Source organism: Bidens hawaiensis, unplaced genomic scaffold, assembly GCF_021521415.1.
Source record: "Bidens hawaiensis isolate Kalapana, Puna unplaced genomic scaffold, B.hawaiensis_p1.1 tig00021190_1, whole genome shotgun sequence".
Lineage (NCBI taxonomy): Eukaryota > Viridiplantae > Streptophyta > Magnoliopsida > Asterales > Asteraceae > Bidens > Bidens hawaiensis.
The window spans coordinates 202,317-274,405 of record NW_027493279.1 but is presented as its reverse complement, the minus strand read 5'-3'; the positions used below and the strand labels follow the sequence as shown (position 1 = coordinate 274,405).

The 72,089-nt window shown below is 36.1% G+C and overlaps 1 pseudogene across 1 annotated transcript; it reads left to right on the top strand.

Annotated features, from left to right (window-relative positions):
- Positions 1-17,942: 17,942 nt before the first annotated feature.
- On the top strand, positions 17,943-20,979 carry LOC143562980 (indole-3-pyruvate monooxygenase YUCCA2-like; annotated as a pseudogene). Its single transcript, XR_013140584.1, has 4 exons — positions 17,943-18,914; positions 19,735-19,983; positions 20,153-20,275; positions 20,549-20,979. The product of XR_013140584.1 is annotated as an indole-3-pyruvate monooxygenase YUCCA2-like (transcript).
- The last annotated feature ends 51,110 nt before the right edge of the window (positions 20,980-72,089 follow it).

Here is a 72,089-nt window from a genome sequence, read left to right as displayed (position 1 = left end):
CAGCGAAAGAAAAAAACAATTTTTGTTATTTTATATTTTAAAATTTTCTTTCTACAACTATGTAAAATAAATTCCCATCCCCACACATAGAACGAAATCGTCCTCGATGAGAACAAGAAAAAGAAATAAAATAAAATTAAAACTCAAAATAGCAAAAAGTAAAATAAAGAACGAGTTACTTCCCTGGTTTATATGCAAAGTCTTCATCAGCTGTGTATCAATCGAGCGACCATATAGCATTTCATTCGCGGCCGCAACCTCGGGAGAATCAGTTCCAAAACACCCTTAGAGCTACCATGCGCATAAAAACAAAAACATAAGAAATGAATATATTTTTTATAACTCAAACTCGCTCGCATGTAGCGGCGTACAACACGGAAAACAAAAAACATAAGAAATAAACATATTTTTGTGTTTTTGTATTTTTTTAATTTTTTTGAATTTTATCAGTTTTTTAAATTTTTTATTTTTAGATTTTTTTAAATAACAAAAATAAAACAGAAAAAAAAGAAAATCATAATACATACTCTACAACTAGGGCTGTCTCCCGAGTGATGCATCCAACACGTCTATGCCCCGGTGAATAAGTCTAGGTAGAACACCTCGACTGTCTGATCAGCTATCGGCTCCCCTATGTAATGCTTCAACCTGTGACCGTTCACCTTAAACTTCCCGATATGATATTGTATCTCAATACTGCCATACAGAAATACCTCAGTGACCGTGAACGGTCCCGACCATCGGGATTTCAACTTTTAAGAAATAACCTCAACCAGGAGTTATACAATAAGACCTTATCCCCACACTTGAACTGCTTATTGCCCTTCAATTTTTTATCATGCAGTTCTTTCGTCCGCTCCTTATACTTAAACGACTGAGCATATGCGAGATCTCAGAGCTCCTCTAACTCATGCAACTAATGGAAACAAGTGCCCTCTGCGGCGGATATATAAAGATTAACCCTCTGAAGGGCCCTTGAAGAACGGTGCTTTAACTCAACAGGAATATGACAGGCCTTCCCATAAATCATCCGAAATGGTGTGGAACCAGTCGGAGTCTTGTAGGCTGTACGGAAGGCCTACAAAGCGTCATCTAATTTGTCGGACCAATCCTGACGATTTGAACCAACTGTTTTCTCAAGAATGTGTTTGATTTCCGATTACTCACTTCCACCTGTCCACTAGTCTCTGGGTGGTAGGCGGTCGCAAGCCAATGGGTGACCCCATAGCGCTGCAACGCCTTATCCATCTGCGAATTGCAGAAGTGAGTACCTCGATCACTGATCAAGGCTTTCGGAACACCAAAATGAGCAAAGAGACTCTTAAGAAAAAGGACTACCACTCGGGCATCATTCGTGGGTAGAGCCTTGGCCTCAACCCACATTGACACGTAATCGACGGCCACGAGTATATATTTTTCCCCACGCGAAGTTGGAAACGATCCCATGAAATCAATGACCCACACATAGAAAACCTCACAAACTTGAAGAGCATTTTGGGGCATTTCGTTTCGCGATGAAATGATGCCGACACGCTGGCAACGATCACAATTCCTAACGAACGCAAGCACATCCTTAAAGATAGAAGGCCAGTAAAAACCAGAATTAAAGACTTTCTTTGCTGCCGAACTCACTCCGTGGTAACCTCCTGTCGGCCCCACATGACAATGGCTTAAAATCTGCCATCCCTCATTGACATCTACATACTCCTAGTCAGCTGATCAGCACCGATGCGGAAAAGATACGGGTCGTCCCATAGGTAAAACTTAATCTCAGCAAAGAATTTCTTCTTTTGCTGGTAAGGCATCTTCGGGAGGTACACGTCAGCGAGATAGTTCACGAAGTCAGCGAACCATGGAAAACCTTCTTCCTGTGCCATAACAAACATGAAACTCTCTGTCGGAAAACAATCGTCAATCTTGACCCCCGAATCTCCTAACTCTACTCCCTCTAGACGCGAAATATGATCGGCCACCACATTCATGACCCCCTTTTTATCACGGATCTTAATATCAAACTCTTGAAGCAACAGGATCCATCGGATAAGACGAGACTTAGCATCCTGCTTGCTGATAGATATCGAATAGCATCATGGTCCGTGTACAATCGTCTTGGACAGAACTAGATAGGACCTAAATTTATCGAATGCAGACACCACAGCTAAAAGCTCTTTCTCGGTAGTGGTATAGCTCTCCTGTGCACCATTTAAGGTCCGACTAGCGTAGTAAATCGGATGGAAATGTTTATCCTTCCGCTGTCCTAGAACCGCTCCGACTGCAAAGTCGCTCGCGTCACGCATCAACTCAAATAGTAACGACCAGTCGGGAGCATCCATGATCGGGGCGTTAACGAGTTTTTATTTTAAAAGATCAAACGCCTTGATATACTGCTCGGAAAAAATGAATGGAGCATCCTTCTCCAGAAGTTTGGTCAAGGGTCTCGTGATCTTAGAAAAATCATTGACGAACAGGCGGTAGAACCCGACATGACCTAGAAAACTACGAATAGATCTCACAGAAGTGGGTGGGGAGAAGATTAGAAATGATCTCGACCTTCGTTCGGTCAACCTCTATCCCTGCACTCGAAATCCGATGCCCCAGAACAATGCCCTCGCGAACCATGAAATGACACTTCTCCCAGTTAAGGAATAGGCTGGTGTCAACGCAACGGGACATCATCCTCTCAAGGTTAGACAAACAATGATCTAAGGAACTCCTAAATACAAAAAAATCATCCATGTACACCTCCATGGAATCCTCGATCATATCATGGAAAATGGCCATCATACACCTCTGGAATGTGGTCGGAGAGTTACACAATCCGAACGGCAGTGGTTTTCTCCTAGTCATCGGGAGCTATCGGAACTTGGAAGTACTAGGAGAAACCATCTAAGAAGCAGTAGTACTGCTAACCTGTTAAACGCTCCAACATCTGATCAATGAAGGGTAAAGAAAAATGGTCTTTCCTGGAGGCATCATTCAGTCTGCGATAGTCGATGCAGACTCTCTATCCAGTTATAGTCCTAGTGGAATAAGCTCGTTCCTCTCATTGGTGACGACAGTCATGCTACCCTTTTTATGAACCACTTGGACTGGACTTACCCAAGCACTATCAGAAATGGGGAAAATGATCCCCACATCAAGGAGTTTAATGATCTCCTTCTTCACAACCTCTTGCATTTTCAGATTAAGCCGCCGGTGCGGCTGAACGACAGTTTTGAAATTATCCTCAATGAGTATTTTATGAGTGCAAAACGAAGGGTTGATTCCCTTAAGTCGATAATCTTTCAAGCAATCACCTCTTTGTTCTCTCATAGCACCCTCAACAACTTCTCCTTCTCGACCACCGTCAAAGCAGATGAAATAATAACCGGCAGTTTCTTCTCTACATCTAAAAACGCATAATCAGGATGAGTAGGCAAATCCTTAAGCTCTAAGGAAGAAGGAGGACTCTTGACAGAAGGTCGGTCCATAGGATTGTCTCGTACGATCTCAGCAGACACGCCATATTCAGGAATATGCGACTCGGTGTCGTCATCTAAGGACTGATTGGTCATGGCAACCATCTCAATCTCTGGAATCTCCCTATCGAGGATCTGGGTGTCGGAGGCATATCCTCCATAGATCTCACTGAAAAACTCCCCAACATGTTCCATGATGGTATCGATGAAGTATAAGGAGTTATCAGCAGACTTGGGATGTTTCAGTGACTGTCGAACATCAAAGGTGACGTTCTCATCCCCAACTCTCAAAACCATTTAACATCGCAAACGTCGATTAACGCATGTGCAGTGGCAAGGAATGGTCGGCCCAAGATAGGTGGGACACTATCATCATCGTTCATGTCCAAGATGACAAAGTCCACCGGGAAGATGAACTTGTTGACATGAACAAGCATGTTCTCGACCAACCCTCGGGGATATTTCACAGAACGATCAGCAAGATGGATATTCATGCGGGTAGGACGTGGTTCTCCTAGACCCAACTTGCGAAACACGGAATACGGACTGAGATTAATACTGGCACCAAAATCTGCCAGGTCATGAACCACCGTATCATCACTCAAGATGCAGGGAATCGTGAAACTCCCTGGATTGGACATCTTTTCAGGTAACTTTCTCTACAAGACTGCAGAGCAACTAGCACTTAAAAGGATGGAAGAGACTTCAGCTAACTTCTCTTTATTCGAAAGAATATACTTAAGGAACTTTGCATATTTGGGCATTTGCGTGAGTGCCTCAAGGAATGGAATGCTAAGATGAAGCTGCTTCAAAAGAACAAGAAATTTCGAGTTCTCCTCCTCGTTTATATCCCTGCGGAGTCTCACGGGGTATGGAAGTCTAGGTTTGTAGACTCTCGTTGTGCTGGGTAACTGCTGGTTTTCGGCCTGTGCTGTACTTCCTGGGTTGCGCCTCTGATGCACCTTGGCCGGTGGAGACTCCAAATGAATCTCCCCGTCCACCTGCTCCTTTAAATCTACTGCAGGCTACTTAGTGACTCCTCTCATCGCCTCCTGAATCACGAGCTCGCTACGTGCCCCTGCACCGCTCCTCTTTGTCACAGCCTTCGCGAACGCCTTTGGATTTTTTCGGTATTACCTGGAAGTGTTCCTGGAGACCTCTCATTCAGACGACTTGCTATCTCTCCCATCTACTGCTCAAGATTTTGAATTGACGTTCCCTGATTTCTCATGAATGACTCGTGCTCCTGAAATTTCTCTTGCGTCTCTTTGTGATGGGAGTTCTCTCGAGTCATAAGCTGCGACAGCATCTGTGTCTGCTGTGCCATCATCTCCTCTAACTTGGGATTCTTCTCCCCACTACTCGCTCCCTCACCGGAATCCTGGAATAGACTCTAACGCTGCTGGAAGCCGGACTGATTTCCGTTCCTCTAGTTAGAATTTTGATTGCCTCTCCACCCCGATTATAAGAATTGAAAGAGTTTTGATTTCGGTTCGAATTACTAACAAAGTCAACTGCCTCATCCTAGAAACCTACGGGCACTGAACGGTATCATGCCCCCCTCTACAGATCTCACACAACTTACTCTTCACCTGCAAGTCCTTCACAATCTTTGCCAAAGCCTCCACTAGTGCCACGAGTGCAGTGCTCATGTCGACCGAATGCATGCCGCGTGATAGGAAATCGACGGTCTTGGTACTCTTAGCTGGTTGGCGCTGGTTTCCACTCATAGCTGACCAGTTAAACAGAGCAATGCACTCATCAGTATCCTTCGTCGTCAATAAGTTGCCTCCCGCAGCTGGGTCGAGCATACTCTGAGTCGCGTATGTCACTCCATTATAAAACATTTCAACAACTGCCCAGTCTTGTAGGCCGTGGTTTGGACATAAAGAAACTATATTTTTGAATCTCTCTCACGCCTCGTAGAAGCTCTCGGTGTCCTCCATCTGGAAAGAATGAATCTGGTTACGCAAACGTGCGGCCTTAGCCGAAGGATCGTACTTCTCAAGAAACAGGGTTTGCATGGCGGCCCAAGTAGCAATGGATCCCTGTGGGAGGGACTCAAGCCACAGACTCGCATGATCTACGAGTGAGAACAAAAAAATGCGGGGTTTGATGGCGTCTTCGTACACGCCGGCAAGATGAAAAGTGTCGCAAATACGTGCAATGCGAGTGATATGAGAATGCGGGTTTTCATGGCGAAACCCATGAAATTGAGCAGAATGAGAGATGGTGTTCAGAAAGTTTGATGGAATCTGCCAATTTGTCAGAACTGCGATGGCTGGTGGAGCAACGCTGGATCTCGCGCCCGTATCGACCGGATGAGCCCGGTCTGCAACTGTCCTCCTCGGTGGTGGAATTTCGTCGCCCATAATCCTATCCCTAATGACGGATTCAGAAAAATTAGGAGAAGAGGATGTATTACCAACATGCGTAGAAGAACTGGAAGACGGTCTGGTACGACGTCTCTCTTGTAACTCTCTCTCTTGTTCGGAAAATCCCTCAGATTTAGGCGGTCCTAGAGATCGAGTACGTCGCATACAAATATTAAAATAAACAAAAGAAACTAAAATTAGCTAAACTATTTAAACAAAGCAAAATAAAAACAAGTAGCAAACAAGGTAAGTCTTAACTCAAGTCGTTCTCAATACCCTGAAACCGTGTCCCCGGCAACGGCGCCAAAACTTGATGTGTGTTTAAAGGATGTTTCTTTCTATGGAACTCACAACCAAACTTTAAATTTATAAAACAGATTTTCTTAATAAAACTACACACAACCGGCAAGTGTACCGATTATAAGTACAATAGAACTAAGAAAGTCCGAGTATCGAACACGACGACATGTGAAAACGTCTAGATCACTAACCCTAGAAAACACTTTCCTAAGATTAATATCTTTTAAAATGATTTTTAATTATTAAACTACTTAACCTAACTTACTTTAACTAAATTAAAAAACTTAACTTAACAAGACTTGACGAAACTTTAAGAATGAGACTTAACAATGGAGAAAACGTCTACCTAGGTAAGAATCCTATTGAAGGTTTAACAAGCTAATGGATTGAATAATCTTACGACACCGATATCTAAGGATGACACAACTAAGGTTCACTCAAGAAAGCTAGATCACCTCTCGGTCTCACTAACCAACCCTAACTACACTTAGTTGATTTTAAGAACAAACCAGGAAACGAGTTTCTAAAGTGTTCTAATTTTGACTCTCCTCTCGGTCTCACAGACACATGACCCTAATGGAAACGAATACTACACAAACAAGGATAGAGGAACCATCTAGTTTAACTTAAACTACATCAACTAATCGCTCACAAACCCAAACCTGACAAGAACCGAACCCGCTCTCGCGCGATCCTAATCCTAACAAGTACAAGCTATGAGAAGACCTTACTTCCTATCACCTCTCGTTCCCTAATAAGGTGCCTACCAGCTGAATTTAACTAATTAACACACCCACTAAAACCCTACGGTTGGATTTTTGGCACTTAGTCGAACTAATTAATGATCAAGAAGGCAAGCGATTGGAAGCCACTGTTGCTAATCAAGAGATAAGGATCACTGAAAGACTGATTCGATAGAGCCTACAATTACAAGATGATGGTCATAACCCTATGCATTTCACCACTAATCATCTGTTGAAGATATCTCAACAAACTATGGGTTATCAAGGAAATGTCCATGAGGGACAGTAAGGGATGTTCCCAAACCTCTATAGGTTTCTAATTCACCATATCATTCAGGGATATGCCCCTAGGAAAGGCTCTTGGACGTTGATGAGCCGTGATTTGGCCAATGCTACTGTAGTCGTTGTATATGATCCACCGTTTAATTTTTCAAAGATGATTTTTGAAGGTATGATTAGCAACTTTAGGAAGCCAAACAAGGACATGTTTCTTGTATATCCGAGATTTCTACAGATCATTTTAATCAGGTATTACAAGATTTTCCAACAACAGGAAAAACACATTTGTTGCAAGATTCAAATACATATAAACGAATTGCAAACTTGGCTTCTACAAGTCATTTTAATCCGCAAGCATAGTATAACATGTTTCCATGTTTGGTTGATCATAATGATGAGATTATGCTAGTACCAGAACTGACATCTGAGGAGGAGGAGGATGAGTCTGATGACAGTGATGGAGATGATGGTAATAATGGATATGCAGGTGATCATGTTGGAGGGATTGAAGAAAATATTTGTTTGATGTTGAGATGGTTGATGCATAGGCACAGGGGGGAGTTATATAACTTACCTTTACCCACACCACCAGCCACACCACTACCCACACCACCAGCCACACTACCAGTCACACCACCTTCCCCACCACCACAAATTGACACATATATTCCATCCCCACCAACTCACCTACAACCCAAAGCCCACCTCAAACCACTAACCAACCACTTACCGAAACCCCTACCCTTATCCATGAACAAAACCAAGAAATCCATGAACCTTACATACCACAACATATCCCAACCAATCTACTTAAGTTTCCAATCACACCATTCCAATCCCTAACCAATTCCCAAACTCAAGAACAACCTACCCAACCAACATTTGAAATCATACATACTTACAAACCCTTACCTACAACCCAAAACATAAACCCTTTACCCTCATCAAGTGAAAACATTTTTGAAATCCTAAGCCCACCCACTAAACCTACCCAAAGCCAAACCAATATACCTGATCCATTTTCTGACCCACCAACCCGTTCCCCTTCCCCTGATGCTTATTTGTTTCACAGTTATATGCATGAGGCTGTGAAGAACTACGATCTGAAGAAAGAGAATGAAAGTTTGAGGAATGAAAATGAAAATCTAAAGGCTCAGTTCGCACAAGCCTTGACAAAAATTCAAACCCTGGAGGCCGAGGTTGGGAAGAACTCAGCTGCACCAAAACAGGGGGAGAATATCTCTGATGAAACTAATGCTGATACAGTTGGTTTTGAAGAGGATGTTAAGTTAAGAATTTTACTTGAAATGACTTAAGGATGATGAAGGAATATTGGAATCTTCTTAACCTCCCCAGAAATGGCTAAGTATGGAATCCGAGCACACTTGGACTCCCGGGCAAGGTTAACTTATCCTATCAAGGTATTTTGTCCTTCGGGAAAGGTTATCTTCTAGAAGTCTTCTTTAGTGTCAATCCGAGCAGGTTTCACTATGACTAGCAAGATGGTTCTTCATAACCAAACAAGGTTTACCTCTAAGTAAGATTTTGGTTCACCAAGCTTTTGAAGCCAAGTATTTGGAAGATCTAGCAAGGTATTCATTAATAAAACAGTGGTCCGAGCATGATTGTTGGAAGTTGATAAAGAATTATCCTAAGGACTTCATCGGACAAGGTTCAACACCGAGTAAGCTACAGTGTTACCAGCACACTTGGCGTGGCTAATAAGTTATTCACTAGCAAAGAGTTGAAAGGATCTCTGAAGAACAAGTTTGCTCGTTAGATTATATCGAGCAAAGTTTGATATGGTCAAGAAGATTGAAGTCTTCTAGGTGAGTATTTTTCTTAGGAAAATACTCTAAGTATAGTCTACTCAGAGAACTGTTCTCCAGCACACTTCAAGGTTACCAGGTCTACTCGTAAAAGACAAAAGGCACAAGCCTACTCGGAGAAGACATCTGATACAAAGTCTGCCCGGAAGACTTGTTTTTACACTTAATATATTTTTGAATATGTAATTTGAATATGTATCAATCATTAGGGTTTCTAGAAGATAGGACAGATGTCATATGGTAGCAGGCCTATAAATAGAATAATTTAGGGCACACCTACAATGGACAATTGACTATTTTTAGACCTAAAATAATATTTTCTGATATTGAGTGTGACGGCTGTCCTAGGATGCTAAAGATGGACAAAAGACTCTATTTACTTTGTATGGTGAGATTGACGAAGAAAGTGATAGTGGTGAAAGAGGTTTTGATGAAGAAGGATATGAAGGAAATAATTCTGATGTAGGTGAGCAAGACTATGATGCTGATAATATAATTACAAAGAATAATTTGGTGAATGAGGAGAGGGAAATTGAAGTAGAGAAAGAGGCAGATGTTGAGGAGAATATTCAAACAACAAAAAATGTGTTATTAACTGATGCCATAGCAATAGATGCTATTGGTGCTCAAACATTGACTGATGTCGTTATGACTGTTGATGCTGAGGAAAATGAAAATGTTGAAACATCCAAAAAGTTAGCTGATGAAGAAGAGTTAAGAATATTGATGGATGAGATTGAAAATTTTCCAAGCGAATCTGAAGATGAAATAAGGAGGAGAGAGAAAGGCAAAGTCGTGGTTGAAACTGATGAAGAAACTCCTGTTGATACACAGGGTAAGGCTGATAGTGATGATGATATGGATGATGAAGATGTACTTGCTGAATAAGCTGCCAAGAGGCAATCTGATATTATACAAGAAACAGTTGAAAGGGAAAGAATTTCTCAGTCTATGACTGCAAAGGAGTTTGTGAACAACAAACATTGATTGAACAAGCCAATATTGCCAAAACTCTAGATCAAGAAGGAGATGTTGAGCAGGAAGTAATTGAAGTTCTGATTAAGATGAAACAAGCTGAGGAAATTGACAACACCTTAGCACTGGTAATAAGCAAGTTCAATCAACCTGAAGCTGAAATACCAACCACCACTGAAAAAGTCACTGATGAAACAAATAAAAAAGTGGTAGTAGATGATGCAGGTGAACCAATAATTGTTCAACTTGCTAAGAAATGGAATGAATATGCTGAGAAAATTGCTGAGGAAGACGAAAGGAAAAAGGATAAAGAAGATAATAAATTTTGAAAGAAATATACGAAGAAGAGATGCAGATATGATGGTCGTGATTATGGTGACGATGAAGTTGATAAGAAAAGGGATAAAAGGTCCGATGAACCTAATTATACTGTTGAGAGCCCTAACGAACATGAAAGCCCTGTAATGGTTGTTCCTATTCAAGTGGTTATGCCAGAAACTGAATCGTACTTAAATGAGCCAAGAATTGAAGCATTGGATGATTCAACTGAACAAGATGATGATACTGAATTTTATGACAGTGCAGATGATGACAGTGACAATGATGAAGATGACAACAATGATAAGGACGATGCTAGTGATAATGCAGCGATTCCTGAAACTGTTAACTCCCCACGAATTGAAATAATTAATGAGCAAAGGGAGAACATACAGCAAAGTCTTGAGAATGCAATGAGAAATCATCCATTGGTTGTAAGCTTGATCAAAGATGGTTATAAGTTTGTAAACTTAGTTCTTATGACAGATGAGGAACTACAGAGATTGGTTGACAAAGAGGCTTATGAGATAAAGAAAAGGATTGAGAAGAAAAATCGTGATTCCTTGAAATATAGGGACAATCTGAGATTTCATGGATTGTCTGAAAAGGACTTGAGTAATATGAGTTTCATTAAGTTGGAAGAACATTATAATATGAATCAGGAAAGAGTAGAGATAGAGCAGAAAGAGAGATTGAAGAGAGAAGCACATAAACAAGAACAGATAGATGAATTGATAACAAGGTATGGAAGAAAGTGAAAGTACCTGATTGATAGAGGTATTGCAACGGAGAGAGTATATGGAATATCAAAAGCACAAGTTTAATCACATTTCAATAGGCTGTGTAAAAAATATGTTACTGAAAATGTACCAAAAAGGCCAAGACTTGTGACTGTAGCTGAAAAGGAGAAATCTAAGAAAAAGAAAAGATGGGAGGATGAAAGGCTCACATTGCTTCATAGACTAATGGAAGCAAGAGGGAGTTTGAGTGTTATTGAAGGGATGAATAGAAATGAGAGGTTAGCCATATTGGATGCTAGCTAGAAAAGGATAAACATGAAAGGGATCAATCTTCAAAGGCTGCAAAAATTCCTATTGTTGTACATGTTAAGCCTGAGCCAGTCGAATATAGAGATCCATGGGAAGATGAGAACAGAATCAGAACCCTTAAAGGTTTAATGATGTCTAAAGGAATGGATGAGAGGAAGTTTGACCTCCTTGGTAAAGCTCAACTAAAAGAACTATTTTATGAACATAAGGGGATTGGGAGAGACTGGAGGCTGAACAAAGGAATCCTAAAAATTTCGAAGCTGGACTCAGTGGAGTTCGATTTGTTCCAGCTGGTCAGCTTTTAAATAAAATTGTGCTTATGATGATTGAGAAACTGGCCCAAGTAGTCAGTGATAGTATTGATGATTTGAAGGCTATGCCGATTGAGATGATAATCTCAATGTATGAGAAGAAATTTGGGGCATTGGGGGCCACTAAACACAGAAAAACAATACCCTCCAGGCCCTTAGCCTCAAGACCACCAGTTCCTGCAACCAGAGTCATATAACAACGACCAAAGAGGCCACCATCTGATGTGAACCTACCAAAAATACTCTTTTATGACTCTGTGGCTGAATCATTGATGGTTGTAATGAGAAGTGCAGAATTGTTGGATATCATCTTCAAGGATGATTTTGCACAATTTAAAAAGGGAACAACTGGAGAAGATGGCAAGTCTAGAACTTTATGACTATCACAACAGAAATAGACTTGCGGGAAGTCAAAAGAATGAACTATCCAAATATCTAAAAGACAAAGCAAGCACTGGATTCCCTTTTCTAAATAAGAAGAGGAAGTGGAAGATGACTGAGCATGAAAAAGCAAAAAGAGCAAAGAGAATGAGGAATATCACTGGTGCTGAATTTGGATATATCACATAAGTGAGGGAGAGAGACCCGTTGGCAAACATGATGGTTTGATTAGCATGAGAAGAAGGATGACAAGGCCCAACATGGAAGTCCAGAAGAATGGTAGGATTGCTAGAATTGACTACAAAGAAGAAGATGATTCCTACATTCTTAGAAATTCAGATGGACTTGCCTTGGGTATTATCAGAACTGATGAGGACTTAACTTTCCTGCATAATGATGGTTTAAGGGATATTATGGAGTGGACTATACCTGAAAACCATCCTTATCATCAACTGCTATTCATGTTCAAGGAAACAGCAGGAAGTGTCATGTTGGGAAAAAGACAACCAACCTCAAGCTCTAGAAGATAAGAATATATTTCTAGCTTAGGTTTTTCTTTGTAATGTCCACTGGACAGAATTTCCACTTGTAATATTTTGGTTTTTTATGTAATTTTAACCTTTGAATTTGATGTGTATTTTGGACTAAGTGTATGTAACCATAGAAGTGTTTTGGTACAACTGAGAGTGTTCCAATCTAGGGGTTGATTGTTGGGATGAGAAAATGGCTTAAGGAATATTGGAATCTTCTCAACCTCCCTAAAAATGGCTAAGTATGGAAATCGGGCACACTTAGGCCTCCGAGCAAGCTTTTACTTAAGCCTAGCATGGTATTTTTCCTTCCGGGCAAGGTTATCTTCATGAAGTCGTCTTTAGTGTCATTCCGAGCAAGGTTCCATATGTATAGCAAGGTTGTTCTTCTAATCCAAGCAAGGTTTGCTTCCCAACAAACTATTGGCTAAACCAAGCTTTCGAAGCCAAGTATTTTGGAAGATCTAGCAAGGTTATTCATTAATAAACAGTGGTCCGAGTATGCTTGAAGAAAATTGATAAAGAATTATCTTAAGGACTTTGTCGGGCAAGGTTCAACTCCGAGCAAGCTACAGTGTTACCAGAACACTTGGTTTTGCTAAATAAGTTTTTCATTAACAAAGAGTTGAAAGGATCTCTGAAGAACAAGTTTGCTCGTAGGATCATATCGGGCAAAGTTTGCTATGGTCAAGAAGATTGAAGTCTGCTAGGTGAATATTTTCTAAGGAAAATACTTTAAGTAAAGTCTACCCGGAAACTATTCCCCAGCACACTTTCGTTGTCTGGTCTACTCGAAGAAGACTAAAGCTCCAAAGCTTACCCGAAGACCTGTTTACACTTAGAATCATTTGTATTTTGATTTATTGAATATGTATCATTAATTAGGGTTTCTAGAACGAATGAAAGTTGTCAGGTAGGCTTATAAATAGAATAATTAGGGCACGCCTAAAAAGTAGACGTGAGACTAGAGACGGACAGCCGATATTATTCCTGACTTTGATATTAACGGTTGTTCTTTAATACGTCCTGACAAAAAACATTCCCTTTCTGTAACCCTGATTGATTCCCGTTTGTATTTATATTACTATAAATGGAAATCTTTTGAGTAACAGTATGTGTTTGTTTACTTTTGTATTTCCAAGCAATCTATATTGTGTTAGTGATTCTTCCGTTAACATGATATCTTTCTTACCTTAAAATAGCAAGTTGTTAAACTATCTTGCCAACACCTCATGGTGTGGGTTGCGACAGTTGTGTAGTGATCGTTATTGAGGACCAACAAGAGACGACGACCAATCGAGTTTAACGTTGGTGGCAATGTGATGGTCAAGGTCCCGCATTGGAAAGGAATTATTCTCTTCAGTAAGAGAGGAAAGTTAAGCCCTAGGTATATTGGACCGTTTAAGATTGTTGATCATGTGGGTGAAGTGGCTTACAAGCTAGAATTGCCTGAAGAGTTAGAAGGGATCCCTCTACTTTTCATGTTTCCCACTTGAGAAAATGCCTAGCTGATGACACGTCGCATGTGCCATTAGTAGACATTGAGGTTGATGAACAGTTAAACTATATCGAATAGCCTGTAGAGATAGTTGACCACAAGGAAAAGCATCTCCGTCATAAAATTATCCCTTTGGTGAAAGTAATATGGAAGCATCGTAAAGGACCGGATGCCACTTGGGAAGCTGAAGAAGATATGCGCAAGTTTTACCCGAATTTGTTTATGTAATAGTTAGGTTTCGGAGACGAAACCTCTTTAAGGAGGGAAGACTTGTAACATCCTACTTTCGGTTATAATAATTAATTAAATTTCGTTTATTCAATAATGTGTCGTATATCGGTTTAGATAATAAACTCTAAGAGGGTGGGCTTGGACTTTAGAAGATGAAATTAGAAAGGGAGTGGGCCTTAGGTCCATGGGCTTAAGAGTGTATAAATACCCCTTAAACTCTAATCCTTTCCATCTTTATCCATCCCTACACCATAGCCTACACCATCAAAAACACTCACAAACACCATCCTATATCCCGACCCAAGATCCGAAGGTGAAAACCCGAACCCGTTGGTACTAGAACATTGTGACGAAGCAAACAACATCAAGACTAGACCTTGTTCGTAAATCGACTCGTTTATGGTACGTTTATAACGGAAACTTGTTCGTTTAGGTTCGGATTTCATTTAGTAATCTTAGATTTGTATGAGTATGTTAAAAACTAATCAAACGCAACAAATCTTACTGAAATCCGTAAAAATTTGATGGGTTAATCGATTGATTAATGAACCGGGTTTAGAAATGAACAAATCGCACCCTTTAAAACCCGATGTTCGAAAGAATGGATGATTAGGTTTTATAGGCGCCGTGATTCCGAGTTGATTGATATCAGATTCGTGTTATGTCGTTGAGATTTGAGGTTCAATTGCATAATCAATTTGTGTTGACTGTTCTTGTTCATATCAATTTTGACTTTGACTTCCTAGTCAAAGTTTTGGATAAGATCTGATGGTCATTCGTTACTTACCAATTCGTTATGATTAAGATAACGAACTAGGTCATTCGTTACTCACCAATTCATTATTATATGATAACGAACCAGATAACGAGTTAAGTTGTGATAAGATAACAAACCAGATAACGAATCAAGTTGTGATAAGATAACGAGTTAGGTTATGATAAGATAATGAATTAGATAACGAATCATGCTTAATTCGTTATAGCGAATGAGTTAGAGAATTGAATAATAATTTAAAATCCTAAAGAAAATTGTGTTAAGACATTTAATGGAAATAATTTTTTTCCAAACTGACCTTGCAGCTTGACCCCAGCCAGGGGGTTTGCCCCATGGACCCTGCTGGAGGCTGCCACCCCTAGAACCCCACTGCCAGGGGCGCTGGCCCCGGACCCCCGTTCGTTGTGGATTTTCATTAAACTAGAAATGTGATATGGATAGTGATATTTGATTGATACGCGTAATCGTTATACAGTTAGTCGTGCCTAGCTAAAGAAAGGAATAACTATTGACTGTGAACGTAACAGGGCTCAGGTGAGTTTCTAGCCCCATTCCCTTGTTAAGTTTTCGGGGCTGTGTTCATACTCCATGTGAATATTAATACCCTTACCTTAAATGGTAAGTGTATGTCTTAATGATGAATGTGATAGTTATGTTTATATTATGAATGTATGCTTGATAGTAAGTGAACGATCTTCAGATATTGCACGTATCGTTAAGGAAGGTATAGAGTAGCAAGTATGATATGAGTATGTGAATGAAAGTATGTATGAATATTGCATGTATGCTATTATGAAAGGTATGCATGAATGTGATAATGATAATGATAAGGTTAAAGGGTTGCATACCCTAATAATATATGAGAAGGTTAAAAGGTTGCATACCCTAATAATATATGTGAATGTTATAGGGCGTAATGCTCTTTAAAACGCAATGTATGAATATAAAAGAAAGAAAGTATGAAGGTATGTAAGTATGTTACTAAAGAAAGTATGAAAGTATGAAGTAGGTACAGAAGTATGTAGTTATGGATGTGTTGTATATTGTATAATTAACTAGAACTCACTCAGCGTAGAATGCGCATGTGAGTAGAATGAGACGGCTGGCTTGAGCGGGGGCACATGACAGAAGAATAAGAGGCTGGAATATGAAGACACATAGTGTTTTAATTGATTTTTAATTTTGAAAGACAAGAATGACTGTTTAAAGACATGTTTATGATTTATGATGTAATGTGTAATGAAAGTTTTTATATTCCGCGAAAGTTTTAGTTAACTTTGATATTTAGAACTGTGTTAATGAGTAAATCCAACGTCCAATGTAGGACACCTGGATCGGGGCCTTACACACACACACACACACACACACATATATATATATGGGTAAAGTTAATCTACAAAGGAGAACAAAAATGAGAAGAATGAGAATGATTTATAGTCACACAAAAAAACCTCAAAAATAAAATTAAAAAAATAAATAAAAAAATTAAAACTCAAAATTTAATTAAAAAACGAAAAAAGTAAAAACACAAAAATGTTTTCACCATCTTTCTCGTTCTTATAAAAAAACACAATGGTAAGTGAAAAATGATGTTGTCTTCTTTTGTTTATCATTGTGTTTTATGTTTATTTTTATCATTGATTCTATATTTTTTCCTTGACATTGTGTATTTTTTTCTTTATATTGTGCTATATTACTCAACATTGTGTTATATTTTGTTTGGCATTATGCTATATTTTGCGATCTAATGTGTCGTTTTTTAGTTATAATTATGTTTTTTGTCCATTTTAGTCATTGGGTTTTTTCGTCAATTTTTTTGCGTATTTTTTTGAACGGAAATGATGGCGGAAACATTCTAGTTTTTTAATTTTTCATTTTTTATTTATAATTTGAGTTATGATTTTTATTATTTTTATTGAATTTATTTTTAAGGGATTTTTTGCGTGTTCACAAATTCTTCTCACATTTCTTATTTGTGTCTTCCTTTATATTTTAACTTTACCTATATATATATATATATATATATATATATATATGGATTAGGTCACGTGAGAACTATTTTGAAATTAAGAACTTTAAGAACCATTTTAGATCACAAAAAACACTATTTTTAACAAAAAAAATAAAAAAAAAATTATAAAACAAAAAAAAACTTGAAAATAAAAAAAGTAAAAAAACCAAAAATTTTTATTTTTCATCCCGGTTTTATAAAAAAAATTACAGGTTTAACAAAATTATACACATATATATAATACTTATTTTTTAAAGTTTATACATGTTTTTATACACATATTTACAATTTAAGATATATGATAATGTAGATGAAATTATACACATGTGTATAATACGAAGTTTTTTTTAGTTTTTTTTATGATACCGGAATGAAATATAAGAATTTTTGTTTTTTTATTTTTTAAAAATTTTGTTATTTTTTATTTTATGATTTTTTAAAATATATTTTTAGAGGTTTTTTTTAATAATTCAAAATGGTTCTCAAAGTTCTCAACTTTTAAATGGTTCTCTTAATATTATTACCATATATATATAGGGGTGAGTTAAAATAAAAAGAGATAGTTTTATAGGAAGAGTAAGAATAAATCTAGACCATTGGATCTATGATCTAGTGGTTGAGATTAATAGTTTCTAAAATAACAAATAGTTTCCTATGATCAAGTATTTAGGCTACATATTACCTTAAATAGGCTCTCATAGTTTCCTAACTCTCATTTTTAAGTTCTTCCTACTGTTCCTACAAAACTATACATTTTTATTTTAACCCTTTTCATATATATATATATATATATATATATATATATATATATATATATATATATATATATATATATATATATATATATATGGAGAGAAGGACTCATAACTTCCATCAAATCCAAAAATCCCCTCCATTGAAAAAGTATTTTGTGGTTTAATTCATCAAATCCTCAAATATATGAAACAAACAAGTTTTCATGATTCCATTTCCATACCTCATATATATCCATACCCCCTCTTAAAATCTCTCTGGATAAATTCTTCTTGAAACTCCCACGATTAAAACATGTTGCTTTCTTCACTTCTGTCTTTATCATAATCTTAACTATCAAAATTTTCGGATTAAATTAAAGTTTCAGAAATCAAAGTCTTACTCTGATGCAGTTTTCAAAAGTCAAAAACTCATATGTGGTTTATGGAAGAAGTAGAGTTCAAAAAACTTCATGATTCATATCTTCAGTCCAAGATGACCACTTCAACAGATACATACAGCCATTCTTGCCGTGTTTGGGTGCCGGGCCCAATCATTGTCGGAGCCGGTCCTTCAGGTCTTGCGGCTGCAGCTTGTCTCAAGAACCATGGCGTCCCGGCCATGATTCTTGAACGGGCAAACTGCATAGCTTCTTTATGGAAATTCCGGACCTACGACCGTCTTCGTCTACATCTTCCCAAACAATTCTGCTAGCTTCCCCTTTTGCCCTTTCCTGTAGATTTTCCAAGTTACCCTACCAAAGAGCAGTTCATATCCTATCTCGAAGCCTACGCGAAAATCTTCGATTTGAAGCCGGTGTTCAATGCGACAGTGGTGAGTGCAGAATTTGATGGGCTCTGGAGGGTGAAAACGAAGATAACTGAGTATGTTTCTCAATGGCTTATCGTCGCCACCGGTGAGAAAGCCGCGGAAGTTGTGCCTCCATTTGAGGGGATCAATGAGTTCAATGGACCCATCGTGCACACTAGTGCGTACAAAAGTGGTGAATGTTTTGAACATAAAAGTGTGTTGGTTGTGGGCTGTGGAAATTCTGGCATGGAGGTGTGCTTGGATCTTTGTAATTATAACGCTTTTCCATCACTAGTGATTAGAGATTCAGTATGTGCCTTTCTCTCTCTCAAGTTGCAAGATACATACATATATATATATATATGTGTGTGTGTCTGTAATCTACCAGTTTTATCTTGAAAAATAATAAATTTATGCAAGATTCTTTCAGTTTAAAGTTCGATTTCCAAACAATTTAAGTGTTTTGATTTTTGAAAAACTGCATCCAAGAAGTTTAAATAAATCAATACCAAATTACTAAAACTTAGGGTTTTCTCTACCCATATGGTTTTTCGTTGTTCTTACTGAAGGCTAATTACGGAGTTACGTCAGGTGGGCTGGCCGGCCGGAGAGGTTTGATTAGAATAAAGGGTTTTATGGTTAATTAGATCTCTTCTCGATCAAGTTGGTTTAACGCTATATATAATATGTATATATGTTAACCGAGTTTAGTTTGCTGTTTCTTTTGGCCATGTCTTGAATAAACAAAATTGCCAAATTACCAGTAGAGTAGAGGGATGGTACTGTTTCATTGAGCTTTTACTTTGTTGGATGTCTTTAGAGTGACTGATGTACTTCTACAATTATCATCTGTACTTGAAAAAGAAATCACAAAATTTATGAGAATATACTTTTCTTTTGTTAGAAGTATAGAATCAGTTTTATATGATCAATTTTTAATAAAACATGACTTGCGGTTTTCTAGGGTTAAAGCTTTCTTGAAATTCGTATGCATGCGCATTGCTGTTATTGTTTGAAACTCTCTCTTTTAAAGCAATCTGCAAGCTCACTGCTGTAAAAGATTCTATCCACTTCACTTGCTTTTGAAAACCCTATTTTTGATTTTATTTTATGGGGCCAACTTTTGCAGTTGCATGTGCTGCCACAAGAGATGTTTGGGATACCAACTTTTGGACTGTCAATCTGGTTACTTAAGTGGTTACCGGTACGAATAGTTGATCAGTTCTTGCTTTTTGCTTCGCGAATTATGATCGGTGACACGAGTCATCTTGGCCTCAATAGACCAAAACTTGGGCCACTCGAGCGAAAGAACATTTATGGCAAAACACCCGTAATGGATATAGGCACACTTGCGAAGATCAGAAGTGGAGATATCAAGGTATGCGCTTAGCTATATATCTACTTCTTCTCGATCTAGACTCATATCTCAATGCGTGTATATATACGTATATAAATTTAAACTGTATGCAACTGTACTATCATTTATTGTAGATCATCATGTTACAATTAAATGAATAAAACTAATTTGGAATGTGTATGGTTTATAGGTTTACCCCAAAATCAAGAAACTAGCATGTAACAGTGTGGAGTTTGTAGATGGAAGAATACAGAAATTTGATGCCATAGTTCTGGCCACAGGGTATAGAAGTAATGTTCCCACCTGGTTGAAGGTACGATCTGCTTGTAATTCTAACAAAGTCAATCATTATATATTTCAATTTAAATTTATTAATTATCATGCAAAATGTTTTTAATGTTCAAACTGATCAAGTAATGGCATAGAAATATGCACAAATGATAGTTTCGGTTAATTTCGATAATAGAAGTTTGACATTGAAACTAATTAAGCTATTAGCAGTAAGTAATTGTGAAGAAATTAAGATGTACGTTTATCCAACGAATTTTGGCTCTATCAGAATAATCTGGCGATTTTTGTTTTGTAGGAAACCAACTTATTTTCGGAGAAAGATGGGTTTCCCAGGAAAAAGTTCCCAGAAGGATGTAAAGGCGAGCATGGATTATATGTTGTAGGGTTTTCAAAACGAGGTTTGTTGGGGACATCTATAGAAGCTATGCGGGTCGCAGAAGACATTGCACCTCATTGGAACTCTAATGAAAGATGCCAGCTTCCGAAAGAGAAAAAAAATGGTATAGATTATTAAAGAATTGATAGTTACTTCATTTTCATGGGTGATTATAGATTTATTAGGAGATAAGTTTTATGTTTGACAAATGTGTATATAAAATATAGTTTGTACATAGTTCTTGTTGTGTATAGCTAATTATTAGGTTATATTTTGAGGTAAATATGATTGTTATTTTCTGTGTTTCTTATATGTTTGAAAATAGGGAGTTTTGAAAATATAATATATAATTCTGCATTATGTTTGATTTAGCACAATTTTTAGATTTGTAAAGATAATTTCTTCTAATGGAACAACCTTCAAATAGTATCCTCATTTTTGGTTGATTTTTCTGAATCTTTATACCCTTAATCATCATATAATGCATCTAGTAATCTTTTTCTTCCAAGGTTCTTGAAGTTCAATTCGAAATAACTAAATATTTGCATCAAAGGTTTTATAGCTTAGTGGTTTCGTGTGTTTTGAAAAGTGGACATTGATATTGATTTAAGAGTAGTATAAGAATTGTGTGACTTACCCTTTCTCAAAATATACAATATGTACAATGTACTTTTAAAGCTTGATTCGAAGATCTTGCAAAAGTAATTGATAAAAGTAATGTGCGATTTGGATGGGGGGCGACGTCTCGTGAATAAGTACAAATGCTGAAAAATAGCTAGAGCATTCTCAACCTGTTCTTCATACCTATCTCTATAATTACACTAAAAAACACTATATTTTTCTCTACTGTTCAATTAAATAATACTTTTATACATTTATTTCAATTTTTTCTCTCATTTACTCGCAACCAATACAACAAATATTAAAAAATAAATAGAGGCAAACAATGTTTTTCCAAATTTACAAAAAGTCATATATTTCTCGTGAACAAGTACAAATACTGAAAAATAGCTAGATATTACTTCAATATTATAAAGCAAGATTCAAGTGATTGATGTTTGTATCCATTCATGTATAATCAAACATTTCACCAAAAGGTTTCATATTCAAATTTACGGGGTGTTTGGGTAAACTTTTAAAACGTATTTATTTACTTATTTGATATTTAAAAAGCAAAAGAACTTTTAAAAACTTCATATTGAAGCTTTTTGATGTGTTTTTGCAAACACCTTCTGCTTTTTCAAAATCAAATAAACAAAATTTAAAAGCTTCGCAAACACCCCCTTTATAGAGTGAGCACTTACAATTTTAGAAAAGCAGGTGCATTAACTCAGGGACGTACAAATTAGTTTCTCTTATACAATATAAATTGCTAATAGATAAGAGTGAGTATATACTATATAACATATACCAAATATGTTGACTCGATGAAAGTAATCTGTTTTGCAATTCATAATGTTCGAATTTCCATTGCAAAAACCCTAACAAACCCTCTTTAACTGATGAAACTTAGAAGACCCTTCTCAAAGGGGAAACAATTGGACGGACCAAGGACCACACACATAACCACAAGGCATGGAGAAGTGGTACGTGGTGTGTGGGGTGGAGTGGGTGAGTGGGGTTTGGGTCTGTGTATAAAGTCCACCACAAGTCCAGAATTCTTAACTACGTTGTATTATACTATCATGTTAATGATTGGATTGGGTCCTACTCCAATTTAAGACAGAGAGAAAATTATGATTAGCCTTCCTGTGTAATATTTGTGCAAAGTTAACCATTTCATTTTAAAATGTGCATGTTGTACCACTGTGTTTTATTGGCGGGATCAGTGAGCCATTCAATCCAATTGACCCGTGTAATGACTAGTATGCCCTTTCCAGTTGCCCAATTCGAACAAAGGTGTTTCAAATAATTTACAATTGTACCCTTGATGCTTAATTCCCTACAAAAATTAAATTACCCGTTTATTTTTTATAGTTTTCACCCAAACCAACACCAAAACATCGAAACGAACCTTAAAAAATCTTACACACACACACACACACACACACACACACACACATATATATATATATATATATATATATATATATATATATATCACCCGAACCGACACGACCACAACGAAACAAAACTACAAAAATCATTTTTTTTATAGTTTTCACCTTAATAGACATGAACATGTCGAAATGAAATTAATAAAATAATTTTTTATAGTTTCACCCGAACCGACACGAACACATCGAAATGAAACATAAAAAAATTCATTTATTTCATAGTTTTCACCTGAACCGACACGAACACATAGAAACGAACCGATAAAAATAATTTTTATATAGTTTTCACCCAAACCGACACGAACACATTGAAACGAAACTAATAAAATCATTAAACGAAACTAACAAAATCATTAGTTTATATCCAAACCTAACACGAACACATCGAAACGAACCTATATAATTCATTTATATATATACACACACACACATATATCACCTGATCCGAACACGAACACATTGAAATGAACCTATATAATTTTTTTTTATATATATAACACGAACATAAAATATATATCACTTAACCATAATATAACAATCAACAAAACACCCGAATTACTAATGTCGTCGAGATAATACATAAAAATAATCGTAAACAAACCAGTTGAGCCACCTCCACCTCGTTGTAAGCCCCCGTTACTGGTGCCTCACTTTTAACGTCGGGTTTACTCATGAGCACAGTTCTACAAATCAGAGTTAATTAAAACTTTTCGCGGAAATGTTAACTTCAATAAATCACATTTAAAACATCATTTCTTATATCCTCATATGTCAGTCGTTCAATCCTTGTCATGTATCGTTCTCATGCTTGCTCCTTAAGCGTATTTATCTGCGTGCATACTAAAAGTCAGTTATGCTGAATGAGTTCTAGTTAATCAAACAACTTACCATACAACCATTACATGCATTTATATATACATATGTGTCCGAAGACAAATAGTCGTTCATTTAACCTGCTCACCTCACCGCTAACCTCTTTATTGCCCCTACATCTTAGCCACTTAATTACGAAAGTACACTGAGGCTTGCCCTCCCACGTACTTACGTATTGCCACTTATATAACGAAGGAACGTAGAGGCTTGCTGTCACACCCTCAAATTTCGACTAACAGATTTTAACCGCGAGGCGTGTGACATACCAGGATCTAGCTCATTTGTTATACCAAACATCCAATTCAAATATTCAAAATATTATTTAGGTCTCATTCAAACATGAGAAAACAAAAAACCAAACCTTTTAATTTAAAGTTTTGTGGAAGCGTAAAGTAAATGGTTTAAAATAAAAAACCATGTGCTCAAACATGCACAACCCATCAAATGTAAGGAATGTAAAATAAAAGTTCATGCGACAACTGTGACTCCAGACATATGCAATGCAACCCGCTCCTTAGCACATCTAGCAACCTGGACAGGTATAAATACTCAAGAGTCAACACGAGGTTGGTGAGTTCATAAGTTGTAGTAAAAAAAGTATATACATTATAGATAGTATACGTAGCATAAGTAGTGTATGTAATAGTAGATTTAACACTTTTCAAATATACCAGGGTAGCTAACCCGTTTACAAGCTACTAGACGTTTGAACCGAAGCTGACTGTATGTATGCCTTTTTACCAGGTCTATCACCAACACTGGCGTATAAAAGTTAGGTAAATATAACATCTGTTTTACGACATCACAGTCGTGCTAGCGCGATTAGCCCAGGTGGGGTTTTTCAAACCCAGTAGTACTACTCCATATAACTCCGCAATCCCATCCTATCGGTTCAGGATAACGTAAGGACTTTAAGTGATATAACGGCATCCAATATAAACTTGTGATATATAAGAAACTACATAAATCTAAAACAAGTCGCTGCGTTTTCCTCCGGAAAACCAGTATGTAAGTATATCCATGTTTTCTCCCGGAAAACAAGTATAGGAAAATGGTGTGTTTTCAATCCAGAAATCAAGTTTACGAAAACAGTTGTGTTTTCAATCCAGAAAACTAATATACAAAAATAGTTTTGTGTTTTCAATCCATAAAACAAGTAGGGAAAATGCATGAACTCACCTGGTGTCTCGTGTAATATACTTTTCTCAAAACCAAAAGGATGCACTTGACTCGCTAATCGTTACCTAGTACAAGTATTTAAGTTATGAGAATGTGTTCTACAACACATGACTCTAAAACCCAAGTATGGACCCACACACAAACACAAACTTGACAGGGTGACTCTTTGGTGATAATAAGTAATGTCAACTGTACCAAAAAGTCTTAACATGTATCCACACATCATATCATGGCAAATAAACAAAATATTCATCATACAACTCAACTTATGATCATTCAGTTCACGAGACAGATTATGGCATATACAAACTGATTTTATTCACTAAGTAAAACTAAAGAATAAATTATACAAAATTTACCACAGTAGCATATAAGAATTAGGTTTCTCAAACAAATTTTATTATATTTTCTCATGCATACAAAACTCACAATAACTCAATCATTGCAGATAGGTACAAAAAGTTCAGCAAATTGCGTAACAAAAAGTTGTTTCATGGTTCTCTCAACTAATTTATCCAAATTGTGCAAGGCCAATTGGGTTGTATTTTAGACTCATAATTCTAAGTTCCAGAAGTGGAACCAACTCATTTGGTTTTCTTAATCTCAAGTAATGAAGTCGGGAAGACAGACCAGAATTTGAATCCCCGCATCAGCTTTGACACATGTTTTTGTAAAATCATAAAAACTATTCAAAAATTAAATTACAAAATTTACTTTTCTGGAAACTAGACTCAAAATAATATATCCTAGAATCAAGAATCTATCAATAATCATCGTTTAACATCATGTTACAAACCAATAAATAAACGAGAACGAATCTTTCAGCAAACTGTTTATGTCATCTCTAAGGTTCTAATTCATCAATTAACATTATAATCGTCAACGTTACCGAGATTGAACATCTAGGGTTTCACAATAACTCAACAAAACATAAAATTGATACATAAAACTTACCAATTAACATTATGAATGATGGGAATCAATCAAAGACACCACCAATTGCATGAATTAAGGTTGAACTGAAAAGTGTGTGTGTGTTGGGATGAGAGGTCGTGGAAGTGGAAGAGAGGGCAAGAGTCGACTATTTTTTTGGTGGGTTAGGGTTTGGTTTATTTTATTAATATTATAATTAATCATATTTACAAGAATGGTCATTCTAGAGTCAATTTTGGCTTTAAACGAACTTTATAGCACCCAAACCGGATTATAATGAATCATTACGAATAAAATACTAAACCAAGTTAATAAACCTAAGCCTTGTGTTTCTTTCATAAATATTAATTTGTAAAAGGTGAAAATATACAAATTACGCACAATCGATCGCAATTTCATGAAACAAGGTATGAATTAAACACGTAATCATTTAGCATGTATTTTCATATATATAATATTATAAACATATGCTCTAGATATTATCGTCTTATTTAACAACTAATAGCATGTTAAGCGAGCTTAATGTACGTGTAAGGCATAAAATCATCTAGCACATAACAATTATATCTGAATTATTTAAACATATCTAACTCGACATTAATCACCCACGCATACTGACTGACTTATGTGTGTGACACTTTATTGACTCATGTAAATGTCATGCATGACGTGTAAGATAACAGAGTTTGGGTTAACGGTGATGACGTAAAACTGCTGGGGGACCAAGGGGAAGAGCCACTGGCTGGGGTCGAGCTGTCGTAACACATTTTTCATTAGAATTATAATTTATTATTTTATTTGCTAACTCATAAAGTTTAAGGGCTTCTTTGTAATCAATCCATTTTAATCTAAGTCCAGGGACCTTTCTGTTATTCTTTCAAATTTTAATTCGTTATACAGTTCCTTAACGAATGGGGCACATTCGTTACTTCTTGACGAATGCACTTTATAATGAATTGACCTTTTTAACGAATTAAACATTTATAACGAACTGGTCTTTACAACGAATTGAACCTTTATAACGAGCTGGCCCTTATAACGAACTGGGGTTCATTCGTCAGTTCTCCGTTAACGAAATACTTTAACGAATGGCTTAACGAACTGCTTCTAATTCGTTATCTCTTCTTAACGAATGAGCATAACGAATTGCTTGTTAATTCGTTATGTCTCCGCTGACGAATGAGCATAACGAATTGCTTGTTAGGTTATGTCTTCGCTAACGAATTGCGTTCCGGAAAACCGGGCGTTGGTCGGAAAAGCGTATCTTACCCCAGTTTACACCATTTTCCCCGTTTTTCGTCCTGTTCGATTCAGATTTGAGTAAAGGTGAACCCTAAGCTCATATTTTCATCGGTTTATACCCGATTCCATCTAGATCTCGTGACTTTAATGGTTTAGGGTGTTGGCTCTTCGTTTCGTGGCTAGATCTAGCGGGTTTGGATCCATACAATATCATACTATCATTACCTCGGGTCGGGATCGGTGCTTCTTCTTGGTTTCGGCAAGAGAAAGAGAGAATAAGGGAGAGAGCTTAAGTGTGTGTTTTGGGTGGTGTATGGAATGGGTGGAATGAATGGATTAGGGAGTAATTGTGGTTTATATATTATGGGTCATGGGCTTAAGCCCATGGTCTTTCTCCCTTCCTTATTAACCCAAGTCTACTACCCATATTAATTAACCCAACACAAGCCCGACGCATAATAACTCATATTTTATTTTATTAACCGAAACGAGAAAACGGGATCTTAGAAGTCTTCCCTCCGGGTTCGTCCCCGAAACCTAACTTGTTACTCCAACAGGATTACTTCCTAATATGGCCTCTTCGTAACGCGTCCTCACTTTCTCGCTTAATGCTTTACCTTTTAACACTCATCGAGTTGATCATTGGTTTTAGCTTTCTTAGGTAGCTTTCCCATTAAGTTCCCAATGTTAGATTTTATCATACTATACATGGCACACTACTCTGATCATTATCGTTCACTTTTGGCCCGATAGGTCAAATACAAGTAATTCATACGAAACCACAAGTCAGACATAAAACATAAAAAGATATTATTTTAGATTACCAATTAAACATTGGTTCATACTGTAACATAAGACACACCTTAACAAGAAAAAATATAAAACAACTAAGACAAGCCACTTATACTCCTGCAATCTGCTCGGTGGCTGATAGACCATCCATTCTACGCGTCTTCCTTCCTTCCCTCCACTGCTATGGCTTCTCCACAATCTCATGCTATATGACCCGACTTACCACAATTGTAACATTTTTGGTCCACGGTGCATTCACGAGAGATGTGTCCCTTCTTCCCGCATCGGTAGCACTGGTTTGGGCTAGCCTTGCATTCTCCCAAGTGCATCTTCCCGCACACCTTGCATGCATCCTTATTTCCAACTTTAGACCTCCTCTCATCAGTTGTTGTCACCATATCGCTAGACCGCTTAGCAGGGGTAGCCCCTTTCTTCTCCTTCTTTTCATCTACTACCAAATCGTCCACCGCCAGGTCGTCATAAACCATTTCTGCGAGCCCAACAGCATAATCAAAGGTTGCCAGTTTACAAGCCCTGACTAACGTGTGAACATTTTGTGGAAGTCCTCTGACATAGCACTTGATCTGCTTTGCTTCGTTGTTCACCATATCCAGCACTATCCTGGACAGGCGGTTGAATTCAGTGGTGTACTCGCGGTGTGTCATCTTACCCCCCTTCAGGTTCAGAAAGTTCGTCTCAATCCTTTCAACTTCAGCATCAGCAAAGAAATGTTTCATGACCATCTCTTTCAAATCTTCCCACCTCAACGCCTTAATCTCATTTCGACTCTTCCTCTGCTCCATAGTCTCCCACCAGTACATGGCTTCATCTCCAAACGATTGAGTGCCATAGCCCACTGCTTGGTCGGGATGACATTCGCTAATTCGGATAACCTTGTCCAGGTTATCCACTGGAGAATAGTTATTGCGTCTCCTAGACCAGATAGTTTTGGCGGTTCACAACCTTTGAAGGACTTGTAATTGCACCCACCTCGGCCTCTCTTCCTGTCATCAACCTTCACAGATTGGACTTCGCTCGAGTCACCCTTCTCCCCCTCATCATCTTTCTTACCATTCTCCCCTGATCTCTCAGCAGTCGTGAATGACTTCCAGTAGACTTCTCAGGATTCAAGTTCTTCACGGCAGCTGCTACAGCTTGAGCAAGGGCAGCTTGAACAGCAGGGTCAAGTTGATATCCTTCGTTGTTGCTCGGATTTCGATCAGCTCCACTTTCTTCTCCCCCGGTGTTAGTAGCTGATTCAACAGAAGGTTCTCGGACCATTCGTGGGCTACCACGACGTCCCATGCGACCTTCTAGCCCAGCAACTATCCTAGCTCCATCCATTCGTATTCTATAAGAAAACACAAACATCATCACTTAAGGAATTATTTAGTACAGAGATAATAAGGCTAATAGGTAATAACAGTGTCCATCTGTGATTAGCTAATCACGTTACTTTTCGTGTCCTATACACTTCCCCTTATGAGTCTATTTGTGCTAAGTTCTACTTTTAGACAGTTAATCAATCAAACAATCAATTAATCTTATTCCTAACATTCACATATCCTTTCTTTAAAAATTAAGCTAACATCAATATACATTATTATTTAACCTTACACTTTACCTTTGATTAACTTGCTTGAGTGACACATGGCTATCTTGAACTGGCATCTTCTTTCTTTTCTTACTTATGTCCCATTCTCTGTTCAAGTCTAAGCGTATAGGATGCTTAATTCTCTCGAACTCATGCTCTGATACCAACTTGTAAGGCCCCGTTACCGGTGCCTCACTTTTCACGTCGAGTTTACTCATGAACATAGTTCTACAAATCAGATTTAATTAAAATTTTTAGCGAAAATGTTGATTTCAATTTTTCGTTACAAAACATACAAACTTGTCTTTAAAAAGTATCATAATACATCACATTTAAAACATAATTTCTTCCATCCTCAGATGCCAGTCGTTCAGTCTTTGCCATGTGACGTTCTCACGCTAGCTCCTTAAGCGTATTTACCTGCTTGCATACTAAAAGTTAGCTACGCTGAGTGAGTGCTAGTTAATCAGGCAAATTACCAACCATTACATGCATTTATACATATATATGTGTCCGAAGACACATAGTCATTCATCTAACCTACTCACCTCACCGCTAACCTCTTTACTGCCCCTACATCTTAGCCACTTAATTACGGAAGCACATTGAGGCTTGCCCACCCACATACTTACGTATTTCCACTTATTTAACGAAGGCATTTAGAGGCTTGCCCTCCCACATACTATCGTTATGCCACTTAATATCAAAGGAGCGTATAGGCTTACCCTACCACGTACTATCTTCATGCCACTTACACCCTTACCACCTTGTTACCACTTCTACCATACTCTAACTTGACTTGCCTACAACACACTCCTTATTGTTACATCAGTTACATAATGAACAAGTCACAACATAACATTCATACGCACTGCTTCTTACCTGGAAATCATTCTCTTTGGTGATACGTGCAATATCCGAAGATCGTTCACGCGCTGACAAACGTTACTTTCCCTGTCGATACATGCAATATCCGAAAATCATTCACGCACTGACAGACAAACATCCATTCATAACATCTATATATGTATATATATCACATCAATCAATGTAACATACAATTACCACTGAAGGTAAGTGTATTCACACTTCACATCGAGTATGCACACAGCCCCGAAAACATTACAAGGAAGTGGGGCTAGAAACTCACCTGAACTCGGTTACGTTCACCGTTAATGGTTATCCCTTTCTTTTGTTGTGCGCGACTAACTGTATATCAATTACACGTATCAATTAACTATCACTACCCATATCATATTTCATTTTTAGTTATAACCCTCAACGAACGGGGGTCCGGGGGTAGCGCCCCTAGCAACAATGTTCTAGTGGCGGCAGCCCCTGGCAGGGTCCAAGGGGAAGAGCCCCTGGCTGGGGTCGAGCTGTCGTAACACATATTTCATTAGAATTCTAATTTATTATTTTATTTGCTAACTCATAAAGTTCGAGGGCTTCTTTGTAATTAATCCATTTTAATCTAACTCCAGGGACCTTTCTGTCATTCTTTCAAACTTTAATTCATTATACAGTTCCTTAACGAATGGCGCTCATTCGTTACTTCTTGATGAATGGACTTTATAATGAATTGACCTTTTTAACGAATTAAACCTTTATAACGAACAGAACCTTTATAAAAAACGGGTCTATACAATGAATTGAACCTTTATAATGAACTGGCCCTTATAATGAACGGGGGTTCATTCGTCAGTTATCTTTTAACGAAATACGTAACAAATGTCTTAACGAACTGCTTCTAATTCATTATCTCTTCTTAACGAATGAGCATAACGAATTACTTGTAAATTCGTTATGTCTCCTCTAACGAATGAGCATAACGAATTGCTTGTTAATTCGTATTGTCTCCGCTAATAACCTAGGGTTAGAGAAAAGAATGTCGGAAACATTCATTGTCATCCTTTAATACTCACGCCGCCTTTCCGGCGCCGCAATGCCGGAATATCGGGCAGTGGCCAGAAAAGCGTATTTTACCCATTTTACACTCTTTTTCCCCAATTTTCGTCCCATTCGATTCAGATCTGAGTTAGGGTGACCCCTAAGCTCATATTTTGATCGGTTTATACCCAATTCAATCTGGATCTCGTGACTTTAACGGTTTAGGGTGTCGGCTCGTCGTTTCGCGACTAGATCTAGCGGGTTTGGATCCATATAATATCATACTATCATTACCTCGGGTCGGGATCGGTTCTTCATCTTGGTTTCGGCTAGAGAAAGATAGAATAAGGGAGAGAGCTTAAGTGTGTGTTTTGGGTGGTGTATGGAATGGGTGGAATGAATGGATTGGGAGTAATTGGGGTTTATATATTACGGGTCATGGGCTTAAGCCCATGGTCTTTCTCCCTTCCTTATTAACCCAAGTCCACTACCCATATTAATTAACCCAACACAAGCCCGACTCATTATAACTCATATTTTATTTTATTAACCGAAACGAGAAAATGGGATGTTACACTCGTCTAGTAGTCGATCCAGGGTTGACCCTATTTAAGCCAGACACGAACAAATATGTGTCTTTGAATCCACATCCGAAGAGTAAGTACATATGGAATTCCAAATAGAATTCTGTTGATCTGCATATTAATGTCCATAAGCTACGAGAACGTCGACAGGGATGGGGTCTACGGGGATGGGGAGGTGCGACGGATGGTGCGGCGGCGACGGGAGGTATGACGGGGGACGAGGATGAGCCGGCGACTGGGGAAGACGGCGGTGAAAGTGAAGTGGGGAAGAAGAATGGGTTTCTTAATTAAATATATAAGATCGGTAGTTGATGGGAGGAAGAAAAAGAAAGTTGGTGGAATTTGTGAAGAAGAAGAAGAGTATGGAGGAAGATGGAGTAGAAGAAAAGAAAAGGAGAATACCCGGTGGTGTTCAGACTGTCATTTTTCTCGACCGGCCATTATTCTCAATCTATTGAAGAAGATTTAAAACAAAGTGGTACAAATCAATCATCCAGTTACATTATGTACAAAGTCTAAATTATCCCTCAAAACCAACGGCCATTAATAATGAAAACCGACATAATGGCTCATACTGAGCCCGCCAATAAAAAACAGTGGTACGACATGCGCATTTTAAAATGTAGTTGTTAATTGTGCGACCGACGCTATTACACATGGAGGCAAATCATAATTTTTTCTAAGACAAAATTGACTGCTGATGTGTGACAAATGGATGGATAACAAGGGAGTTCAACATTATCAACATTGTTTACAAATCAGATATATATTGAAGAACCCTCTGCATTGATATTTGATTAGTGGCGTAAAAGGAGTAAATGACTCATTAAGCAAGATAAATAATAAAGAAAGTCTGTGTGCATATATACTGAAATTAGAACAAAAACTTTCATTCTAATTATAATTGAGAAAATGTTACACCATGATGGATGCAATAGATTTTTTTCGTTTCATCTTATAAGTCGACAGTAGTTCATTGGCGACCCCAAAGACAACAAATTTTATACTTGCTCTATCGATCTGTAACTAGTAACATAATCAAACTATTTTCAGAATTATTTGTCAGGGAGACATCTAATTAGTTGATCACAATGTGTATATAGTATATAATACGGCGGAGACTATCCAAATGATTAGAAGGAACGTGCCCTACAAATTATTGGAAGGACCCATGAGATCTCTGTTTAAAAGGTCCCTCTTCATTGAATTAATTTTGTTTATGATGATTTTAAAAAAAAAAGTATATGATATTTGTTTGAAGCATATGCACATTTGGGAACAATTAATATGACTTAATCGGTATAAAGAAGACTAATCTATCTACTCCAATAAGAGAATATCTTGGGTGTCACATAGTATGTTTCTACGCATCAACATTTTGTTTTCTTCTTCACATTGAACGCCAATTACGAAGCCGAAAACCCTAGGGGCGGGCAAATTGGAGGTTACGTCAGCGGTGGGTGTTTGAGATTGGGATTTGACGCGAGTGTGGTGATAAGAGATGCTGATGATGCCATTTGTTAGAATTGCTGCGAAAGGTTAACCATGTCTTCTCTGAATAGGAATTCGTCAAGTGAAGAAGGGACGACTAAATATGATTTCTATTGGGTTCATTAAGACTTCCGTTAATTTGTTAACAATGTGCATTAACTACTTATATTTGTGTGTCAAGCATTAAACATTGTTGTAAGGTCCATTTCATTAGTAGTTTTTCGTACTTGTAATTAGTAACGTTTACGTTGTTTATTTGTTTACGCCTGTATGTTTGGGCCGGAGACCTTTGTAATTGGAGCCCATTGGGCATTATTAATGAAAGAGGTGTATGAGTAAACACACACACATATAAGGTGTGTGTATCTCATACACCAACTTAACCTTTGCATTTTATTTCATCTAAGTAACTTAGAAACTCTCTCCACCTTTCTTCCCTTCTTCTATTTTAGGCTCCCTTTACCAATATACAAGATCCGAGATCTCGGTCCAACTAGTTGTTTCTTCCAACTAGTTGTGAGGTTGATCTAAGAACAACTAGTATCTTAGTTTGTTTTGTTGTTTGATCCGGTCACGGGACCTGCAATTGGTATCAGAGCTTTCGGGCTTGACTAGTTGCAGATCTTGGGTCACAACCTTGGATTTTGGTCTTGTGTGTGAAAAGACGGATTTTTCGAGAAAATAAGTGATTTTCGTGTTCTTGTGTTATTCAAGTATTCTAGAAAATAAAGTGTGTTCATGTTAAAGATGTTCAAAAAAGGTTGATAGTTTGGTGTTTGAATCCATTGTGGTTTGTGTTTGTGGTTGGTGCAAGTCAAAGTAGTCTTGAAAAGTTGTGAATTTCATGCAAATAGATTGGTTTGTAAAAGGTGATGGAAAGTGAGTTGGTGCTATTCCATATTTAGATTCTAATACAATCTAGTTTGAATTCACTTGTGATTAAGTTAATCCAACCCTCATTAGAATACAATCAAGACTAGAATACACCCATTAGCTTACACATTAGCCCATCTCGTATACATCCACTCGAATACAATCAGCCCAGGTCACATATAATACACAAGTCACATACATTCCAGCCCTCATCAACTCGCAAACTCACAACTAAACCCTAAACTCGCATACACCTAACTAGCTTACACTCATACTCATACATTTCAGCCCTTAACCAACTAGCATACATTTCAGTTAACCCAAGTCGCATACAATCAGCCCAATCAGCCCATCCCAAATACTCGCATACATCTTAGCCTTGGTCGCTTACAATCAGCCTCTCCAAACTTGCTTACAACTCAGTTAACTCGCATACACTCTCAAGTCTCTTACATCCTCACTCGATCACATTCCTTAGCCTCAATTAACTCGCATACAATCGTCACTGTTGCATACCCAAGTCGCATACAATCCTTAGCCTTACCCCAACTCGCATACAACTCCCAAGTCGCTTACACTCTTTTCTTCACAAGATCAACTCGCTTACATCCAAGCCCTCATCCAACTCGCTTACATTTCAGTCACAACCCAGCCCTCATCCACACTCGTATACATCTTTCAGTCGCATACAAACCACAAGTCGCATACAAATGGTCAAACTCGCATACATCTTCAGCGATTACATTAACCCGCTCACAATCTTCATCCACACTCTCATACACTGTTCATCGCTTACATCTTCAGCTTTCATCATCATCGCTTACTGCCCATTCGATTACAATTATAAGTCGATTACAATTGTAATCGATTACAATTATCAGTCGAATACATTACCTTAGTCGCCTACAACATAGGACACTTACATCCATCTCACAACCATACACCGTCCATCTCGTAACCACCATCCATCCATTTCGTAACCCTCCTCTCGCAAGCCTCTTGTTGTCGCAAATCTGTTGAGTTGTGTTGTTGATTTTGTCTTGTGACGGGTTTTAGAGGAATTTAGATCTATATTTTAATATTGGGTTTACATCTTTTGGTATTGGAGAAAACTACTGGTTATGTTTTTTTAAGAAATAATGGAATGATAAGATGGACATCATTGGAAGATTGAAATACAACTTAATTCTCTTTGAAGTCGGCATTTGTGGTGTAAAAGTTAATGGTTGACATTTGAATATTATGTGGGGCCATATTTATTCTGAAATACACATAAAAGAAATAATTGGAAGTTATTGTGAAACAAGCCTAATAGACAAACATGTGAGAAAGAGATGTAGGGAGAAAGATGGTGATTTCATTGATCAGGTGTGTCCTATAATATGATACAATGATATGTATATATAGGAGAAGATAACTTGGAGAAAAAGCCTAACTATATTTGGTATTGATAACCACAATAATATATATTTATAACACTCCCCCTTGGTTATCAACTCGATACGCTTTGAGATGTTGCCTCATTAAAAACCTTGCCAGGAAAACCCAGTGGGACAAAACCATAGCTAAGGGAAAAAGAGTGCAACGCGTATTGTCTCCCCCCGATTTATATATCTTTTAAAATGGTATATATCGATCTTCCGTGAACGTTATCCAAAACTTTTTGTGGTCAATCATTTGCGTCTTCGTCACTTGACATTTGAATCTTTAAGTTGAATAATGTTGTATGATCTTCACATGAAAACTTCTATTGCTTAATCTGGTAAACACTATGACCTTGATATGTTTCTCTGCATAAACAAGACTAACCAAACTTGTTTTGATGGGTTAGTAAAATATAAACACATATCTTTCATACCTGAAATATATGTTTTAACTCATTCGAATGTCTCCTAGCATGACACATGCTGATAAATATAAACAAGAAAATAATAATCCTATATAGCTAAAAGTATGACATAATGCATATTTGCATTATGATATTTTCAATAATATTTCATATTCATATAGGAAATGATATATAGTCATTATTTGACATCCTTTAACGTGCTAAAATGATTAAATTTGTCCATGGTAAAATGTCTCAACATTTCTTAGATCTTCGATGGATTTATAAACATATAATTACACATATACTCGAACTATAAGTCGAGCAATAATCACACCTTGTCAAGGTCTTTGAAAAAATAATTTTCTCTTTAAAAGCTCATAAGTTTCTCTCGATGATGTGTACATCATGAGTGTATGATTTTAGTGAACTTTTAAGAGTGAAATTTTGATAAAAAGTATGGCTATTTATATCCAACTTATCTCCCTCTTTATCAAAATATCTCTTGATTTGTATCAAGCTCAATCTGATTAATCCATACATAATAAGCATAAATCCATGCATTTACCAATACATCATGAACTTCTTACCAACTTGACAAATTATGCATGTGTATTCACTTTTCTAGGATTTTTGCTGCATAAACTTGCTCATTTAAAAAACATCAATTTTGTATTACATATCATCCATATTGTACCATTTCTTTGTTTATTGAGATATTGTACTCATAATATAGATTCTCTTCTATGTGTATGCTTATTGATGCACAAGAATTCCATCATTAAGATGTATTAGTTAACCTTTCAGGTGTTCAACTACCTCAGGAAACCCTTTAGGAGTTCTATTTATGTTCAACTTTCAATAACCGTAACATATTCAAATATGACTCTATACACAAAAATCATTATGTTCTCGAGAACTTACTTTACATGATTTGTTAATTCAAATCGTTCAAAAAGTTTCTTGTAAACTTTCAGTATCAACTGAATTACAATATTTATTGGATGCCTATCAATTCTCTCTTTATATTACCAGACTTTTTAGTTATCGGAAAGTCATTGCTTCCACCATTGGAGAATGTGTCTCCTCAATCCTCATAATTAATCATGCGTCTTTGAAAAAAAAAATTTGTGCCATCAATTTTGCTTTATATCACTTGATGAATTTTCATAACTCATATACAAGTCCCGTTTGTATCTAACACATTTTACAACTTTAGTTGTATGAACTGCTGGTCCAACAAACTTTCCGTTGTTTAGAGAATTCAAATCTGCCCTGTTTGCGTTTTTCCACTTTGGCCAATCATTTTTTTATAGGCAGATTTAGAATCTTGATCCTCATAATCATTTCAAGCGCTAATTATATATATATAAATAAAATTATAACGACGTCGACTTTATTTCGATTCCATATATCTTTGTAGACATGATACAATATAATTTACTGAGAGCTCTTTGTTTTCAGGTACCTAAGGTTCTTCAAGAACCATCATGTCTAATCTCTTTCAAGAGATCTTTTACTGCACCTCGACTTGACCATCTTTATTACTTGCTCCAATTTTCGAGGAAATTGTCACTTTGGAACCGATCAATCTACCACGCTACAAGCGTGCATTAGAATTATTATCAATTTGCGTTTGTCCTTCCAGGACATTTATTAATTGGAGCATTAGCAGTTCGTATAGGTGTCTTAGCTTGAAACTCTCTTTTGGTCAGTGAATCGTCTGGTAATTCATTCGTTGAACTTTATTCATGAATTATCCTTTGAACTTTTAGTTCATATAATTTAGTTTGAGGATCAATGATAATTCTTTCCAACTAAATTTGTTTTCCAACTGCTTTAAATCTCCCCCTAATGTTGGGAATGTTGATTCTCTAAAGTGAAAACTAATGAGCCATAAGCAAATATCTCATTAGTGGGTCTAAGTATATAATCATATATAATATTAATACCGACATATATTCCCAACTTCCTTTGTGTTCTCATCTTTGTGTCTTGTGGTGGAATAATTTCAGTATATAACACATACGAAAAATTAGATGAGAAATATTTGGTTACTGATAAAAAACCAATTGCAATGGGGAGGAAGTATCATAACTTGTTGGCTTGATGTGAATTAGTTTAAAGACAGTAAAATCATATGTATTCAAATACAAACATGAACCTTTGCTCTCGTGATGATTGCCTTTGCAACGAATTATAGACGTTGAGTAATCGTCATTAACAATTCAATTTATGTAAGAACATAATATGTTATGAAGTTCAATACTTATTCCAATGATCATTATTAACTTGGGAATCATATTCATTATTATAACCGAATGTATAAATTACCAATCTGGAATAATATGTTTGCTATCTTATTAGCTAAGCCATAGATCATGCAAACATGAAGTTGCGATCTTGATAACCATTTAGACGATGCATCGATTTTCAAAACACTAAATGGTATCATGTTAGGATACGTGTATCCTTTTCTCAATTCCATAACATCTAGGGATTCACACCCTCCTTCAGTTGGTAAATAAATGATTACCCTTGAGAGCAAACTTTGCATGTTCAATTATCACGAAGAATCAAATGGTTCTTCAATATATTTCACATCATATACTCGGTGTGGTCTAACCGGTCATGCCATTATATAATCATGATCCATAAACTTCAGGTTTACGATCGTATATGTATTATGCTTCTTTAATACAATGCTATAAACATGAGAGAATATTGTATTACCGTTTCAAACGATCATGTGATTTCACATTTGTATTTCCATACTTTGTTCTCATATGTGATTAATCCATTTGCCACTTCAGGTGGTCAATCTCATTATTAGCATGGATATCATTAAAATTCTCATGATCGATCTCATTATTAAAATGAGCATCCTTACAATCTTTTCAATATGCTCATGATCACAATAAACAATGTATAGTCTCATTCACTTTTGAGAACTAAATAAAACCAAACAAGTTTCATGACAACATTACGTTCATATGAAGTTATCTCAAACACTTCATATTATTTTAATAATATTGTTACTTTAGGAGTATAATGAAGACGTGACAATAAAAATGGTCTTAATCAACTGTTTCTCATATGTAATATTCTTTTTACGTAACATTGTATGAGAACTAATTACATGACCAAATGAGGTTAATACTTATACCGTAAATAATAAAATTTAGAAAGTATGACACCTAAGGTGTCATATCAAAACTTATATGTATTCTTTTATGAGATTAATAATAATAAAACATATAACTTGGTCTTTTATTTGCTTTATCCGATACTATATATGTATATGTAAGTGTAAGATGGTAAAATAGGCTAGCTATATTTCCAATAATAAATTAAGCATCTTAGATAGACAATGTATTTATAAAGTAAAATGACACGACTTCAAAATTCATGAAATAATTACAAAGTGTGATTCAAGCTAATGAATACACATATATATGCATGCATTTAGAATTCATACTAGAATTTAACTAATTCTTTTACACTAATCATGTGGATCATATAACAATTGGCCCATATAGATAGTGACTTAAATTTATAAGTTTTCATGAATAAAATAATACAACAAAACTGAAAAGTAACAATGTGTGTATACAGCCCATGTATCTAAGCATATATGTGTGCACATGTAGATAGAAAAAGTTAATAATCACATGTTCCAGGAACATATACATGGAAAACTTTCATGTAACTAACCAATGAACAATCAAAATTAAATCCATAATAAATTAAATTCATAAATAATCACATTGAATGACCTAGTGAAACTTAATCTTAATATATTAGAATTTTCGCATACCACATCAATGATCTCGTCTATGGTATAGTGACAAACTAATTCCAAAATCAAAGTATTTTTTAAATAAAAGTCCACACTAACACTTAATACAACATAAAAGTTAGACTATAGAACATTCATCTAGATATTGCATTGAAGATATATATGCACCATAAGATGAAAGTATCAATAATATTTAATTATTGTATACAATTAAAAACTAAAAATGTATAACATATTTTAGTTTATACATAAATAACTTCCTAAAATAGGTATCACATTTTTCTTTTCACATCAAAGAAAATAATTTGCTAAACAACATGATTATTTATCAACAATAATTATTTGAACATAATATATAAGACGAGTTATCATATGAAAAATTTAATATTGATGTATATATTTAGCCAATTCGAGAGGCATGGTTAGTTAAATTATTTTATTTATTGAAATCAAATCAAATGCTAAAACTTAAGGTTGGAACTTATATAATTACCATATTTATTAATATGTGATATTAATTAATTAAAAAAAACGTATTCTCCACAAAAAAAAACTCATAGCATATCAAAACCCCAAACTTCCACTTGAGTTTATCTCCCTCGTTAGAAAATCAATAACCAAAGAAAAAATAAAAGGATCATACAATATAATAAAATCTTTAATTAATCTTTCATCTTGACATGCATATGGTACACATTATTATACCTCTTAACTGTATGGTTAATAAATCATAAATTAAGAAACGAATTAATATAGGGGTGTGATATCGTGGGATGAAAATTTAAACGAATAGCATCTATACTGGTCATAAATTTTCAATTAAAAGCTTAGATATATTATTATACTAACAAATCAAATCTTAATTCATTAATTTACTTACTGAAATATGAACGTCGATTTAACCCAAATTTGTATAAATTAAATATGGGTTATTCTAATCGATTTAAAATAAGAACAAGACGAATCTCTAGCATCTCGACTTACAACATAGCTTACGCTTGAGAGAAAGAGAACACATATATAACATACTTACCTTATGATGTGCGATCCAACTCCAAAAGCAATTCGTGCTGATAATGTATTGTGAAACAAGTCTAATAGCCAAACATGTGAGAAAGAGATGTAGGGAGAAAGATGGTGATTTCATTGATCAGGTGTGTCCTACAATATGATACAATGATATGTATATATAGGAGAAGATAACTTGGAGAAAAAGCCTAACTATATTTGGTATTGATAACCACAATAATATATATTTATAACAGAAGTATTATTGTTGTCTTCACACAACCATTACATACAAAGTTAGATATTTTATTTGGTGAACTCGTTTAAACGCTGGAAACAACTTTTATTTGGTATTAACATAAATTTTTGGTGTTGAGAAACATTTACAAGATTTGTGAACCAGGCTATTCTTAAAAGGTTTGACACAGGTCTAACTTGCGGGTTATTTCTGGAATTTAGTATTACTTACTTTGGGTTTCAAAGTTAATAAGACCTTTCTTTGGGGCGGTCTAAGAAAGTGTTTTGGTTTATTTCAAAAGAGTCAAAGTCAACTCGCAATCGCAAGTCAAAGTCATATTAAAAAAATGTCTTACAACTCTGAGCTTCGAGGGAGTCTGAATATGAGGGAAGGCCAAAAGGACATTTTAAAAGAAGAATTTAACTTGTTTAAACACATTAAAGGAGAATCAGTTGCCTCTCTCATCAACAGATTTGAGTCACTCGTTATTAAATTGAGAAGTGTCGGTATCATCCCTGAGTTGTCTTCGATCAACATGAAGTTGTTGGAGTCACTGCCTTACGCAAGTACCATGAAGTCTCTTGAACCAATGGATGCCAACCTTCGAATAAACAATCAGTCAAAAGAAAATAAAGATTAGACAATGATGCGGGTGCAAGAAGTCAAACAAGTCCTATTATCCCCGAGTGTGCTGCAAGTGGAAGTAGTCAAACAAGCACTTCGTCATGCACCACTGATAGAATTCCTTCACCGGCCTCTCTCATTCTCGAGGTACACAAACTTTTCTCACAAGCTTGTATTGACAAAGTTCTTCATTATAGAAATCATAGTGCAAAAATTCTAGAACATACACATAGTATTAAATGTCAGAATGATGAATATAAAAAGGCTAAAAAGGTCTATGCTACTAGGATTAAAACTCATGGTAATGATATGGCAAATCTTAGGGAAAAAGTTGTCGTTGCTACAAATTTAGCCAAACGTCATGAAAATCATGTAATTGAACTAAACGCTAAAATTGTTAAATTAGAGATTGAATTAACCCAAAGAAAAATTGTCATAGAAAACTTTGAGTTAGCTTCTGAAAAACTAAATAAACTAATTGGGGCACAGATGGGATTAAGAGTAAAGTTAGGAATCGGTTATGATAGTTCTGCAGTTCCACCTCCTATTAATGATAACTATACTAGTCTTCCTCACTTTAGTTTTAACTCACCACCTGAGGAAGAAATGGTCGATGGTATTGGTCATGTGCCCATATCAAAGACATTTGTTCCTGCTGCTCCAAAGACTGTTGATTCAGCTGTTCCTTCAGTTAGTCCTAATAGTAGTTCATCTTATGTAGCGGGTTTTGTAGAAGAAAAGGGGTGTGTGGAAACAAACAAGGGTTGTGGAGATAAAAACTTACTTTTTGATTCATCTATTGTTAACCCTGTCTGTAATAATATTGATTCCAAAAACATTTTGAACAATTATGTATTTGATGAAAGTGTTCATGTTGGCACGACTCTTGAAAATGAAAATGATGTTTCCATTTTTAATAGTGACTGTGAAACTATTTTTGATGAAACCATTGTTGATAGAAACGTGCATCAAAAGGTATATGTGAATACTAACTTAACTAGTTGTTCGTCAAATAGATGTAAAGTTGAGGAAATCAAAGTTAATGAAAATTGTTTTGACAAGGAAAAGGCAAGTGCATCTGGTAAATATGTCCCACCTCATAGAAACAATTTTTATCTATCTACTAATCAATATTATCAAACTCAACTGTACAATCAGTTTGATAATAGCTACTATGGTTATTATCCACAAGATTATGTTAACTCTTTCTATACAAATGTTTTTTATGATCGGGGTCATAGATCTACAGCTTGTTTGTTCCCGTACAACCATCTCCTTATTCGCCACAACCCATGTATTATCATTCTGACGGTGTCTATAGGGAAGATAGAAGAAAACTTTGCTTTGTATGTGGTAACCCGTCACACCTTGCAAGACATTGCAAGATCTGGCATAAGATGAAATGAGAAACGAACATTAGGTTTAACCAATTCCGTTCAAGAGCTAAACCAAGCTCAAGAACAAGAAATGACCAACCTGAAAGTTCTGCCAGCGAAATGGATGTGAGATACAGAAATAAAAATAATGATAAACCTCCTTTTTGGATTACCAAAAAGGAGAGAGAAAAAAGGAATTCAAAGACTGAAAGGTCTAGTAATTTATCAAAAACAAAGGAGAAAAGAAATCCAAAGATTGAAAAATCTGAGGATGTTGTTTTAAAACCAAGAAGGAGACAGTCTCGAAAATCTTTTTAAAACAGGAAACCGATCGTGCATGGAATCCTAAAGACTGCTCTTCTAATTCAGACACGTCCCAAAACTTCATAAACAACAATTAGAAAAGGACATTTGACCCTCCCGAGACAAGTAAGTCTCGGGAACCTGTATCTAATTAAACTGCTAATGTGTAGGGTTAGCGAAGACGTTCTGTAAATAGTATATGTTATTTGGATAGTGGTTTTACCCAACACATGACAGGTGACGAATCCTTGATGTTTGACATTAAACCGTTCGATGGCGGATACGTTTCTTTTGCTGGAGATATGCGTGGAAACATTTCTAAACATGGTAAAGTGTCAAATGGAGTCCTGACATTTGAAGATGTCAACTTGGTGGAACAATTGAACCACAATCTGCTTAGCATCTCTCAAATCTGAACCGAAAGCTTGTCACAATAGAACGGGTTGATTATGATGACAACTATGCAGACCCGTTTACTAAAGCTTTTGATCGTGCCTGATTTTTGTTTCTCGTTGATTCACTTGGCATGATTTTATTTTAAATTAAGTTTTCTTTTTGTTATTATTTTTACCTTATTTTTATTTTAAAATTATTTAAATTTAAATTTATTTTATTTTACTTTATTTTTTTTGTTTACTTAAAAGTAATTTTGTTTAGCTTAATTTTTCTTTTATTTTGACGTTTTAAACTTTATTTTCATCTTGTTTTTAATTTCAATATATTTTATTACTAAATTAGATCGTTTTGTATACAAAATTGTAAATATTTTTTATATATGTCATAGTTTTAGAGGGGGAAAATGAGTCTTAACTCACCAAAAAGATTTTACCTTTGTTAAAAAAAAATTAAGTAACTTGAATTTCTAAAAATATTTTATATTATTTTATTTAAGAAAACCTGAAAATGTCTTAAAAGTATAATCTCTTGTTGAGATGGAGCTCCTGCTTAGAGGGAGTCGGATACTACTAAAATATAAGAAAATTTTGAGAAATCGATCTAACCTTTGGAAAATGATAGAAAGTTGTTTTAAGTGAACCTAGCACATGAAAAAAGTAGATCAAAAGCCAATAAGATCATTTCTTGATGTGTAGATAGGCTTGGCAAATAAGTAAATATCATAGTGATATAAACTTAAATATCTGCCTATGCTAGTGGTTACACTCTTATGAAGCGGTTGCCGACTCCAAATAAGTCATATTGATGACGGAAAAAATCCTAATAGTCAGGCATAGACGAGCCCATTAGTGATTGGTCAAAATGAAAATTATTTCTTGCTTTAGCTTCAGGTATTGAAAAATGTCAAAAATTATTGAAAAAGCAGAAAAAACTGCAAAATGCTCAAAAAGTGTTCAAAAATCAACAACAAAATTGTTGATAATTTTATCAAACAAAAAGGGGTATATTAGAACCACGTAACGTGGGCAAACAAGTAAGTCCTAAACACTTTATACGAATTCATAAGTCAACAAGACTAGTAAGTCCATGGTTCAACATTTACATATTGTTTGAAAGAAAAATTTACAAAAAGTCTATTGAAGCTTAAAATATTTTGTTCAATCATTAGGGGGTCGGAGTCAATTCGGGGTCATACTGATGAACACAAAATATGTCCGATGTATGATGGAGTTGGTAACATGTTGGATTAATATGGGATCACATAAGTATTGTGCCTAACTATACCTTAAAGTATCACGGTGAAATCAAAATACTTGTTAAGTTTAAACTAGACCAACATATCTACAATCGACTTTGGATTCTTGGCATAATAATATACAAATAGAAGTGTGATCTAGGACGCTATTGATAATATGATTAATATGTTATTAATTTCTCCATATTTTAATTTTAATTTTTAGCTCATTTTTAAGTTCTTATTTTATTTTATTTTACATGTTAAAATTAGTTTAGCTTGTATTTCTTTTAATTTTATTTTATCTTATTTCATTTAACATTTTATTTGATTTTATTTTTTTACTTTCAACTTTTATTTTTAACTTTATTTTTGGGTCTCTTGCCCCCGATGCTGCTACGTTTCTAAAAAGAGTTTAGCGGGTCGTGCACAGTAACTCATCGACGCCGAAGAACGATAACTTTATTTTTAGTAGGATCGGTTTTGCTATTCAAAAGGGGGGTGGCGGCGCAGCTTGTTTCCCGCTTATCTGCCTCTTTATTGTAATTGGATCCTTTTATTTTTAATATTAATCATTTTAAAACCTCTATTAAATTCTGTATAAATTTTATTTTTGTCTAAAAAGTTTCATTTTCTGTTTTATTTTAATTTAAACTTTTAAATCTGTATTTTACTTTAAACTTATTTTAAAATTTTAATTTTATTTTATTTTTAAAATTTTATTTTAATTTTTAGTTATTTAGTCAAAATGGGTTTTTGTTTACAACAAGGTCCTCATTGCATAGTTCATTAAGTATTGACCCGAAAAGAATATATCATGCATATATTCAAAGTGCTTGGATTCGCTCGTGCAGGTGATGATGAGGACGAGTCTAATAGTGGAAACAGTGATGGTAGTGGAAGTGGTAGTGGCGATGCCACCGAAAACAAGCTGGCTGATGTTGAGCCGTCAAATGAGGCTTAGAAAACGAGGGAATCATAGGCTGCGGTGGAGGCTGAGATCGCCTCTTTACTAAATGTTTGTTCTTTTGCAGGTACCATTCCTTCTGTTCGAGAAAGCCGTGGATGAAAATAATGATGAAAGTGATGATGGCATCAATTATTCTCCCGATCCCGACACACCTGGGAGAATGTTGAGCCAGCTGTTGATAAACATGTTGTCACTCAGTTGCTGCACCTGCTCGAAGAAACTCAAAGAAAGGAACCAAATTCTACATTGTGAGCAGGATGGGAAGCATGTGAACGAGGTCGAAGTTTCTTCACGACTTCATTGCATGGGAATTCGACAAAGAATACGGCGATGTTATCATACATTGCACTCGCAGTCATGAGCTCACGTTCTTTGGTGAGCTTGAACTGGCAGAACTTGGACTTCGAGATCTCAAAAAGCTTATAGAGTCACCCCTCTGTACAGTCAAAGATGTTCATCGTGACAACATGGACGCCATCGTTGGAAAGTTCAACAAGTTTACTAGATTACTTTTGAAAAACAACCATTTGAAGAAGATCCAAACGATGTATTCGACTACGAGTCCGAGTGCGAGTGGTGAGAAGGAAATAAACCAAATACAAAAGACTAGAGGGAGATTGTAAGGTCCATTTCATTAGTATTCTTTCGTATTTGTAACTAGTATACGTTTACGTTGTTTATTTGTTTACATCTGTATGTTTGGGCCCAAGGCCTTTGTAATTGGAGCCCATTGGGCATTATTAATGAAAGAGGTGTATGAGTAAACACACACATATATAAGCTGTGTGTATCTCATACACCAACTTAACCTTTGCATTTCATTTTATCTAAGTAACTTAGAAACTCTCTCAACCTTTCTTCCATTCTTCTATTTTCGGCTCCCTTTACCAACATACAAGATCCGAGATCTCGGTCCAACTAGTTGTTTCCGCCAACTAGTTGTGAGGTTGATCCAAGAACAACTAGTATCTTAGTTTGTTTTTTTGTTTGATCCAGTCACGGGACCTACAATTGTGTCCCTTAAAATTTATTCTCTGTGTAGTCTAAAGGTGTACAAATCGGTCTTAAACACCAAACCCGGTTGGGTTGAAACTGGTTCGGTTTGGTCAACAAAAGTCCAAAACCGGTTTATGACATGTTTGGGTTGAGGTTCAAACCGGTTCCTGTAACATCCTAAAATTTAATGTCGAGTAAAGGAAGTTATGTTTAGTGATTTCGCGTAATTAATTAATATCGGGTAAGGAGCGGGTCATGGACTTGGTTTAATTGAGATGGGTTAAATGAGAATGGGCCTTAGATCCATGGGATTTCAGGGATATAAATATCCCCTAAACCCAAAATATCTTTCATTCTATCTTATTATTATCTAACACTCCAAAACACACACACCACACACCTAACTTCGCCAGCGGCCGGGAGAGGGAGATCGAGATCCGAGAGAGCGAGAGAGAGAGACTAGTTGTGACTAACAAGTTAACCGAGATCCAAACACGCTTAAGAAAGGTATACTTGTTATACAGTCAGCCGTGCACAACTGAAGAAAGGGATTACGATTAACGGTGAACGTAACCGTGTTCAGGTGAGTTCTAGCCCCATTTATGTGTTATGTTTTCGGGGCTGTGTGCATACTCAATATGTTTGTTAATACGCTTATCCTAAGAGATAAGTGTATGCCTTATGTGGATAATGTGAAATGTATGAATGATTGCTTGATGGTACGTGAACGATATTCGGATATTGCACGTACTGTCAGGTTGTAACGCTATGTATAAGATAAGTATGATATGTATGCTTATGTGTATGAAAATGTTAAAGTTAATAAAAGAAAGAAATGACGGTTGCATGGTTGTATGGTTACGAAAAGGGTACCGAGCCCTAATAATACTCGAGGTATGATGTATGGTTGTATGGTAACGAAGAGGGAATCGAACCCTACTAATATTCGAGAACTAGGGAACCGAACCCTACTAATATTCGAGGAAAGAGGGAAACCGAACCCTAATAATACTCGTGGAAAGAGGGAAACCGAGCCCTAATAATACTCGTGGAAAGAGGGTACCGAGCCCTAATAATACTCGAGGAAGGAGGGTACCGAGCCCTAATAATACTCGAGGAAGGAGGGTACCGAGCCCTAATAATACTCGAGGAATGTAGGGCGTAATGCTCTTTATAACGTAAGATATGAAGGTAAGTTAATACAAAAGAAAGAATGAAAGTATGAAAGTATGAATGAAAGAATATAAGTTTATGTGTATTGTATAGTGTATGATTAACTAGAACTCACTCAGCGTAGCTGACTTTTAGTATGCACGCAGGTGAGTAGGATGAGGCAGCTTGCTTGAGGAGACACGTGGCATTGAACAAGAGCCTGGCATCTGAAGACTTATGATGTTTTAATTTTAATGCGTTAATGTTGAAAGACAAAGGATGTTTTGAGACAAGTTATGAATTATGTAATGTTTTATGAAAGTTTTATATTCCGCGTAAATGTTTTAATTAACTCTGATGTGTAGAACTGTGTTTATGAGTAAATCCAACACGAAAGTTGGGCTACCGGTAACGGGGCCTTACAGTTCCTTGAGTAAGTTACGATCGGTTTCGGTTCAGTTTTTGACCGGTTTTGGCCGGTTTCGGTTAGCCTAACCGGTTTTGGTGGACAAAATTACAAACCAGTTCCGAACCTGCGGTTTAAATCGGTTCAAAACCGGTTTCAACATAATCGATATCGGTTCGATTTTCGAGTCGGTTCAGTTAACCGTTTTATTTGCCCACCTCTTGTATAGTCTACATGGATTGAATTGTAGGTTTGTTCCTTAACTTTTAAAATAAAGACTTTTTTTACGTACATTACAATTTTATTGTATTTCTTTATTCTTTTCTTTCCGTAATGTACGTTATAAATAAAATAGATAAAACCATATGTATATAATATTTTTAAATATGTGTATATATATTCGTTTTATTACAATCACCAACTATTTGTATTATTGAAAAGTTTTATACAAACAAATAATTTTGAGAAACAATTAAATTATCGACTCAAAATGTCGCTAAACTGTTAAATAAAAACAGTGTCCACTAAATCCGACCGATTTATTTTATTTTATTTAAAAATTTGTTAGTTGTTAATCATCAAATTTTATTAACACTTATCACAATTAATACATATAGTATTTATAATTACATCAAAACTTTGTATAAAGCTATTATCTAATTATTGTATAATATTTAAAATTTAATCAAACAAAACATAATCAATATTCGAAGATAAATAAATAATAGACAATAGATCTAACAATACTATTAAAGCATTACATATACTTCACATGACATTCAACTAGGCTGTCCACCTATGCAGCCCAGTTACCATGTTTCTATTTTGAAATTGTCCATCTATGCAACCATGTCACATATTCAGCCAAACACCCTAAACACTAAACCCGTTCCATCAATCATAATCCACACCCTATTCATAAACTCAATATTCTCTCTAACACCCTCACGAAGATATCAACCCGAATTTCAGCCGATCATATCCGACATCTCCAAATCTACGAAGAATTGATTAATCTACTATGAATTTCTTCACTTCAATGTTTATTGATATCTCCAATAGCTTCAAGGCCGTTCAATTGATTGTTCATCAGAGGCGAAGCAATAAGGAATTTTCCGTTCAATTAATGATTGATCAGAACAGATCGAATATCTGATTGTATTCAGATTAATAAATTCGTGGAAATTAACAATCATTTGTTGCGCACATAGAATTTCGTATTTATTATAATTTTTCCGGCCAATTTGTTAGTGTTTTCTTTCCTAAATCTGAAAAAGGTAATCTTCGGCCAATTTATGATTATTTTTCCGGCCAATTTTTGATACATTTGTATCAACAGTCAGAAACTTTGATTCCATATTTTATTAATTTTAAATTGTTTTATTTAATATATAATATTCATATATAAAATTGATCTTTAATATTCCAGAATTATAATTTTTTTCTATCATTGTTATAATAATTTAAAATATAATATTTGTTAATTATAAATTGTTTAATTGTTTAATATATTTATTTAAAAATTATTTATTTCATATATAATATTCATCTTTAATATTTTAGAATTATAAGTTTTTTTATAAATTTTATAATAATTTGCAATATAATTTATTATTTTACTGTAAATTAAGGTAATTAGTTATAATTGAAACATTTAATTATATGTGACCTGTGAAATATAATTTGAAATTCAAATTATATTTAAAGCTTTGACTATAAAAACGATAAATAAAGATATTATTTATGCTTTTATTAATATTCTATGGTATAGGCCCGTGTTACACACGGGTGAAAAAACATGTCAACAAACATAATAAATTTAAACAACAAATTCAAGCAACACAAAACTTCTTCAACTTTCGGACCAAAACGTTAACCATTTACAATGTTCAGCTATTAAACGTTTAAAGTTACAATAAGTTAGTGTACACCAAAACAGACAAAAAACATCAACAAAAGAACTAAGCATGTTCTTTCATATTAACCCGCCATCAACTTCTTCAAATATTCTAACAAAAGAAACTCATTTTGTTTTACCACCTGAAAATTTAAAAAAAGAATATCATCCAAGTTAAATATACCAACAAAATGATAACATGTTTAATAATGAAAGCCCATGTTACACTCGGATAAAAGTTATAATAAAAGTAAAAAAATATTACATGTAGTACGTAAATTGAGTTATATTATATATTGATTTTTATTTATGGCTTTTATAATAAGTTTTTGATATATTTGTACACTATAAATTATAAATTATAATTTGAAAATCAAACCTTGTTGTTTGATTTATTTTAAAACAAAACATTCATACCGATATTATTATACAATTTATGTGTATAAGAATGATTTTTAGAACAAAGTGTTGTCACATATTAAAAAATGTCTTTCTATAACGTTGGAAGAATTGGAGACAAAGACTTAAACACTAATGTATAATTTCAATATCTTTCAATGGCTAGTAACATTTGTTTCAAACGTGTGAAAATCTAACTATATATATAATTGCCTACCATGAAATCCTACGTGTCACTCTCAGAGTGTCCCTCCATTCTCTAGAGCTACTAGATTGCTTGATTTTTAAATGGAGGCTTCTCATGCATTTGACCCAAAATCGCGGGCATGGGTCTTACAAAACCTAGATAGTCTTTAGTGGGTTATAACATCACATTTGTTTTTGAAACTCTTTCATAATCAAACAATAATTTTCACGGGTCATGCGTCTCACCAGACCCGGATAACCCTTAAACGGGTTATAACATCTCATTTATTTGTGAAATAACCCTTTAATCATCAAAGAATAATTTCCACGGGTTATGGATCTTACCAAACCCTACTAGCTCTCAAATGGGTTTTAAGATCATATTTATTGTTAAATACTTTCATCCTCAAACCCTAATTTAATTTATCTTTCTTTATATGTTCTCCATTGCTGGTCTATCATCTCCATCGCTGGTTAAGTTTCGATACTACATGCCATTGTTAAATACATCCACGTCTCCTTTTTCATTAGAAAAATATTTGTGTTCATATTTGTTTATTTAAGAAAATCAACATGCTCGTGGTCGTGTATTTTTGTTCGTTAAAAAACTAAAAAACCTACACATCTCAATTGAAAATACCCAAACGCAAAAAAATATAATAACAAACTAATATATACGTATTAAATTAAAACAAACTACGTTAAAAAATAAAATAAATCATCATGAAATAGTAAAACGATTAAAAACAAAAAACTTAAATAAACCACCCGTCACACGGGAGGATCAAACTAGTTGAATATAAATATATATTACGACAATGATGATGATGATGATGATGATGATGATGATGATGATGATCATAATAATAATAATAATAATAATATTTTTAAGAAAAAATAATTTACATTCACTAGAAGGTATATCAATAATAACAAAAAAGTAAAATGCCAACTTAAAACAGCTTTCTAACTTAAACCATGAAGCGAAAAAGGTATATCAATAAAAACTACATCATGATATATGAAGTTATAAAGTCTTGTTTATTAAACAATAATTGAAATAGAAAGAAATGTGTTGTAATTTTTTATACTTGCAAAGAAGAAAACTAAAATCACCACAAAATCAAATTTAATGTATTGTTAATAAGAGAAATAAAGGTACAAATACAATTCACAAATTTATAAACAAATCTTAAATCTCTATATACATCCTCGGAATGAAAGAACGAATTTTATGATAAGAATTATAAAGAGATAGTCATCATATTATCAAACGGCTAATAATATAAGTTGTTTGACAAAATTATTATACGGATTTTATTTATAGATGACTTAGATAAACTTTGCAAGTATGTGATCGAATTAATTATGATGTCAGTTTGTCTAAATCCGAATATTAAGTTTGAATATTAAAATGTGTCAGTTTCGGTTTAATTTGAATATTCTTAGTTTGTAAAATTTGGTTACGAAATAATTTATATATGAAAAATGAATATGTCTTTTTAGTTATAAAAATAGTATAACTTAATAACTTGTGACGACACGAATTCATACCGAACAAATTTGATTCTCTTTTAAACTTAAAACAACCCGTTTTGAAATTATTACAAAATATAAAAAAGGGTTAATTAGTCAACTTCAAAAAATTATAAAAAGGGTTTTGACTTTTGAAATATTATAATCGGGGGTTTATTTTAGACATTTATTTTGACATTTAGGCATAATGAAAATGGTCAAATATAAGAAAATGGAAAGTTTGTTGAAATTGAATACTATGGAAAGTTTTAAAAGTTTATATTTAATTTGTAAAATTCCATATTTGATAGGGTTTAAATATGTTAAGACTATTAAACAAAAATTAAGCAATTATAGTGACTATTTAAAATTTGATATTTAAATATAAATTCGAAATGATTTATATCAAATTCCGTATTTAAGCAACAACTTACTATATTTTTAGTAAAATTAAAATTAAAAGTAAGTTATAATGATGATTCTAATTTGAATTTAGAAAAAAAAGATTGACATTACTAATTTGGCTGTTTATTTTAAGAAATTAATTTTAACATTTAGGCGTAATTAAAAATGGTTAAATATAAACATATGGAAAGTTAGTTGATATTGAAGAATATGGAAAGATTTAAAAGTTTGTTAGTAATTAGTCAAATTCCGTATTTAATAGAAAATAAATATTTAATAAATATTAATTATTTATTAATTAAAAATAAATAAAGCAACAAAGATAATACTTATATGTTGGTCAAGCTACGTATTTGAAAACTTTAACGTTGGAATTCTGTAATATTGAAATTAAACTTCATCTGAATCGGTTAATTAGTTAAACGACTTACACATAGGATAAGACATGTGCCGACTCTTGCAAGTCATTTGCAGAGAAACCAAGAATCTATTAGTTAAACTTCATCGAGTCGTTCCCAGTATAACAAACACCAACAAATAATTCAAAAAACAGTTGGATTTTTTAGAAATTATAACAAAAACAATTATGTTTTATTTTTCAGAAGTTATTTGATTTGTTTATAAAATAAAGTGTATACCCTTGTTGAAATTATGGAATGTTGATAATGTAGCATAAAATTTAATTAATTTTGTAATTGTAATTATAAATTAAAGTTATATAGATTGCTCTGAGAATTTAGTATAGAATAACAGAATGAGTGTATGTTATTAATTTAAGCAATTTAACACCATGAGTGATCTGAGATTTCATAATTTTAAACATATAAGAATTATTTCATAACTTATTTTTAGTTGTTTCCAAATATAACAAAATAACTGAATGATTATATAAAGTTTGTAATTAAGAATTGATATGAAGTCAAATTATTTGAATTTAAAAATTAATGAATAACTAATGTTAGTGTTATTGTCATATACTCGGATGTTTGTCTTAGTAAAACCGAAATAAGGGATTAAACATTATTAAATGTTCAAATAAAACATAAACTAAATCTAAAAACATAATATAATGTATGTTGTTTTATTTTCTATGTCTCATTCAACAAATAATAGACACTTGAGCATCAATAACTTAAACATATATTGACAAATAAGTTAAAATAAAATGTTCACCAGCAATTAATAAAGCATGAACATGTTCATCAGTTGTACACCAAAATCTATATCATTGATCTATAATAATTTTACATGACAAAGGTAACTGTAACATAGCATACACTCAAATTTCACCAACCACATGTAATTTAAGCTTCTAATAATACCGAAAAGTCAAAGATGACTATACAGGTCAACCGTTACGTCTAATTTCATTGGTGGAATGCTGGACATTTCACATTTTTATCAATGGGTCAATGTTGATTGTGTATAATCCAATGGTTCTAATTTTAATGATTAGCCCAAAGGGAAGGGAGTCATAGGGAAGTTTTAAGCACTAAATCGTCAACATTTTATCTGTAATCGTATCAAAACTGATCAGTAAAATATCAATAATACATCAATCAACCATGTTTTTAATCATATAAAATATCAGTCGTTGAATGGCTGAATCCAGATAATTAACATATTAATAAAGAATAAACAGAAACAAAATATACATTGAAGATCGATCAACATATCTGTGACTCATAGTGGCAATAAGTGCAACAGGATAATGGTTTGGTCAATGTTGGTTACTGACTGATCCTTGTGGTTCCGACACATATTTTTCTTCCGGGTTCCGATTGGTCTCGGAGCCATCGTGATGCCACGATATCAGAGATCAAGATGTTAGGCATTGGGATATGTGGCAGAGCAACCGATATGTGAGGGTTGAAGTGGATGGATCCATTAGAATTGGGTGTACATGAAGGTAATAGACGACAGGCAAAAAAATTTGGTTTGATATGTGTAAGAGGTTATTTGAGAGAATAATGAGTTTCAGAATTGGGTATGGATTATGAGTCTTTAAACCGGGTTCAATGTTTTGTAATTTCTGTTGAATAAAATAAAAGATGAATATGTGGAAAATATCAATATGGAAACATGGTGAGTTGGATGCATAGGTGAACAACCTAGTTGATTGCCATGTGGACAATTGTAATGCTTTAATAGAATTGTTAGATTAATTATATGATTCCCAACATATTAAATGTATAATGCAGGAACATGATCCTAATCATGCTAAACATCATGTACGTAATGATTAGGACCGATTCAATTATATTTACTATACGATACGATGTAGCGGAAATATATCAAAAAGCAGTCACAACACAATCACTCATAACATTTAGTATATTGATATCATAATGAAAGTACAAAACTGAATAATCTGTCAACTGTTTTTGAATCTAAACATAAAATACCTCTATATAACCAATAGTGTAAACGTATACGTTTAAGTCACCGTATAAGCTTATACGTGCGTATAAGCTTATACGCTGCATGACTTATACGTTTCACTTTACAACCTTTCAAATACTGACATTTTAGCCCCTAAAAAATATATAAATGACATTACAAGCCCACTAGACCTAGCATTAGACAAAACTTCTCTAACAAACTTCCCCATTGGATATTGCTAGGCCTTCAATCAATCCCAAAAACTCTGTTCTAATTTTCCTTCATAGCATCCTCAAACGAAGGCTTGGTAGACTTTTTCTGAGATGTAGACCTGGAAACACCCATGTCTTTATATTGAAACTTGTTCCAAGAGGCCTCTGTAACTCGATCTCTAATCTTAGCTTCACGTGCAGCTTCAAGCTTCTCTTGTTCATCACTATCCGCCTTCCAATTCGTCCCCAAGCTCTACCAGAATGTATCTTCTTGTCATCTTCTTTATAATCCTCGAGTCTTCACAATCTCATCATTACATTGAATCTAGTTGACATGTAGTTTCTCAATATATTTCCAAGAACAATTAATCAGCCATATCAGATCAGATACTCTTATCACATCGTACTTTTCATTCCCACGATCCAAGTATATGCTCGGTTCACTAGTCAATGCCAGATACGACCAACAAAGGAAGTAAGGGTGAAAATCCTGTTCCATTGGGTACAACGGGATAATACGAAGCGATTATGGTCTTGTATACCTCAACGTTCTAATCAACTCCCCCTCAGGATTTTACGATTTCTCGATTTGAACACCTTAGGATTCCGAGGTGTCCATTTCTTGAAACCACGTTTCGCTTCATTTACCATAAATCTCCAAATAATATCCACTAGACCACTCTTCGGTTTGTACAACAAGTCATAACGCATGCTGATGTCATACGCATCGAACAATGGTAAACTCTTCAATTCCATCAAATTATTGAAGTATTGCACTCCAAATAATCTTCTAATCCCATTCTTCTTGATCTTGCTCAGATATGCAATACTCAAACATTTACCCATTTCAGTATCCACTCCAGTGTTTTTATAAAACTTCACATGATGTTTGAACACTTATTTTGGAATTTCAACCTCGATCGGGAAACCTGCTTTCTATTTCATATTGACTGAACTTTTTAGCTTGTTTACTCGGATTTGGCTCCATTTCAATCTCCTTATCAGGCACTTCATCAAATGTATCAAACTCTTCTTGTTCTCCAACATTCTTGACTGCTTCAGGTTGATACATAAACTCGACATCAGTATTCAACATATCATCATCAATGTTAGGTTCAGGAATATCCATTTCAAAATCAAATGTCAAGTCATCCATCGAAACCTCCAACGTATCGAAATCTTCTTGTTCTCCAACATACTTGACTACTTCAGGTTGATCCATAAAATCGACATCAGTATTCAACATATCATCATCAATGTCAGGTTCAGGAATATCCTTTTCAAAATCAAATGTCAAGTCATCCATCGAAACCTCCTAAATCTTTGCCAATGCAGATTTATCGAATGGAATATCCCCTTCTTCCAGTTCATCAACCATATTTGTACCCTGAACATTAGAAGTAACCAACTCTTCTAATTCTTCTGCCGTTTTATCAGTTGGTGCCTTATCAGATTTAGATTCCTGTGGTGGATTATCTTTGTGAACATCACCATCAGCAGGTTCAAACTTCTTATTAGACTTTCCAGCAACCGAACCAGCACCACCTTGCGGTGTGTCATCATCATCCAAGTCATCAAATTCATCGTCAGTATCACCAAAATCAAACATTTCATCATCTTCTTTATACTCCTCTTCCTCCTCAACACCCTTATCATCTTCATCAATAATTGGTTGTTCAACAGGTTAAACTACTGGCACATCAATTAACACAGGTTCAGTAACTTGAACATCCATATGACTAGGCTCACTAGTTTGCAAAGAAGCTTCAACCACTCTTTTAAGAATAGGCTCTTCTATTTTTGACTTGCCTTTATTAGCAGTTTTATTCAAATCATACTCAACCCGAAATGATGCTTCAGCTACTTAAATATCTCCTCCATACACTCTTTCATACACAGTATTTTTAGTCTCAGCTCGATCAACTTCATAATTCAACCGAATACCCAACTTCTCCTAAATTATAACAAATTATTTCATGTGTTCTACTAGCAGATCATCAGATAATTTCCTATTCGGTCGCTCTCGTCCAACTTCTTCTTAATATTAACATTATCAGCACGTAGACGAGCATTTTCATCAACCACACTGTTTATCTTCACATCCTGATTTGCCACTTTCTCCTTCAATATCTCAACATCTTCTTTTGAAGGTCCATTGATTTGCAAAAATACACCTGAAAATGATTGTTGTGACATATTAGGATCTGCATATTGTGAAACTTTGGTATCAACTTTAGGTGTTTCTTGATGTACAGTTTCATGAACTTTTGGAGTAACCTTTGGTGTCTTCAATAAGTGATCGATGGTGTCGTCAAAATTTACCTTGAACTCCGGTGTTTTCTCAAGTTCAGTTACCTTTTCAGATTCAGGTACTTTGATTACCTCAGGAGTTTTATCAACAAGCAATCCTTGGTCAATTTCATCATCCGGCTCATCAACTATGTATCTGTCAATCACAGATCTTTTAACCATATGTTTTACCTGCTTTTTCTTCCTAGGTTGACTAGCTTCAGAAACATAAGTCTCATCATCATCATCATCATCATCAGACTTCTTCTTCGTCCTTCGTTCCATAAGAAAATCATGCATTTCCCGAGGATCAGCTAACACTTTCTTTGGTATTTCATGATCAGACTCTGTATCCTCATCATCACCAGATTTTTCAACGACAGGGTCTTGTGGAGCTTGAATTGGTTCTTGTTGAATAGGATCTAGAGGTGTAACAACCTCAGTTTTCACTGTACGCTTACGCTTCTTGTTATTCTTTTGAGAACCTTCTGCTTCTGCATCTTCAGCTTTAACGAACCATTTTCCTCCCAAAGGAACATACCTTTGCATTCTCACATTCTCATTTTCCTTATCCGAGTGACTCTCATCCTTTCTCGACTGATTATTAATAGGAGCCACATAATCAGGGTTCAATAATTGACCAAAAAAGATCTGAATTTCGGAATCTGATCTTCTTCCATATTCCTGTAAGTCTTAAGCTTAGCACATCCAGTGACCGGCATATGATCAAGCTTAATCACCTCTCCAGACTTATCAATACCAGGGAATTGATAATCTATAATTAGCTGAATAAATCTCGGATACATCAACCATTTGTTGTTAAAATACATCTTCATGTGCTCAAAGATAACTTTTAAAAAGTTACCCTTTAAAATTCAAGCACAAAGCAGCCATCATACACTTATGATAATCAAGAATCTCCTCGTATCCACCCTTCCTATGCCCAAAGCAGTGCACAATCACATGTATCAAAAAGTTGTAAGGTCTTGAAAGCCTAGTCTTCAAATATTCTTTATCTAACTCATTTTGATACCCCATCCTCAGTAAACTATAGGAATCGTTCTACCCAAGACACATATTAGAGTTGATGTGGCTAGTAAGTTATGATCCAAGTCGGGTCATACCCAATAACAAGCTAGACAAACACCATAATATTTATTTAAGATATGATATAATGAATAAATATCAACACCTAGAATATTTAGAAATGGGTTTCTAGATATTTGTACTTCTGTAACATATAAATTATGTGGTTATTTATATTTTGAGAGAAAGTACATTATGTTGTTGTTTAAGTTGGTTAAATAACAAACTTAAACCACATGTTACATAATACATGTTACATTGCCATGTTATGTTGCAATTAACATACATAACCATAAGTAACAAATAATAAGACTTGAGTTTTGAACTTTTTAGTGAGAAACCAAAGGGAGGCCGGCCCCCCTTCCCCCCTCTCTCTCTTGTCTTTATTATTTTGTTATTTTCAAGAACATGCATTGAATCTTGTTGGTTGAAGGTTTATTTTGAATATAACTTTCTCTCTCACACACACAAGAAGCAAAAACGCTCCTTTCTCTCTATTATTTTCGGCTGGAATTAGAGGTGAACAAGAAGGAGGTTTTTCTAAGAACAAATCCTAGCATATAAGGTGTTTGTTGAAGGCTTGGAAGGGTATACAAGGTTGAGGCTCTTCTCCATTGAAGGCTAGCCATTCAAACCGTCATCTCCTTCATCTTCTTGCTTCTTGAAAAGTTGTATTACATAAACCCCCTATGGATGTTGGTTTTGATAAGCATGTAAATTCGTATATGGATCCGGGGATTGGGTTTTACATATAAAACGGGTTTTATATTAATCTCTATAACAAGATTTTAAACTAGTTAATCCTCTGCGTTTTTCATATAAAAGGGTTTATATGACTTTGATAATCTTGTTAAAACACAACAATGGCATCAAGAGCTGCTTATACGGATACATGCTTCAATAGATCTAAAAATTTTTGGGTTTTATGGTGTGGTTCACCATATGGCCGAAATTTTTACGGCTTTTGGTTAACCCTTGGTTATTCAAGATTATACTTTAAATGCATGTGATAATCTTGAAGAATTAAGTCATTTGGATGATTAGTTGTTTTGTTTAGACAAAACCTGTAACGATTCCGGCAAATTCAGGTATACCCTAGCCGGAATATACTATTTACGTGTTATTTAATACCGAATATATGAATTATAATGTGTTTATATGAGTATATAAGATTCACAGTACGAATTATACTCGAATGTACAGCTAGTCATATTGAAATTACGATTAATCGATGAACGGTTATTGAAACCCGAACGAATCGGGGATTACGTTATAGATGAAATATATAATGTTTGGTGATGTGTACGAAGTATTAAGGCTTTGGGATAAGTGAATTATAGCACAGAAAAAGGATTTCGATTTATTAGTACATCGGTACGTTAAACGAAACCTTTAACATCAAACCAAGCAAGAGACGATCGATCAAGCCGAAAAAGATGCACAATGACCGACAATATGATGCGTTGAGTCAATAAATGTCACGGTTTAAGTTTTTAAAGATTTTAAATCAGTTTTATATAAATTTTATTTTTAAGACGAAAAACGATCGTTTTAGCCTCGTTTTAAGCCGAATTAAGTGTTTAACCGAAAAACGAACTGAACCAGATTATCCACAACATTATCCGGATTACACAATCTAAATGTGTGGCCATGGTTGGAGATGTGGGCCCCCCCCACACCATACATGGATCGATCGGTCCATGTGGTGCACACACACATCACATTTTCTTTTTTCTAAACTCCCAACTCGAAAATCCTCTCAACACTCTTCAACCTTCATCCAAACCCTTGATTTTTAACAAGAATCATAAGGTAAAAACATGGTTTTAATGGTTGATTCATAGTTTTGATTCCATGATCTTAAGTTGTTTGCAAGAGAATGAAGTTTCAAGTGAAAAATGGGTGAAAACCCGAGATGAAACCGATTCTTGCATGATCAAGTGATGTATACAAGTTATACAAGGGATCTTGGTCCAAGAAAGGATTTAAAAGAGTCAAAAACGAATTTTTACGGTTAAAATCTTTGTTTTGGTGTCTTAACCGAAACCATGTAAGAAATGGCTTGATTGTGGGTATAACTTGCTTGGTGTGGTGTTGTTGTGCTTGTAGGTGTTGTATCTAGTTGCTAGCAAAGGCTAGAAAGCAAGATCTTTGCGATCTAAAGCTAGAAACACAAGGTAGTTCGGTTTTTCGTATGATTTGTAAGATTTGGACAGATTGTGGTAGACTTAGAGTTGAGTCATGAATTTCACAGAGATGATCTACACATGAAAATATGAGATCTGTGAAATTTTGGTAATTTTTGGATAAAGGATGAATATTTGGTGAATTTAATGCTCGGTTTTGGCTAAAAATGGTGAAAAATAGCTAAACATCATGAAAAATTCTGGAAAAATTTAGATAAGCTTTTTATAACATATAAAAGTCACACACAAAATTTTAGGTCCATTGGAGAAGTCTAAGTAGGCTTTTCGGTAAAACGAGTTCTTGGGTTTTCTATCTCGGTTTTGGTGAAAATGGCATGAAAAATGAGTTTTTGGTTCTGTAAAAATTACTGGGAACTATGTGGATAGCAGGAGTCATCCCAGAAAAATTTGGGATTTTTCTAAGGTCGTTTGGTATTTTCGACATATTTGGTGTTTAAATGACGTTTAAAAATAGATAAATAAATGTTAAATATAAAAATTAATTCTGGAAATATTTTTATAAAATTCCTTACTGTCAAAAATTTATTTGTACAAAATTTCAAGATCCGAGACTAAACGGATAATTATTTGTGCTAAATAGAACATAAAAACAAACTTTTAAAGCTTAAAACGCGTAAACCGGCAAAGTTCGCCTAAGCGAACTGACTGGTGTATAAAAACCTTAAAAATGGACTATTTTCATGAAACTAAATTAGTTAAGTAAAAATAAATCATCCGAAAATAATTCGGATGATTTGGGTAATTTTACCCGATTTAGTCGTTTCCGGTATATTAAAGACGGAAACGGGCCCCGCGGCTAAACGGGGTGTCTAAACCGAGCTCTAATTTCACCACTTTAATTAAAATATCAATAACAACTATTTTCGGGTCGTATGTGGCCAAACTCATTTTTGAAAACATAAAGACGAATAACCGTGCTAGGCACGCAAAACGAGAAAACAAACTAATGGTAGTTTTGACTAAAGAACTCTAAGTAATATCACAATCTAAGTCCTGAGAAGTGTTTCGGGGTTAACATTGTCCCCGGATCGTGTACGGTACTGGGTCAACGGTGTCCCCAGACGTACCGGTTAACACGAATTTAAGTTATATTAATAGAAATTGCGTAGTAACGACTTAGGGATCGTATTACAGATCCAGACCGGTAGCTGTTCACAGTATTACATCTGCTCACCAAAAAGGTGAGTTTTCACGAGCCCCTTTTTATTGAACTGTTTTAAATATTTTCCCGGGGCGGAAAGCATGTTGTTATCAAAGTGTTTAAGTACATGCCGATCGCATGGAAATGAATGTATTTATATAATGTCTATTGTACGGGAATCGTACGGTAGTGTATTAAGATGGTAATTGTCTGAGTTACTAATATTGTAAGGCCCGAAACAGTGTTCTGGGTTAACAGTGTCCCCAGAGGTTATTAAATGTATTTTCTGGGTTAACACTGTCCCCAGAGGCTATTAAATGTGTTTCTGGGTTAACAATGTCCCCAGAGGTTATAAAATGTATTTCTGGGTTAACAGTGTCCCCAGAGGTTATTAAATGTGTTTCTGGGTTAACGAGGTTTTCACTTGTAGGCTCAGCATAATTACATCATTAAATTATGATTATTAAAATGATTTGTCATGGTTTACTTAAATTAGTGAAACTCACCAACTATTCGTAGTTGACCCGTTTTCTTTACATGCTTTCTAGGTACACCCAAATTGGAATGAGTGATACGTGCTTGCTGATGTGTGCTATTTTGTGGAAGCTTATGAGTCTATATTTTGTTTTAAACATGTTAACGTACTATTGGTAAAAATTATGTGATAACACCTAGTCGGTAACGAAACTCGGAACAATGTAATACGTTTAAATTATTGTAGTGGTGTTTTCTTTATAAGCAATGCTTTTGATATCAGATGTGTCTGTTGCATCCCGTGTACGTTTCCGCTGCGGTTACGGGGTGTTACAGAACTTGGTATCAGAGCCATTGGTTATAAAGAATTAGGATGTCTTTAAAAGATACCTAAAATATAACCAGTAGCTCAAGTATTATAGGATCTGAATATCAACTAATAATTTATTGTGACGAGGTCTGGATGAACTTGGATGGACAAGTGAGTTATTATGGTCCGGAACATAATAACAGACTTGTCCGCACGAGGGAATTCAGGGGAAGTCACGGGGGAATTTAATAGGTAAAATTGGCAACATATGTGCAAATATATGATAATATTGTGTGTGGTCAAGTTGTATAATTAAGTGTATATTAATTTGATTATGATTTACACTATGGAAGGAACTATATGTTTGTTAAATTGTGTGCAGGTTAGAATGTCAAGAACACCTAGTGCATCGATGGAGGAGGACCCGGAGGAAGTCAGCTCCGGGAACTCTGGGAGCCTCCCCGTATCATCCAGCTCTGAGCCTAGCGAGGCTAGTGTTAGGAGCTCTAGCCAGTCCTCCCCTGCCAGGATTGCTAGATCTCCTACCCCACCCGCACCACAGGCCGTCCCTATCCCTCCCGGATTCGGACCCCGCCTCACGGCGCGGATCAGTGTTCCGCGGGTCCCACCTACCTCGCCCCCACCCAGACCTGCTACCCGCAGGGGCGAGTCCTCCCGCTCCCAGCCCGAGCCTGTGGCTCCACCTGTGTGGGGTCTCCCCAGGCAGGAGAGGGACGCGGCGGCGTGGCTACGAGTGCTCACCGAACAGGTGAATGAGCACTCCGCCGCCTTGACGGTGGGGGTACAGAGGCGGATGTACCTAGGGGATTGCATACTGGACCACCAGTATGCGATTTCGCAGCTGAAGAGGGAGTGCTCATACTCCCAGTGGATGATCGGCCGGATGGAGACGCGTATCCGGTTTATGCTGGCTGTGATGGTGGTGTTGGTGGCGGTGTTGGTGGGTTTGGTATACCACCGTGTTTAGTTGTGTTAGGATGGGAGTAGACAGGGGCCGTTTTTTGATACTCTATGTAAGCAGTTAGTGGTGATGCTAACATAGAGTGAATCTTGGGTAGTTTAATACAACCACTGGCCCTTAGGGGGTCTCTTTTGGGGTATATCGTTATAGATACTTTTGGGTATCATTCAAGCACTGACCCATTGTGGGTTATGTCGAGATGATGCCGACATAGGCCCTATGTAGGAAAACTTAACTTATGTAATGATGACAGGAAAAGTATGTGAACTGACAGGGATGTAATATGTACTAATGTTTGTTAATGAATGGAATGTTTGTTGTGTTTTATGATTGGAACTTGTATTAATTATATATATTTTCTTGATGTTGTGTAGAATGGCACCAAAACGTTCAGCCCAATTGTCGGAAGTGGACGTGAGCCGTTTGATTGCTCAACAGTTAGAGGCGGCGATACCGGATATAGTATCGCGCATCGCCGCCAGTATTAACAATTCGACCAATCCAGCCCCTTCGAGCAATCAAACGACCACCAATAATGACGGGGAACAAAATGTTAATCCTCCACAGAATGATAACACGATTCCGAGTAATGACGCACCGCCTAGGGTGGTCGTTACAGACAGTAATGGCCCTATACCTACGGTAGAGACGAACCGTACTGAACCGATTCGTGCATCCCGGGGATGTTCGATCAAAGACTTTATGTTGTGCAAACCTCTAGAGTTTAGCGAGTCTGAAGGACCAAATGGGTTGGTTAAGTGGATGGAGAAAATAGAATCCGTTGTGAATATCAGCAATTGCCCCGAGGATTGTGTTGTTAAGTATGCTACCTGCACATTCACGGACCATGCCTTGACATGGTGGAACACGATAGTGCAGACCCGGGGCCAGGCGGCGACAAACCGCATGACCTGGACAGAGCTCAAGGCTCTTGTACTGGAGCATTTCTGCCCGAAAAACGAATTGCAAAAATTAGAAAATGAATTGTGGAACCTGGAGATGCAGGGGGCAGACCATTTGGGTTATACAAACCGGTTTAATGAGTTGTCGCGATTGGTACCATGGTTGGTCACCCCAGAGTCGAAGAGGGTTGAGCGTTATATTTGGGGGCTAACTCCAGTTGTAAGGAGTATAGTCAATTCTGGGGGACACCAGACGTATGAGGGTGCGGTGACGCAAGCTGGTATCGTCACGTATGATTTCGTAAGGAGCGGGTCACTGAAGGTGGCGGGAGAGTCCGCTGGGGGAAAGCGGGTTACACATGACCATAGGATCCAGGAGAAGCAGCAAGGTAAACGTACTAGGCCCACTGCCCAGAACTACGCCATGACTAGTTCAGGCTGAAGGCAAGAACCGCAGAAGGGAACGTTTCCTAAGTGTGGGAAATGCGGTTACCACCATGGTGGCAAGTGCAAAGAAGTGGTGTGCCACCGGTGCGGCAGGATTGGGCACTACGCACCGAGTTGTAGGACAAACCTGAACAACTTGAACCGGCAACCGCAACCTATCCGTGCGCAGCCATTTAGGACCCAATCAGCCCGACAACAAAACCCGCAAGGAAACCAAATGGTGACCACCAGCCGTGCTTGCTATGAATGCGGCAGCACAGATCACTTCAAGAGAAACTGTCCGAAGCTGAACCAGGGAGGAAATGGGCGGCAAACCGCGGGTCAGGCATCGTCGTCCAATCCGGCGCGAGGCCGAGCATTCGTGATGGGGGCGAACGAAGCACGCCAGGACCCCAGCGTAGTGACAGGTACTTTCCTCGTCTCTGATCATTACGCTTCTGTATTATTTGATACGGGCGCCGATAGAAGTTTTGTCTCCGTTAGATTCCTGTCGATAGTAAACCTCCCAATTGGTGAAACCATAGAACCTTACACCGTAGAAGTCGCTAACGGTAAAACCATGATAGTTAATCAGATAGTTCGGAACTGCCCTTTTATTCTGAACGAACAATCCTTTCTGATTGACTTGTTACCGGTAGAATTGGGTAGTTTTGACGTGATAGTGGGAATGGATTGGTTAGCACGTAACAAGGTAGAAATAAACAGTGAAAAGAAAATCGTCAAGATCCGGGTGTCGGATGACGAAGAGGTATTAGTGCAGGGTGAGAAGTCGGGCAATATGATACCGTTTATATCCCACCTCAAGGTGTTAAAATATATACGCCAGGGATGCGTGGCGTATCTAGCGAGCTTGACGGCCACGGACCCTGAGGAAAAACGGGTGGACGATATCCCAGTGGTACGTGAATTTCCACAAGTTTTCCCAGAGGAACTTTCTGGATTACCGCCAACCCGACAGGTCGAATTCAGAATCGACTTATTACCTCAAGCTGGCCCTGTTGCTAAGGCGCCCTACCGACTTGCACCATCAGAGATGCAAGAATTATCCAACCAATTGCAAGAATTGTTGGATAAAGGATTTATACGTCCTAGTTATTCCCCGTGGGGTGCACCGGTACTATTCGTGAAAAAGAAGGACGGAAGCCTTAGAATGTGCATTGATTACAGGGAGCTGAACAAGTTGACAATCAAAAATAGGTATCCTCTTCCCCGAATTGATGATCTGTTCGACCAGCTACAAGGTGCGAGCTACTTCTCAAAAATAGATCTTAGATCGGGATACCATCAGGTTAGAATCCAGGAGGAGGATATCCCAAAAACCGCATTCCGGACTCGCTACGGCCATTACGAGTTCTTAGTTATGCCTTTCGGGCTAACAAATGCGCCAGCAGTATTCATGGATCTCATGAATCGAGTCTGTAAACCCTACCTCGATAAATTCGTCATCGTGTTTATTGACGATATTTTGATATACTCGAAGAGTAAAGAAGAGCACGAGCAACACTTGAGATTAATTTTAGAGCTTCTAAATCAGGAGAAGTTGTATGCAAAATTCTCCAAGTGTAACTTTTGGTTACAAGAAGTGCAATTCCTTGGCCACGTTATAAACCATCAAGGAATTCACGTTGATCCAAGTAAGGTTGAAGCAGTTAAGAATTGGCAAGCGCCTAAATCGCCAAAGGAAATCCGCCAATTCTTGGGCTTAGCTGGATATTATCGTCGATTTATAGAGAACTTTTCCAGCATTGCCCAACCTTTAACCCTTTTGACCCAAAAAGATCGAAAGTATGAATGGGGTGAAGAGCAGGAAACGGCGTTTCAAATGCTAAAACAAAGATTGTGCCAAGCGCCGATCTTAAGTCTCCCCGACGGAGACGATGGTTTTGTCGTGTATTGTGACGCATCCCGGAGAGGGTTAGGATGCGTGTTGATGCAAAATAATAAGGTTATAGCCTATGCTTCTCGTCAGTTAAAAATACACGAGAAAAATTACACTACTCATGACTTAGAACTGGGAGCAATTATCTTCGCACTTAAAATCTGGAGACATTACCTCTACGGTACAAAGTGCACCATCTTCACCGATCATAAAAGTTTGCAACACATATTCGATCAGAAAGAACTGAATATGAGGCAACGAAGATGGGTCGAGTTATTAAGCGACTATGATTGTGACATCCGTTATCACCCCGGCAAAGCTAACGTCGTAGCCGATGCCTTGAGTAGGAAGGATCGGGTTAAACCATTGCGAGTGCGAGCGTTGGGGATGATAGTCCAGTCGAACCTTTCGGATTTGATTCGAGTCGCTCAACGCGAGGCGTTGAAAGAGGAACAAATGGAAAAAGAAGGACTTTACGGTAACGAGAAGAATTTCGAACAGCGCGTGGACGAAATTCTATATTTCAAAAATCGGATTTGGATCCCGACCCTCCATGACCTTCGTGAATTAATCATGGACGAAGCGCATAAATCAAAATATTCCATACATCCGGGATCAGATAAGATGTACAAGGATGTGAAGGAGTTCTACTGGTGGCCGGGTATGAAAAAGGATATAGCCATATACGTCGGCAAGTGTACGACGTGTGCGAGGGTTAAGGCGGAGCACCAGAAACCTTCGGGAATGTTACAACAACCGGAAATTCCTGAATGGAAGTGGGAGAAGATCACGATGGATTTTGTGACACATCTCCCCAAGACGTCCCGAGGACATGATGCAATTTGGGTAGTCGTGGATCGATTAACCAAATCGGCACATTTTATTCCGATTAGAAATAATTATAACACTGAGAGACTTGCGCAGATTTATATAAATGAAATTGTGTCTCGTTATGGTATACCCATCTCGATCATCTCCGATCGGGATAGCCATTTCACCTCCAAACTTTGGCAAGCTGTGCAAGAAGCGCTGGGAACGCGTATTGATCTAAGCACAGCTTACCACCCTCAGACCGATGGCCAGTCTGAGAGGACCATCCAAACCCTGGAGGATTTGCTTCGGGCATGCGTACTGGATTTTAAGGGAAATTGGGATCAACATCTCCCTCTCGTTGAATTTTCCTATAATAACAGTAACCATAGCAGTATAAAGGCAGCACCTTACGAAGCATTGTATGGACGGAAGTGCCGATCACCACTCTGCTGGACTGAAGTGGGCGACACACAGGTTATTAGATCAGACCAGGTCTAGGAAACGACCAGCAAAATACTTGAAATTAAGAACAATCTGAAGGCCGCACAGGATCGGCAGAAGAGTTATGCCGATACCCGTAGAAAACCGTTATCATTTGAGAAAGGTGATAAAGTGTATTTGAAAGTATCACCTTGGAAAGGAGTAGTCAGATTTGGAAAGGCGGGGAAGTTAGCCCCTAGATACATTGGACCATTCGACATTACTGCAAAAATCGGTCCTGTAGCATACCGATTAGAACTGCCTGATGAACTGAGTGCAGTTCACAACGTGTTTCACGTGTCGAACTTGAAAAGGTGTCTGTCGGATGAGACATCGGTGTTACCTCTAGAGGGTGTCCAAATAAATGATAAGCTCAACATTGTAGAGGAGCCCATAGAAATAGTAGACGGGAAAATCAAACAACTTAGACACAATAAGATCTCGTTGGTCAAAGTTAGATGGAACTCGCAACGAGGCCCAGAATATACATGGGAACGAAAGGACGAATTTCGGAAGAAATACCCCCACCTATTTCCTCAAAAAGAATTAGTTGACGCGTAAAATTTCGAGGACGAAATTTTTATAACGGGGGGAGAATGTAACGATTCCGGCAAATTCAGGTATACCCTAGCCGGAATATACATTTTACGTGTTATTTAATACCGAATATATGAATTATAATGTGTTTATATGAGTATATAAGATTCAGAGTACGAATTATACTCGAATGTACAGCTAGTCATATTGAAATTACGATTAATCGATAAACGGTTATTGAAACCCGAACGAATCGGGGATTACGTTATAGACGAAATATATAATGTTTGGTGATGTGTACGAAGTATTAAGGCTTCGGGATAAGTGAATTATAGCACAGAAAAAGGATTTTGATTTATTAGTACATCGGTAAGTTAAACGAAACCTTTAACATCAAACCAAGCAAGAGACGATCGATCAAGCCGAAAAAGATGCACAATGACCGACAATATGATGCGCTGAGTCAATAAATGTCACGGTTTAAGTTTTTAAAGATTTTAAATCAGTTTTATATAAATTTTATTTTTAAGACGAAAAACGACCGTTTTAGCCTCGTTTTAAGCCAAATTAAGTGTTTAATCGAAAAACGAACTGAACCAGATTATCCACAACATTATCCGGATTACACAATCTAAATGTGTGGCCATGGTTGGAGATGTGGGCCCCCCCCACACCATACATGGACCGATCGGTCCATGTGGTGCACACACACATCACATTTTCTTTTTTCTAAACTCCCAACTCGAAAATCCTCTCAATACTCTTCAACCTTCATCCAAACCCTTGATTTTTAACAAGAATCATAAGGTAAAAACATGGTTTTAATGGTTGATTCATAGTTTTGATTCCATGATCTTAAGTTGTTTGCAAGAGAATGAAGTTTCAAGTGAAAAATGGGTGAAAACCCGAGATGAAACCGATTCTAGCGTGATCAAGTGATGTATACAAGTTATACAAGGGATCTTGGTCCAAGAAAGGATTTAAAAGAGTCAAAAACGAATTTTTACGGTTAAAATCTTTGTTTTGGTGTCTTAACCGAAACCATGAAAGAAACGGCTTGATTGTGGGTATAACTTGCTTGGTGTGGTGTTGTTGTGCTTGTAGGTGTTGTATCTAGTTGCTAGCAAAGGCTAGAAAGCAAGATCTTTGCGATCTAAAGCTAGAAACACAAGGTAGTTCGGTTTTTCGTATGATTTGTAAGATTTGGACAGATTGTGGTAGACTTAGAGTTGAGTCATGAAATTTCACAGAGATGATCTACACATGAAAATATGAGATCTGTGAAATTTTGGTAATTTTTGGATAAAGGATGAATATTTGGTGAATTTAATGCTCGGTTTTGGCTAAAAATAGTGAAAAATAGCTAAACATCATGAAACATTCTGGAAAAATTTAGATAAGCTTTTTATAACATATAAAAGTCACACACAAAATTTCAGGTCCATTGGAGAAGTCTAAGTAGGCTTTTCGGTAAAACGAGTTCTAGGGTTTTCTAGCTCGGTTTTGGTGAAAATGGCATGAAAAATGAGTTTTTGGTTCTGTAAAAATTACTGGGAACTATGTGGATGGCAGGTGACATCCCAGAAAAATTTGGGATTTTTCTAAGGTCGTTTGGTATTTTCGACATATTTGGTGTTTAAATGACGTTTAAAAATAGATAAATAAATGTTAAATATAAAAATTAATTCTGGAAATATTTTTATAAAATTCCTTACTGTCAAAAACTGATTTGTACAAAATTTCAAGATCCGAGACTAAACGGATAATTATTTGTGCTAAATAGAACATAAAAACAAACTTTTAAAGCTTAAAACGCGTAAACCGGCAAAGTTCGCCTAAGCGAACTGACTGGTGTATAAAAACCTTAAAAATGGACTATTTTCATGAAACTAAATTAGTTAAGTAAAAATAAATCATCCGAAAATAATTCGGATGATTTGGGTAATTTTACCCGATTTAGTCGTTTCCGGTATATTAAAGACGGAAACGGCCCCGCGGCCAAACGGGGTGTCTAAACCGAGCTCTAATTTCACCACTTTAATTAAAATATCAATAACAACTATTTTCGGGTCGTATGTGGCCAAACTCATTTTTGAAAACATAAAGACGAATAACCGTGCTAGGCACGCAAAACGAGAAAACAAACTAATGGTAGTTTTGACTAAAGAACTCTAAGTAATATGACAATCTAAGTCCTGAGAAGTGTTTCGGGGTTAACATTGTCCCCGGATCGTGTACGGTACTGGGTCAACAGTGTCCCCAGACGTACCGGTTAACACGAATTTAAGTTATATTAATAGAAATTGCGTAGTAACGACTTAGGGATCGTATTACAGATCCAGACCGGTAGCTGTTCACAGTATTACATCTGCTCACCAAAAAGGTGAGTTTTCACGAGCCCCTTTTTATTGAACTGTTTTAAATATTTTCCCGGGGCGGAAAGCATGTTGTTATCAAAGTGTTTAAGTACATGCCGATCGCATGGAAATGAATGTATTTATATAATGTCTATTGTACGGGAATCGTACGGTAGTGTATTAAGATGGTAATTGTCTGAGTTACTAATATTGTAAGGCCCGAAACAGTGTTCTGGGTTAACTGTGTCCCCAGAGGTTATTAAATGTATTTTCTGGGTTAACACTGTCCCCAGAGGCTATTAAATGCGTTTCTGGGTTAACAATGTCCCCAGAGGTTATAAAATGTGTTTCTGGGTTAACAATGTCCCCAGAGGTTATAAAATGTATTTCTGGGTTAACAGTGTCCCCAGAGGTTATTAAATGTGTTTCTGGGTTAACGAGGTTTTCACTTGTAGGCTCAGCATAATTACATCATTAAATTATGATTATTAAAATGATTTGTCATGGTTTACTTAAATTAGTGAAACTCACCAACTATTCGTAGTTGACCCGTTTTCTTTACATGCTTTCTAGGTACACCCAAATTGGAATGAGTGATACGTGCTTGCTGATGTGTGCTATTTTGTGGAAGCTTATGAGTCTATATTTTGTTTTAAACATGTTAACGTACTATTGGTAAAAATTATGTGATAACACCTAGTCGGTAACGAAACTCGGAACAA